A 72089-nucleotide genomic window follows, 5' to 3' on the forward strand; every position below is an offset into this window, starting at 1 on the left:
GCGCCTTGAGTGGATTACAGCGCAACGAGGCGACATTATTGTGCTTTCCCCCCCAAACCATTCGGAATCTATTCACTCCCGGAAATTCTTCTAGTTCTGCGCCAATCGTTACATAGTACACTGTGAGATATTTTGGGGAATTAAGTAATAAAACAGATAAATATTATTGATGTTTCTTAAATAATTATTAACCTTTTTAAGCCATGTTTAATAGAACTTACGAGTGATTTTAACCCAAATGATTATTAAAATAGTAGTAATAAATGGACTCAAAGTGAAAAGAAGAAACAAAATATTATTTTAAAAAATACCATAAATATTTGTTTAGTTTATGACAGACTTATTAAAACAAAAATAGTAAAAGAAAGTCTTGATCAATAATTTATAATTAAGTTAGGTTGCTAACTTTGAGTTTACGTTTGTAGATATCTCTAATACTAATTGCTGAATCACTTTAATTTAAAATTAAGTAATGAGGACTATGATAATAAGGGAATTATAATTATAAATTGGAAAATAAATTCTATACCTTAACCAGATCCCAGCAGTAGCATCTTTATATAGAATATAAAGGTAATGATTAGGACTTACCCCAGTAGAGGACACGTCATTGATCACTTCCTTCCGGTGTCGAGTTGTATTCTTGGTGACGTCATCCAAATGTATTGCATAGGCCAGGTTATATTTATGGGATCGAAGGGTAATCACTATCACTATCATTATCGATGTTAACAGGGGGAAGGCCGCGAACAGACTGAGGCGGGTGCAGCAGCAGCGCCAGTATTTATACTCTCCGAGCAAAGAGAAAAGCAGAGAAGAGTGAGCGAGAGAGCCAGAGAGAAAGAGATATCTCTAGCTATAGACAGAGGGTAAGAGGGCGAAAGAGTTATCTCTAGAGAGAGGCAGAGAGAGCCAGAGAGTTAGAGTTGCTTCTAAAGCCACAGAGTCACAGAGAGAGAGCCATAGGCATACATTTAACGATCACTTCCATGGCAACTATATAATATAGTCTTTCGATCTAAATTAAATTAAAATCAAAACTTTAAAATAATACAAATGGGTTTTATTGCAAATTAAAAATAAAAATAAATAATAAAAATCCCAAATAGATTATTATTTATTTTTAAACCTTGAAACCTTTGAACTTAAAGTGTATTTTAGTTTTAGTTGGAAGATTGATTTTCGACCCTATAATATATATTCTTGATCGGCGTTATCAGCCAAGTCAATATGTACACCTTTTCTAAATTTTCAGAAATCGAAAAAATGTTAATTTTTTTAAATGTTAAATTTTATAAACAGATGTTTTAATAAAAAAACGAAACTAAAAACTAACATTTTGGCTTTCTGAAGTTAGTTTCCTTTTTTGTTGCTAATATCTTTTTTTAATATTAAGTTCTTGTTTTAAGCTTTTTTTTGGCAAAATGTAAAAGAAAATAGGCCAAAGATTTGTATGTTTTAAGTATTTGGGAGTTTTTTAAGCCAGTTTTTTTTCAAAAATTCGCATAAAATTAACCAAGAAATATTATATTTGTATAAGCCGTAGAAATATTAGTTGCTAAGTTGTATTATAATTTAATTTAATTTTATAAATCCATAAAACGTCATTAATTTTTTTTTCATATTTTTTAAAAATTAAGTGCTTGTTTTAAGTTTCTTTTAAGAAATTACAATAAAGTAGACAAAAGAATAATCTATTTTTACTATTAAGCAGGTCTATAAACGAGTTTTCTTCAAAAATTCAAATAAAACTAACCAAGGCATATTATCTTTGTATCAGCTATAAAAATATTAGTCTCTAAGTTTATTTTCATTATATAATTTATATATAATTTATTTTTAAAAACCCTTCTCACAGTGCCGGCTTTGTCCATTTGAAGCTGCACTTGTTTGGTTGGGCCAAAAATTTGAAACAATTGAGTCGCGAATTAGCATTAAGTCAATCACTTGTCTAGCAATGAAATATCTTGAAAACGCAGAGCACGTACATAGGATGCTCGAAGATGAAAACAAAAGAAAAAAAAGAAAGGAAAACCAAAAGATTTATAACCGTCTGAGGAAGCTCCAATGTCTCGAAAGTTATTGTCATTCGACGTTACTTTCGCAGTTTCATAATAATTTTAACGATTGCTGATGATTGCCTGTCCCTGAGAAAGAGAACTTTGCCTCTTCCAGATTATATTCAGAAGATATTCTAATAAATATTAAACAAATTTAAATTTTACAACTTAAAGGCTAGAATTTGTATTAGTTTCCCTCCAAAAAACCAAAACCAACCACTATTAATCTTCTTGATTAAGGACTTGTATTCCACATAATAATTTTTACGATTGCTTGTCCCTGAGAAAGAGAACTTTGCTATTCCGTATTATATTCAAAGGATATTCTGATATATTATAAAACAAATTTAAATCTTACAACTTAAAGACTAAATGTTGTGATAGTTTTTCTACACATAAACCAAAACCACTATTCATTTTCTTGATTAAGGACTTGTATTCCACATGACCTATATCCTACATCCCGAAATCCACTTTATTTTCCACTCCCGGATCAACGAAACCACCAACTACTAATTACTAAAACGATTAAGAAAGCAGCATCTATAATCGTCATAAGGATAACGCAAACAAACAAACAAACAGAAAAGGATGGGTTTTGGAATCGTGTGAAATCCAAATGGAAAACCACAAAATGTTATAATGTGCCATTGGATAAGCTCGGCACTCGGCACACAAAAAGCCGGACAGACGGCGAGAAGAAGCTTTAAAACAATTAATTATAAATTTATAGAGCCAAGAAGAGGGAAGCTCAGGGAAGCTGGGGGAATCACAAATGCAGACATTTAAATAACTTGGGGGAAAACAAAAGCCAACAGAATGGGATGCTCTTCGCTTTTCCAGCAAAAGCAAAACGGGGTACGAGACCGGAGCACAAAAAGGAGTGAAAATGGATTTCCATTTAAGGCGGCATGTTGAGCACATTGTTTTTATTAAGTGTCGCATGATATGTGTGATAAATATATACATATACATATGTATATATATATATGTACGTATATACCCATTTATTCCATTCACATAAACACTTCAAGTGGCAACATGACGTGCAACTAATCCGGTGCCCAAAAAATATGTTACAAGTGGGCATCACTCCTCTCGAGGTTCGAGGTCCGAGTCCAGATCCGGATCCGGGTCCAAATATGTGAGTTTTGGCTACACAAACCGTACACTGGGCCACAATGTTGCAGAGCTGGTTATTAATTATTTACAAAATTACTCAATTTACAAAGAAGAGTGCCAAAGAGATTATATGGGAAGACTTAAGAAAAATAGAAACTAACAAAATGGGAGCCACTTCTAAACCAATAAAAATAAAGAGGTTTCCAGTGTTATTATTTCTTAATCAGTTAATTAATTTGTTAATTTGTGTTACAGTTAATCAGCTGTAGAATATTATATTATTATTTTATTTATATATAAAAAAGTAGCTTTAATATTAAAACCTAGAGAAGAGTTACAAAGAACCCGCTTTTACCGTCAAAAAAAGCTACTATTTCTTTCTTTTCTTTCTTTCTTGATCAGTAGCTAAGCTGAATTATTATATTAAATATATTTATTTTTAATTATATATATATATATATATATATATATATATATATATATATATATATATATATTTTTATACATATATTTAAATAAGCAGCATAATTATTAAAACTTAAATAAACAAGCTCAGATACAGATACATCAGTCGATTTTTTGTACAGTCTGTTTCACTTTTATACAAAAATTATTTAAAAAACTTGCTTAGGTACTGGACTATCATGGCAAAACTGAAAAGAAAATCTTAATCAGCAAGTATTAAATATTAGAGATGCCATCAACATATTAATATATCGATAAACTATATATATATATAAGAGCTAAGAATTAATTTAAAATAATATGGCAACTGAAGTCTTCACCTAAGGCTTTACAATATATTTAACATTTTTTTAATAATTATTAATTATATTATCAATTATTTTAATTATAATATTAAGTAATTAAATATCAATATTTGATGAAAATATGCATCATACGTGAAATAAAACGATATTCTGTGTTGATATATTGGAGCAATATTGGTAGGAAATGAGAGTTCATTAAAACATATTTTAAGAATATACCAATATATATTTTTTAAATGTGTATTTTTTCGATACTTAAAATTTCAAGATATCAAAGTTTATATTATTTTTGAAATAATATTCAAAGCAACATTTTGGTCAATATATTATACCGGATTTTTGTTTTTTTTAAATAGTTTTTTCTAGTACATAATATAATATTAAATGATACATTATTACTTAAAAACAAATAATTAATTTTTTATAAGTACTTTAAAATATTTAAAAAACTAAGAAGCATTTGTATACTTAACGTTTGCCAAAAGAGGACATCACAAGGTTATATTAAAACGGACATTATTTATTGCTTTAAAAAATGAAACTTATATTTTTATAAGTATATGAAAATATTTTTCAAAAATATTAAGAGGCATTTGTCCCACAGTGCCAAAAAAGGGGACATCATAAAAACAGCTGCCGACCCGGCACAAAGATGATGACTCCAACTCCTGATGCTGCTTCCACTTCTGCTACTACTACTTCTACTACTACTGCTGATGATGATGATGGCTGACCCCTGACCCCTGAACCCCTCATCGCCCCCCCTTAAGCACTCTCTATATAATGCACGCTAAATACATAGTTTGAAAATAGTTTTGAACCCTTTCATCAGTCGTCGTCCCCAACTCTCGCAGGCAGCCGCAAACAAACAAAAAAACCCATGGGAACTCGACTCGTGGCTTGGCACCAGCATCCTGGGAGCAGGGGCGGCGGAAATGGGGAAAAAGGGGGAAAAGTGACAGCAACAGAGGAGCAGCATTGGCTGTCATTTTCCTTATTTTTCCTCTGTTTGTTTTATTTCTGCCATATGACCTTTTTTGTCACATTTCGACCGAGTTACATTTTGTCACTCCTTAACCAACTCATCAGGGTGGCGACGACAAAGAGCTGGGGTTTTCCAGGGTGTCCCAGAACTGCACTGCTTTTGTGCTGATAAATGTGTCCAATCCTGCTCACCCCCTCCCATTTTCCTAGAGTTTTCCCCCCCCCCCTCCCACACACACACTCTCACTACATTTTTCGCCGCAGTCTCTGCGTTTTGAGAGAGTCTGTGTGAATGGCTGCCGAAATGAATGTTGCAACTAAATGAATAAATGGAAATTAGTGCCAAAAAGGCAACGATGCGAACACAATGAACGAACACAACACGGCGGACGGACAGACGGACGGACAAACGGACAGATTGCGGACATCTGGACCCATGGACAAAAGTCTAAATTTTTGGACGAAAAATAAAGCATTTAGTGCATTTGCACTTCACATACATAGTTGATTAGTGCAGGCCCAGTTTTTGTTCCATAGTGGTTCCTAATTTAATATTCATTTATCTGTTGACCTCATTTGGGAATTTATTTAAAGTGTTTTAATTGGGGATTGATTGATTTTTCAGGAAATTTAGAAATATGAAAGGTATTTAAAGGGAAATGTAACAAGCCTCGGCTTACTTTTGGGTAAATTATTAATCTTGAAAGTAAAATGATTTGTGTTTTATTATAATTGTATGGTATTTAATTATGCATATAATTTCTATATTAAATTAAATTAATAATTTCATTAAATTTTTGTATATTTTTGTCAATATAAAATCTGTTCTAATTGAAGTTTTCTGTATTATTAAATACAACAATTTATTAGCTACATACTTTACTTGTTGCAACTACTATTATTTAGTATTTAATTATGTAAATAATTTCTCTATTATCTCGAATTAAATTTATATATATTTCTATCTATAAAAAATCTATACTAAGTAAAATTTTCTGTTTTATTAAATAAAACAATATATTAGCAATATACTTTACTGGTTGGAATTGCATTTATATAGTATTTTATTATAGATATAATTTCTGTATTATCTTTAATTAAATGTATTTATAATTACATAGTATATAATCTGCACAAAATACAAATTTGTATAAATTAAAATACAACAATTTGTTAGCTAAATACTTTACTTGTTGCAACTGCTTTTATGCAGTATTTAATTATGCTTATAATTTCTGTATTATCTTTAATTTATATATATTTTAATTCATGTAAAATCTGTACTAAATTTAATTTTCTATATTATTAAATACAAGAATTTATTTTTAAGGTATATGTTTTACTTGTTGTAACTGCTATTTAAATGCCACATCGATTTATATTCCGCATACATTATAGTACTTTTGTTACTTCCCCCATTTAAAGCAGCAAAACTCCGAGAAAATATCAGGAATATTATCGTATAATTCAGGCACTGAAAAAGGGCAGGAGAAAGCGGAGTAAAAGCGCAGTAAAAGCGGAGTAGAATCGGTGAGGGGGCAGCCGAGCATTGAAGCGAACGCATATCTATCATTAATATCGCTGCAGTCAGCTGCTGTTGTGCTTAAAAAAAGGAGAGAAAAAATATGAAAAGGAAAGCCAAAAGGAAATTCAGTGGAAAAGTGAATACCCTACCAGAAAATATTGTTTTTAAGTTTGAAGAAGTTTTAAAAATGAGGGAGTATCCAAAGAAGCAATTTGTACTAAAAAAAATGCATTTAATAGATAGATATTTAATGTGAAAGAAACCTGTCTTAAATTATAATTTTTCCTATATGATAAATATATATTTATTTATTATATTATATTATATTATTTATTATATTTACTTAAAAATTAAATAGGTTAACATAAACACCTTAATTCTCATATAGGTTTATATATATATATTTTAAATGAAAAGAAACTGTGGCTACTGAAGGCAACTGTAGGTTTTAGATTAAAACTAAACTAAAAAATCCTTTAAAATATATGATAAATATTTTTTATAAATTCTAAAGCTTTAGTCTTAAATTTAAATTAAAATTGAATTACTTTAACAGTTCCTTAATAGACCTCACCAAGCTGTTAATGGGAATAACAATGCCCCAAGTAAATATGAAAAGGAAAAATATGGCATAAGAGAAGGGGAATCCCCCACAACACACACACACACACTGACACACTCACATGGCAGCCATGAATGCTAACACACACACACACACATTGAGGTTTACTGGGCTGCATTTTCTGCATTTTCCGCAGCAGCAGCGGGAAAAGCAGTAACTGACTGCTGAACTACTGCCAACTGCAATTAATCATTTTTCTATCATTTTCAGATTTTTTTACACACACACACACACACTGGACTGTGTGTGTATGTATGCTCATGGAATAAGTTATGATTTTTCACGATGCTGTTCGACGATTTCGCTTTTCCCCAAGCCCCAGAAAATGTTTCCTTTGGAAAATTGCGAAGCCAGGGAAAAAAAGGGAAGTTTGACTTGCTTTGCGGCCAGCTAAAGGCCTTAAAAAGGACATGGATAAGTGCCACTAACTAAATGTTTATTTTTATTTTTATTTTACATATTTAGATAAAAAATTTATTAATTAAACTAGATAAAATTTTACCATTTTTTTACAACCAAATATAAGCAATAACAAGTATTTCCATATGCTAGATATAGTTTTTTAAATAGCCTAATTTGTTGTATAACTTATTATAGTTATTGTTCTTTAACTACTTTAATTTATTGTATAATTTATAGTTTATCACTGAACATAGATTATAAATATAGCAAAATTCTCGTTATAGTTCTTTAACTACTTTTATTATAATGAAATTAACCACTTGCCGCACTGTACTGCCAGATTTTTGGCCTGTCAGCCAACTTTTACTGACAGCCCTTAAACGCACTCTACGCACATGACTTCAAGGATATATGTACTTGGTGTATATGTACATATATATACACATATATACCTAGATATATATCCACATGTGAAGGCATCTGTCTGCTATTAGCCGTCGTAAATTGCATCGTCGCCATCGGCCTAAGCGATTTCTAATGGCGGGGCACAGCGGGCGGCAGCACCAACACATTCTCAGTTCCTCAGAATCGAGGAGTTGGATCTACTCCACAAATGCACTGAAAGAAAGTTTGTAAATATTCTCAATTATAAAAAATAATAAATAAATATAAAAGTACAAACAAGAAGCAGTGGAACTAATGTAATTATTAAACACTTTTGCGGCTAAATAATTCATTAAGTATAATTATTAAATAAAGACTTTGTATTTAATTAAAAACTAGATTTTAATTCCCCTTATTGAAATATTGAAAATTATATTTATATTTGGAAAACACAAAATATTTTAATTTAAAAATCATAATTAATCTTGAACTCCCTTAGACAAGTCTCTATAACTAAGCTACTAATTAAATAAATACTTAAATAAATAAATATAAATATTTAATAAATATTTTTGATTAGTTTACTATTACCTTGTTTTACGATAACTTAATCTAATCAGCTTAAACAAAATTATTCATCGTTTAAGAACAACAATTTAGAATACTAAAACATATTATTCCATATTTGTATTTTAAAACACTTAATAGTTTTAATTTTCAAACACTTTGTTAATTTTTTCTGAATTAATTTTTATACCATTGTAGGGTATTATAATTATAGTTATAAGCTTGTTACTTAGTGAACGAGTTATTTCCGACCCTATAAATCATATATATTCTTGATCAGCATTAAAAAGCGAATCGATCTAGGCAAGTCCGGGGAGAAAAAAAATGTACCAATTTTTTTAATATTTTATAAGGGGTAACATCGTTAAAATTGTCAAAAAAAATTGTCAAAATTTTAATTTTTTAGAATTAGTTAATTGAGGATGCAAATAAATTTAGCTTATAAAAACTAACATAGGACAGCTTTCGGAATTAAAATTAATGCATTTTTGGTTTAGTAATGAGGTTTTGAAACCTTGATTTGTCGAAAATATTGTCATATCAAAATATCAATAAATATCGTGTTAAATATTTAATATTTTAATATTTAAAATATTTTTTAGCTTAGTTATGATAGATTTCCGATTTGATTCTATAATTCGATTGCAAGCCGTAAGCCTATCTTGTTTCCAAACTAGTTTGTTTTGTATTAAATGTTTTCTAAATTTAAAATAAACTTTTTTTCCAATTTTAATATTAAACACTTTTCTTAAATCAATGGCAATTGCCAGCTAGTGCTATTTATAAGTCTTAGTTTTAAAAAAATTTCGAACATAAAGTAAAATATAAAAATAGTTCTTCAAAAATAACTTGATCTTTTTTAATAAGGGAACACTTCAAAAAAGTAAACTATAAAATAATAATAATAAAAATAATAAGCAATATATTAATAAGCATAGCACTATTGCACAATCCTAGCTGCAGCCATATTAAATAAATACATTCATATAATATTCAAAGTAGTATAAATTAATATTAAAACTTTAGAATATAGATATACGTATTGTTAACTTTTCCTTAAAATAATAAATATGATTCCTTTTCATTATAAGGCAATATGCTTGAAATTTACATTCACAATAATGTGTCAATAATTTCTCTCAGTGCACATTTATACAGCTCTTACTACATACATACATATGTAAGTATGGGCACCGCCACACACCAGACATATGTACATAGATTAGGTCAATTTGCTGGTAACTTTTGATGATGCCCCAGCAATAGGAGTCGAAATCGGATTCAAAGCTGACGAAGCAGGAGCAGGAGCAGGACAAGGAGTTGGAGTTGCAGATGGAGATGAAGTGGGAAACTTTCGGCCTGGTCACTCATTGATGCGGATACATCCGGTGGTCCTGGTGGTGCTACCAGTAGTAGAAGTAGGTGGCTCCGTAGGTAGTGTAGTCCTTGGGGGAGGACAATGGGGACTTGGCCATGGCCTCGGTCTCAGTGAGAGTTGCAAGGCATCAACTGCTAACAAGTCAACAAGACCAGTTCGGTTCATTCGGGCATTCCCATGGGACATTTGGTCAGTCCGGTCAGGTTAAGTGTTTTATGAACTTGTTTCAATGAAGTCATACAAAGTGCGTGTGTGGGATACACTGATCGAAACTACAAGTATGGAAGTAAATAAAAGTAAAAAAAGGGGAAAAATGTTCAACAAACTTGTATATTTAAATAAATAAATAATTAAAAGTATTTATATTTATTATTAATCAGTGATATTAAAAGAAATGAATTCGACCTCAATTTCAACAAGTATGCAATAACATTTTTAAGATTCTATATTCATTTGATGTACTTTTTAAATTTCGAAATAAATAAATAAATAAACCTAATGTAGCCAATTAACCTTCAATTACTGATAAAATATATAAAAAAAATATATATTTAAAAGTATTTATATTTATTATTAATCAATGATATTAAAAGGTATGTATTCTAACTCACTTTTTAACGAGAAATACAGCTTTTAAGATTCCAAATTAATTTTAAATTTAATAAATTTCGAAATAAAACCTAATTTAGCGTATTACCCTTCAATTACTAATATAATATATAAAAATAGAAATAAAAAAATTTAGTTATTAATCTTAAAATTAAATTTAAATTTTTGCACTAATTAGGAATGGCCAATATATTGATTAATCAATACTCTTTAGATTTTTGACTCGAAACTCGATATATAAATCGATATATTAACGTTGGGTTAAATCGATAATCTGTTTGATAAATAAACACAAACAAATAAACCTAATATAATTTTTATAATTCTTCTTAAATCGAACATTTTAAAATTCAATGTGATGTTTATCGGTATTTAAAAAAAATGTAAAATTCCGAAACATTAAATGTAATGATATTTTCAATATAAAATAGAGCTCGATAATTTTGTCTATATAATATTTCACACCTTTTTCTCATCTCGATAAATAAGGATCCTTAGCATAACTTTCTTTTAGCGATATTATTAATATTTTAAAGTTCAATGCAATATTTATATATATAATAAATTCCAATATATTAAAATTCATGATATTTTCTCTATTATATAGATCTCAATATTTTTGTCTTTCATAATATATCACTCGTTTTGCCCCCTTGATAAATAGAAATCCATAGCATAACTTGAATATATTTCTTTTGTAATACATAGTATCAGTATTTTCTTTCAGTGTACTTGCGGATGTGCAGGTGCCGTGTGGTGACATGTGGCTAGCAGAAGAAGCAGAGCAGGTCCTCAGCACTGACCGACCATCTCTCGTCTGTTGCCATTGAAGCTTTTAATTTGATTTTCGTTCAAGTGTCGTTTTCTGTGGTTCCCCACCGTCTGTGTCTCTCTCTCTCTGTTCCTCACCATTTTGCATCTCTTTCTCGATGTGTGTGTGTGTGTGTGTGTGTGTGCTTTTGACCATGTTGATTGTACTAAACTTGAGCCTTTGGTCCTGCTCGAACTTCTTCTCCTGCTTCGGTTACGTTTTCCACTTTTTGTCCGGGATTTCACTTGGGTTCCTGTTTCTGTGTCAGTTTCCATTTCTCCTAATGAGGCATTCGTTTGTAACCGAAAAATCTTCTAATTAAAGGCAATACAGTACGCTTAAGGATCTCAAAAGTGTTTTGAACCTTATTACCAAGTGCTCAGAAGGCTCAGAAAACTATTTAATATTGCATTTGGAATGACAGAACCAAGAGTTGAATATTCTTCCTTTTTGAAAATCCTTTTGGGGATGAAATAAGCACTTAATTCAGATGAAAAACTAATTGAATATTTTGTAAATATGTATGTATGTATATATTTTTAAATATCAATTTTGTAATGATTGTTTATTCCATTAAGTAATAAAATATATTAATACTCAGCACTTAGTATGAAAATATGTTGCCTACTTTTTAGCGTTGTAAAACAATATATTTCTTAAGTAACGTTTGATTGATGGTAATTTTTATTTGTTTATAAAATAAGAAACCCCAGATAATACAAACTAAATTAATATAAACATTCTTTAAAATCCCTGTTACATTTGTCTTTAAAAACATAATATATATACCCTCAACCTCAACTATTCTTTGCCTTTCAAAGTGCCCAACCAACCAGCCAAGTGACATTAAATAAACAATTTAAGTAATTTGTAAATTGAAAAATGCATTTTTGATTAATATAAATACTTGAATACCTATTACCCTACCATTTAGTTATCTTTCAGCTAACGATGCGAGTGCCACGAAATCGTCAGAAGGCTCTTTTTTGGAGTCAAAAAAATCAAATAAAATCTCAGCCAAAAAGATTGAAAATCTCATGGACCACTTGGAGTCGCATTTTATCCAGAAATACTGATGAATTCTGTCGCAATACCACTATTCATGGATTAAAGTACATTAACAATAGCAAATTACGTAGCAGCGATAGGTAAAACTTTAATAATTCTATATACTTAATTTAATATTTTAATTATTTTATATTTTACAGATTCTTTTTTGGCATAGCTCTCCTGACGGTTCTGTCCTGTGCCATTTATCTCATACAGGATGCCTTCGATAAGTGGAATACCACGCCGGTTATTGTAGGCATCGATCCGGAACTGACTTCTATAACAAACGAACCATTTCCGGCGGTGACCATTTGCAATCTTAATCAGGCTTTGGCCAAAAAGGTTACCAATTTGGCCAAGAACTCGATGGAGTTTGCAATGCTGCAATCGCTATGCCGGAAACAAGTGGATCTCAACATGGTCACCGGAAATTCCTCAAATTGGGAGGAGTTCATACTAAATGTGAGTGATTTTTAACATAATTTTTAAAGAATTTCTGAATATTTAAAAAATAGCCAAGCAAAGCTATTTAATTGTGTACAGATGGGTTTCACGTTTTACTTAATTTATTAATTTACTTAATTTATTAAATAGATTTCTCAACCCTGCAAATCAATGGTAATTGCCTGTCATTTTGGCGCCGATGACTATGAATGTGCACGATTATTTCATCCCATTGTCACGGATGAAGGTCTCTGCTGTGTCTTTAATATGCTTCAACCAAAGTTTATGTATCGAAAGAGGTAAAAATAATAACTATAAATATTTATCTATATATATTTATATTTATAATAAAGCTTTCTCAGCTTGATTCCTTTCATCTCTTAAGTCTTGCACCCAAATCTAAAAAGTTTGCATCCTGGCTACTTTAAAATAAATTCAAATTCAAAAGCTTTATTGTCCAAAGGCCGCTAAAATTAATTAATTAAATTAATTATTATATTTCCTTTCACCTTTGGTACTCACAGTGTTCCTCTTTCCCATCGCAATATGACCCTGCCCCCGGGTTTTCAGTCTGTAAATTGGCACGCCGAATTGGGCTACCGGCGACGTGGTTCTCCGACGGATGAAGGTATATCCCTGTATCCACGTCGTTCCCAGGGCACAGGTGAATCGCTGGGACTATCGCTGACCCTCGATGTCCAAGCGGATGCCTACTACTGCTCTTCGTCGAGCAGCATTGGCTTTAAGGTCGCCCTTCACAGTCCCAACGAATCACCAAATGTACGCGAGACAGGACTCCTGCTGGCACCCGGCATGGAGACGAAATTGCGAATAGATCCGGCAAAGATTGTCACGGAGAAGCACTTGCGTTGGTTGGATCGCAAGTACCGGCGATGTTTGTTCCGGAATGAACTAAGACTCCGCTGGTTTGCTCACTACACTCAGAGAAATTGTGTGGCGGAATGCCTTTCCGGCTGGTTGCTCCGTCACTGCGGCTGTGTGACGTACTATATGCCGCGACTCCACTGGAATGACACCACTTGTCCAGTGGGGAAGCGGGAATGTGTGGAGCTAATCCGTTTCAGGACCATCGAGGCAATGGAGTCCTGCCTGGAGCAGTGTCTGCCTTCGTGCTTTGATTTGAACTTTAACGGCTTTGCGTATTCCACAAAGATCTCGCATGATGGCTTCCGGCAGACGCATCCGAATGGCCGCTGGAATTTCACGGATTCGTATGTGGAGCGCAGTGTGGCGGTGGTTAATATGTACTTCAAGGAGCCTGCTTTCCGAGCCAACAAGCAAACGGAATTTATAGGCTTCTCCGATTTCTTGTGTGAGTATTATAAAATATATAATTAAGAGTATTAACTTATTAAATCCTTTATATTGCAGCTTGCGTTGGCGGTCTAATGGGCCTATTTTTGGGCTTTAGCTTCCTATCCATTGCCGAGTGTGTTTACTTTGCCTTGATACGTCCCTGTCGCACTTGCACGGAAATCAGACAACTTAATAAACAGAGGACACAGCCCCTGACAGGTCATATTACATATATAACACCGGGAAATTGGTTCCAGGCCGAGTTGGCCCCACAACAGGTCAAAAGGCTGCACTTTAATCCTGCTTAAACTTAACATTATTAAGGCTCTAATCTAAATGAGGTCCCAGTACTTGGTCACAACCTCATTTTTGGGCAGCGCCAAACTCTTGGGACGTTCGTAATTTAATGCAAATTGCTTGGCCTTTGTTTGCAGCTCATCGTCAAAAATCTGCAAGGGAGAAATATAATTATAATATATATAATTTTCCCTACAAAATATAGAGAATCCCCAAAAATAATTCAAACACACTTACATTGCATTCCTTTCTGTCCAGTAACTCCCCCAGGTCGAACTCCATGACGGGCAGTGAGGAGTTGATGAATCGTGCAGCATTTGCCACCTCGGGAACAGCATGCTTTTGCAGCAAGGTAATCTCCCATAACGAACTATTGATGGCCTGCGATTTAACCGGATTCGATTCCTCCTCATCATAGGGATCGCTGATTTCATCTGCTGCATGAGTTGAACGTATTAATTGCTGGAGGCCAGTGTGACGCAAAAGAAGGTTGCAAACGAAACGAATCATGATGACGGCATCTTCGGTGGGCGATTGGAGGGCGAGGCGAGCTAGTCGCTTCACAAAGGCAGCCACTAGATTCTCCGGCAAATGCGTGGAGGTCAGAAAGATATCGGCGAGATAGAAAAGGCGTGCCTTGTACTTGTTGTAAAACATCTTGGGATAGAACATATTGTACAGCTTCTCGTAGACATCCGGATAGGTGACGTTCTGCTTTTGCATCAAGGTGAAGAGTCCCTGCAGGGCAAGCAGGGCAATGGGACCATCTGAAAGGGAATAGTTTATAAATTATAACTTTTACTTTTGAATTTACGGCTTAATACAAACCGAACTGATGCAGGGAGTCCATGAGGAAGTCCGTCAATTGAATGGGATCCTCCAGATGGTTGATAACCCTCTCCAGCAGAACCACCAGCATCTGGCGATGTAACTTTTCGTCGACCCCGCTACTCTTTAGCATTACAGCTGACCATATGTCGTTCAGTCTTTTGGCACAGTGCTCCACGTTGAAACTCTTTTCTTTCGCCGTTTCTACGTGATATTCTGCTGCTTTTAGTACTGACTTGCCCAGATCGATGAGGTTGACAAGGGACAGGAAGTTTATTGCCTTGATGGGTGCATCCTTAAAGTCCTCCGTGGGCACCAGATGCACCAGATGCTTTAGGGAAATATCCAAGACATCTAGATTCTTGCAGTACTTCCCGTAGTTTGTTAGGGCATTTGCAGATATCTCTTCCTCGCTATCCAGCAGGGTATCCAAGATCTCACGAACTCTGTGGGCTGGCCAACCCTTCCGCAGTGCTATTGGATGCTTGGCCTCCACCTTGATGAGCTGGAAGCAGACCTTCAGAGCCACGGCACTCTCCGCCAGCAGGTTCTCCCTCAGAAGCAACCACGTTTCATCGTACAGTTCGCGGATCTTAAGCGACTTCCCTTCGGTGCCGTCCAGAGCTCTCCGTTTTAGTAGATTCTTGAATATGACTTCCAGTACATTCATCACATCGGCGGGTTGCACATGGTCAGGTTTCTCCTTCTGCTTACCACACATATATATCAATATATTTAAATTATTTAAATGGTTTAATAACTAACCAGCAGTTGAACGAATGCCTTGAGGCCTTTGATGTCCACATCCTTGGCATTCAGCAGGGAATTCGCTTTTGTCTGCAATTGCTTCTTGGCCAGGGGCTCCTCCTCGAGATCCTCACTCTTTTTCGTCGCAGGTCGTTTCATTTTTTTTTTGATTTTAGGGAGTTTTAACGATTGAATTCCAAAGCAAAACAAAAAATAAAGAAACATGCGGCGGGCTCGGAATAGTGTGACCGTAGTGAAAGACTTGGAATATACCATAATTTATGGCTAGTTTGGCGTGAAAAGGGCTAAAAAATGTCTTATTATGCTATAAATCTTGTTATTCTGTTATAATTCAAATATTTTTTCCCAATTTATGAATAATATGAATTAAATATTTTATAAAAATGAAGTTAAATAATCTCCCTGGTCTTTCTAGTTAATTATTTTCGTAATATATTTTATAGAGTAACAAATGTTTGTTTTTGATGATTAATAATTTCAATTAAAATAAAATATAATAGTTCGAATTAAAGAAAATGAAAAACAGCATTTTAACATTGCTAATAATAAATATATCACACTTTAGTTGGAAATATATTCATAAATAACAAAGGTATACCAGTTTTCATTTTATTTTCCTATTTTCAAATAATTGTATGGCAACTTAAATCTTACGGTTTCAACTTATATACTATCTTTAACATAAAAAATATTATCTTTAAACTTTCTTTACGATTAGAGAACTAAATAGATTTGCATTCAAATATAATATTTGGATTTATATATATATAATATAAATAACGTTGTCCCCGAAATATAATATAAGATAAAAATAATACTGACGACCCATAAATGATGCTTGATTTTCAAAATCACGAAATTATATAGACCCGTAATAATGAATGGAATTATGAAATAACCAGTTTGGGGATCATGACAGTAAAAAAGAGTTTAAAGTCATTCCAATACTTAATCAGTGGTTTATTCTATATATACAGTTTGTGATAATCCTTATCTAATTGTCGCAATGAAAACGGATTATATTGCACTTGAAATACGCATAAAAATCGATGATATCTTGTGGGAAATTTCGCAAGCTATAAAACGATCATATCTCTGGGAATTTAGCAAAGAAAATGATTTGCGATTAAATTTATGGTCTTTATAAAAGCTTAAAACAATAACAAGTGGATTTATGAATGACTGGTACTATAGACTTTATAGGGGAACTTTGTTACAAAAAGTGACGTAATAAGAAGGAAAGGAAAAATAATTGGGTATGAGAGAGAGAAATTTAAGGAAATCATAAGTAGACTATTAAAATTAAATTATTATTAAATTAAAATTAAAATCCCCATTTCCAAGACTATATAGTTGACCCTAAGTTAGAACTTTATAGTCTTTTAATTTAAACTTCCATTATCCAAGAGGATTTATTTTATTTTAAACTCTTTACTTAAATTTATGGTCTTTATAAAATGTTAAAACAATAACAAGTGGATTTATGAATGGTTGATACTATAGATTTTATAGGGGAACTTTGTTAAAAAAAAGGGACGTAAAAAGAAGGAAAGGAAAAATAATTGGGTATGAGAGAGAGAAATTAAGGGAAATCATATGTAGACTATTAAAATTAGTAAATTAAAATTTAAATCCCCATTTCCAAGACTATATAGTTGACACCTTAGCTCCGATCAGCTATAGAAATGGCATAATACTTTGGATATTATTTTATATATTAAAAAATAAAGAAACACATTTATTTCAAATCGCAACCAAGACTCAAACCAGGCCAGTTTGAGCGAGATAGATATAAATTTAGAACTTTATAGTCTTTAAATTTAAACTTCCATTAAGATATAAATTTAGAACTTTATAGTCTTTTAATTTAAACTTCCATTATCCAAGAGGGTTTATTTTATTTCAAACTCTTTATTTTTTTTTAAGGGCAAAGCTAGCTTTCAATATCTTATCCTATATTTATCTTTATTGAATTATTTTTCAATATTCAGAAACTTAGTGTTCCCTCTCCATTTTTAACATTTAAACCACAATTTTTCTTTTGTTTTGATTGCCTAAAAATTTTAATAAATAAAACTAACTACACACAAAAAAAAAATTGGTTCGAACGTGGATACAACAAAAATACGTCTCAGGGCAAGCCTAGGCCTTGGAGGGATTCTCAACGCTGCTGGATTCGGGAGTGATTTCCGCCTTGGTCTCTGCAGCTTCCGTTTCTAATTTGGTTTCGGGTTCAGCAGCAGCAGCAGGAGCTGCCTCCGGGGCAGTCCTGGCCATCTCCCCGGGAGTGGGTTTTTTGGGTGCCGGCTTGGGGGAACCCCGGCCGAAAATGGCCTTCTCAATGCCCAAAATGGGAGCCTCAAAAGCCAAAGTGGCAAAGATGGAAGCGGTCAGGGTAATGCCAAAGTCATGCCACCAGCGAAGGATCTGTGATTGAGGGATTACAGGATTTAAAAAATATATAAAATATATAAATTTAAATGTGGGATAATAATACTTACCGCATCATAGTTGGAGAAGTGGGTATCCGTCTGCAGACGAGCGGCATTCACCAGCTGGACAATGCGATGGATCACATACATGCAGTAGGTAAGACGACTGAAGCCGGTGAAGAAACTCCACGAGAGGAAGTCATTCACCAGACCTCCATGTCCATTGTAGCAAGCCCAAACAATCCAACCGATGGCCAGGGCCCAGCCTGTCCTGCTCAAAGGCTCAAAGAAGGCACCCTCAATCAGGGGAGAGTCAGGTGTATCCGGCAGGATACGCCAGTAAGGACCCCACATGCAAGCCAGCATAGTGCCAAAGGCCACAAACCAACCAGTCAACACCAAGGGCTTGGACATTGGGATCTGACGTCCACGGTTCCGGGTAAACAGGAAGTAGCCAAAGATCACACCAATCAACCAGGTGGGAATGCGAGTGTGCGTAGGATAATAGGTCATCCTCTGACGCAGATCGACACGATCATCCTGGACACGGAACAGTGTGAAATCATAGATCATAAATGTGGCAAAGGTGCCGCCAAGGCAAATAATCAAAAAGATGACAATGGGCACCAAAGCCTTTTTGCCCCATTTCCACAGAGGTATAAGGAACAATGGCGACAGGAAGTACAGTTGTGTATCCACGGCCAAGTACCAGGATTGGGTAATGCACTAAGTTAAGAGGGAATTTCATTATTAAAAGGTGTTTTTTAGGAAAACGAATCAATAATCACTTACAATTCTGTAGGGAACGGCATAGTTCTGAACGTAGAGCAATGTGGCCCACCAGTTCTCCTCGCAACGTTGATCCTGAGTGCCCAGTTTGAACCACATGGGACCCGCTCCGGAGTACTTGTACAAGGTCAGGGTATACAGGACCACCACAGCCACCACGGGAGTGAGGCGAATATAACGATGGAAATACATCATTGGGATATTCAACTTGCCCTTCGTCCTCTCCATTTCACGGAAGGCACCCCAGCACATCAGCAAACCGGACATAAAGAAGAACGTGTCCACACACAGGGAACCATTCTGGACGAGCATCGAGAAGGGGGTTTGGACCCAAGTATAGAACCGATTCTTATTGATGTGCGGCAGATCATAGAAGGTCATGTAGCCATGGCCAAAGACCACCCACATCATGCTGAAGCATCGCAATCCATTCAGGCAATGAATAACATTCGGATTATTCACCTTCTTCACTGTGAATATCTTGGGAGCATTCGTGAGCACAGAGAAGGCAACCAAAAGGGGTTTTTTGGGTGCTAAATAAAAAAGGGGGGTAAAGTGTGATTTCCCTTGAAATTCTCTTGAGATCTCTCACAACTTACCTCCCTTGCGGGTCTGAATATAATCGTAGACACTGGCAGCCACCATGAAGAATATAATCAAACTGAAGAACACACTAAATATATAAAAAAATATTATATTAACTGAAATTCATATAGTAAAGTATTTAAATCTCCTACTCACATGGCAAAAATATCAATACCCCTTAATTGGATTGGAGCATCATATTTGCAACGCTTCTCTGTCACCATGGTATCATCCAAATTGATTGTATCGGTGCCATACATCTTGGCAATGACATATTTCAATAGTTCATCGGTTTTCTTGGCACTGCATGTCGTTGGAACACAAATGCCCAACTCAAAGACCTGAGGATCCGTTTGCTTGTAACTAATTCGATTAAACTCCTCACCGCGTTTCTTCACACTCGAGTAGTATTCGGTTATATTCAAACTGGTCAGACAATATTGACCACGAATCTCAGTGCCATAGGTACTGGTGGCAGCCACACATTCCTCATACTGACCCATGCTGATGGTGTGACCCCAGAAGAGACCCATGGGCAGGCGACCCCATGTATCGGGAACTGAATGAATATTAAAAAAATAATAAAAAGGTGAGTTTAAATCTAAGATATAGTTATAGTTATAATTAGGGTATATTAAACCTTAAAGAAAATAGCTCCTAAATATATTTATTCTGCACCTGCATTAGCGATAAGCCCTGAGATTGCAGTGATTTGATATGAAACCTAGGAAAGATACGATTACGGATTATGATTGTTCGATTCAACTAATTTAATTTACAAGACCCATAAATCATATTGCACTCGATGGCGGCATTCATGAATGGCTTTTTTTAAGCCCAGACTTCATAAATTATGAAACTTCATAATCCAAATCGACCTATGAAACCCACTTATTTACAGAACCTGTAAATCATAATGCACTTGCTGCGACAATTATAAATGGATTTGTAATCCCAGAACCATAAATTATGACCTAAAACCCCAAAAAAAACTCTGTGTTATCTTATCCAGTTTCATCTTGTATCAGTCGGGATTTAATAATCGCATTAAATCCAAATTGATTAAAATTCCCCACAAACTTGAATGCAAATCAAATTATCACGCCGATCTAATCGCTCACAAAATTCAGTAAAAATCATGGCTAATTTGGATTTATGAATTGCCAATTGGCCATAAAGATTAAGGAAAAATGGTTAATAGCACAAGTGGCAACGCGACATTAATAAAGAAATTATGTTAGGTATTGAATTAAAATTAGAAGTGAATCAGAAGGATAATTAATAAGTTGGTTTATAGAAATTCGAAATAAATAAGCAATATTTTTGTTATTTATGTATTGCAATTCTATTCTTGCAATTATAAAAACTATTTTGTAATCAGCAAACCTCTTCTTTTATATTAAATAAAATAAAATTAAATCACTTTTTAATACACACAAAACTCTTGCTTCAAATATAAGATGAGAAAAAATATATCGAAAAATATTACGATCAAAATCATAAGGTATTGAAATTTGTAGTAAAAATTTTAATAATATCGAAATTGCTAATCAAAGTAGTGAAGACGTTTAAAGAGGATGAAATTTTTAATGTATCCAAAAAAATAGGGATTTATTGCAAAGTTATCGATTTATATATCGGTAAGGACGATAAATTTTAGATATTTTATTATTATCTTTTAGCACCAATCTTTGTTTTATTTTTCAAAAATCACTGATCACTAGAGAAATCAAAGTTATCTGAAAATTATTGCTTACATTCCAGGGCCCACTCCTCCATATTGTCGATGGCATCTCGAATGCGATTGATATCCTGCAGGCACTGGGCATCCTCCTCCTCATCGGCACGACCAGCATAACCGAGTGCCAATTGGGTCTCATTCTGGGCACCACCGGTGGTGGTCATCTTCTGGGAGGCCAGACGATAGAACTGATGGGCCATGCTATCCTTCATGGGATTGGAGTAGCCCGAAAGGAGATCTTGGGCGCCAACGGCCGCGATCAGCAGCGCGGCTGCAAGGACACCGAACGAACCCTTCATGGTCCAGGAACTGAATGAATCTCGGACAGAGGACAGGATAAAACGGAGACGCGGCGCGGCCACCGGGGGCGAGTTAAGGACTGGAACTGAGTGGGCGTTCGGATGGATCGATGCCTTTTATAGGCTTTGTATAGCTTTTATAGCCTGCTGATCGTCAGATTGGAGTGTTGGCACTTGAGTACCGAACGCGATGACCAAGCACCGGCCGCCCCTGGAGTCTATAAATATTGCCGGTATGGAGCAGCTACTGGTCTTGGAGTCTCCGATAAGGGGATGGTAGTAGGGGTCCTCCACCTCCTCCTTCTCCACCAGCGTCCGCTAATCAATTGGCTTGCATTGGGCACTTTATCGCTAACCGGGTGTCTTATCTGGCCAAAAGCCCCTCCAATCCCTTCGATCGTTACCTGGTGGATTCACCGGACTCGATGGTTTCGGTCGGCCGCACGGACTCTGGTTCTGGTTCTGTGCGTTCATAAATCCATGTCACATTGGCCAAAATAGTAATCACAGTTCGATTGCAAAGCAATAGAGGAAAGACCATAAAAAAAATATATGTATATAAAATAAAGACGATCCCAACAGTTAGATTCCGTTTAATTAAATTACCCGTCTTGGGGACTTTGCTCCCTAGAGCTCCGCACACCTGAACAGACAATTATCGGATAATTTTCAGTTGGCCAACGATATAGAAAGTCAAGGTCAACTCAAGGAAGGTGCTACTGAAAAATAGTTAAAATCGAAATGATTGGCATTTTAGGAATGATATCGAAGTGGTCTGGAAAAGATAAACCCCAGAAATAAATACATAATAAGAGCGACTTGAAGGTCTTAGGTTGAAAATTACGTAAAAATAATGGTGGGAATCTATTTAAAAAAGACAATTTCTGATAACTTATTTATATATTAAGATATAATACTTATTTGCAGGTACTTACTGGTTACCTTAGTATACAAAAATAAGACCAAAATTAAATTAAAAATAAATTTGAGTCTAAAATAAGATAAGAACCGAGAGAGTGATATGATACTGTTTAGTACCATGAATTTAGTTACGATGAGGCCAAGGCACGTACTATATTATATTGTAGATATTTTAAAAAGATACTTTGGGTATTAAAATAGCCATAATACTATTCCAAAAAATCCCCTCCCATTTGAAGGCGTTCCCAGAATTTAAATAATCTTTTGAGAAGCCGCTTCAAGGAGGTAAACAAAGCCACAAAATGCACAATCAGGCAAATATTTCATTTAATTTTTTATAAGTATTAAGTAATCGAGGCAAGGCGGTATCTCCGATCCGAGAGAGGCCACTTGCCGGTGTCTATTGAGATCGAGTGCCGGTGGCATTCGCCTCTGGATGACACTCACTTCAGATGGAGTGGTTGGGTGTCCGCCAAAGAAATTTGTTTATGGCGTGGGAATAGATCGTTAAAGTACACCCGTGACTTAATCTTATCTAACGATTACAGATTATAACCAACCGGTTACTGACACTCCTCTTTCTCTCATTCCGGCCCGTAGATTTACAGGCAAGAGGAGAAGGAACTCGGCCCGAAACTTTTCCATGACCAAAGAATCTCAGCAGAATTCCGGGGTCCATAAATTAATAGATACGGTTGGCAAGCAATACATTTTTGAGAGGTAAAGTTCAAATTGAATCAGCTTTAAGTTGCCTTGAATGAATCATTGATATTCTGTTTAGTTAAAAGTTTATGTTATTAATTTAATTTATAACTTACCATGAACTCTTTACAGGGTCCTGTGATATTCTGTTTCCCCTAAACTCTTGATAATCCACACCTTTGAGGTTTCCCTTTGGAAAATAAACAAAGTATACCCTATAGAAGAATCTCTTATATTTCTATATAATCTTATATTTTATTGGTTTATTTCCTATAACTTTATCTTACTGATGATTTCACTGCAATTTTGCCACCTCCAGTTGGACTTTACGACCCCCCGCTGAAGGTCTTTTGATGTGGCCACCCCATACTCCAAAATGGAGCGTTAACCTATCGGGAATCGGATTCGGATCCGGGTGATTTCGATCGAAGAACGTCAATTGGGCCCCAGGGCACTTGAAAATGTTTTCGACACATTATTTATAGTTGTTCCATGTGACGATGGCACGGGTTGATAGTAACGGATAATTCCCAGCAGAGCTCTCCATATAAGAAATCAATCCATATATTCTATATATGTAAGAGGAAAACGTTTCGGTGAGGACTTTGCACCCAAACAGCCGTAATTCTCCCGACTTCCGCCTGGAGATATAAGCTCAATAAAGTTAGTGGTAGCCCAGGGAAAGTGAAGGGCCATAAATCCAGAGGGTAACGTGAATCATATTGCTCCCGGACAACCAGACTAGCTACGATTCCATTCAAGGGCCTGCTATGGCTTTCCAGTTTGACGAAAAAACCACCTGTTTCTCCTTATCATCTCTGGCTAACTGCGTTTTGCTTGCGAGTTATATTTAAATTTAAACGTAGTTGGGATAGATGGAATTCGCGGTAATCGACACAAATTTGTTGCTGTTCCTGCGATTAGCCTCGATGCTTATGTCATCTTGACTTAATCTTTGATTAACTAAAATGCAGGTGAAAAGATAAGGGTATCAAAGTCTTAAAAAAACCAAAAAGAAAGGTAAGAAAGCTCTGATCGGTGAAGACTGTGAGATTCCCAGTAGCCAAAGTAATTGTGTGTTAAAATATAAATATTATTAATATTATAAAATAATATTAAAAGAAAATGTAAACACCTATAAAATCGAATACGAAATTGTCCTGAAATTTCATTGCTTAAAAGCAGGGATGGGCACGTAGTGGCTCTTTCTGCTCCTGCCAGGAAATTTTATGAGAAGGACATTGCTCAAGTTCAATCCTTAAAACTTAACAGAAACAATGCCACTGAAATTTGGGTTTTCAAAAGTTTTCAAAAATAAATCATGTGTGGTTTTTTGAAGCTCCAGACTGAAAAAATTATATTATTTTTCTATACTCCTTTATGTTTTACTTTTCTTTAAAATTTCAACTCCAGCCCCATAATAATAACCACAAATATGCTTCTTTTTAATTTCATAATTTTTATTTAAATTAATTTATTTTACACTTTCAAGCAAAAGTATTTAGTTAATTACAGTGTTGTTGTTGGTTTCTTTTATTTTGTTGTTTTTGTTTGCTTTGTTTTGTTTTCGCTTGGTTCGCTGTGATTTTGGATCAATACGACAAAAAAAAAGAATGAAAATATAGTAGGAGATAGAGATTGGTAGAAACAATAATAATATTAATAATAATCATCGTAATAATAGTAAAAAAAAATATTTATATATTTATTTTTTAATCATACACTCATTAATGAATGTGCATGCTTATGTGTTTTGTTTTTGTTTTTTGTTTAGTTGTGTGTGTGTTGGGGGCGGGGGTTTAAGGGAGTGTAGGATGTGGGTGTGTACAATTAAATTAATGAAATCTGATAGAAAAGTCAAAAGTCATCTTATCAGCTTAACTGTCGCACTATTTTACAAGTAGGTATTATGTCGTAACGGTTTCTCAATTTCTTTTTATCATTATCGTTATCGTAATCATTAGCATAAACATTATCGTACTCATTATTAATATTAGTTATTAGTATCAATCGTTTTTTGTTTTTCATTTCGTTTGTTTTCTTTTATTTTGTTTTTTGTTGTGGTTGTTGTTGAGTTAGAACTAGTTTTTACTAAGGCTTGGTTTACTTTACACTTGACTTATCTAGGCGTACCACCTTCTTCTTCATGTTCTTCGTTCGCAATTGTTTGTGTTCTCCCCCATCTAGGAGTCCTTCGTCCTTCTTTTTTTTTTGTGGGTTTTCTTGATCTTTTTTTTTGTTTGTTATAAGAAATTACATTTTGTATGCATAATAATAAACGCCGTTTAGCAAAGTGCTCCTATATCTCCATCGATTTCATGTTTCGGTTAACGATTTTTTCCGCTGCTACTGCATTTAGAATAAATGTTCATATATATAATTTACAATTGTTCGCTTAACTAAGATCCTTCATATATCATATATAGTATATATATATATATATTTTTTATATATATACGTGTGTGTGTATCCTAAACGCGTGTGTGTTATCGATCGTACCTATATAAATGTGTATATAGCGCTGGCTTTAGTCTACGGCTTACGCTCTAGTTATCATCTTATTCCCGCTTTATGTTTAATGCGCTTTGTGTTGCTTCTATGTTTTCTGGTTTACTTGTTTCCACACTTTCTCATCATATATAATTGTAATCACAAATAGTTTTGGAATATGCTCTCTCTCTATCTCTCTCTCTCTCGCTTGCTCTACTTTCTTCCGCCATCTTTATCTTTCGAATGAACAGAATGATCCTTGATTCGCTCTCACTCACTCACACTCTCGCGCTTTCTCCTTTCTCTCTGTCTATCTCGTTCACACTCATAACTTTGTTCATTGCCTGACTGTGGTGATAAAAAAAAAACAACAAAAACAATGCGGAGAAAAAATACGTTTAGCAGCGTTCTCTTTCTCATGCTCCTCGTTCTTTCTCTTTCTTTTCTTTCTTCTTTTTTTTGGTTACTATCGTGGGGTTTGCTGCGCCCGCTATTTCGATTTACCGATTATATGTTTATTTTTTAGTTTTATTTTAATTCGTTTTTTTTTTATTTTTGCTACCAGCACGCGGCGTCTGCGATTTGAAGGCAGCGTCATGTTATCGCAACTATATCGATTACCGATGGCAGATAGATTTCGATGATCAACCGCCGATCGATAACGATACCGATTCTCATTGTTTTACATACGTTAAAAGTACAAAGGCATTCGGCGGCAGAGCCCAGTGACTTGAGTATGTTTGGTTTTTCTCACGATTCTATATAATATAATATTTAAATTTTAATGTTTTAATTTAACTTGAATTATTCTTAGTTTTTTGTTTTTGTTTGTTTGTTTTTTTTTTTGTTATTTGGTGTCTGTTTTGATTGTGTGCAGCGCAGCGTGGGTTTTGCATACATTCCTTAATTTCTTTTTAATCGGTGGCAGGCGCAGCTGTTTTTTTTTTTTGTTTTTTTTATCTTTTGGTTTTCAAATTTTTCTTATTTTGTTTGTTGTCTTTCGCTTAGCTAAGGAAACTACGCGCGTTTCGATTAAAAACACACTAACTAAATATATATGTATATATATATCGCGATATATATCCTATGCGCATGTGTGTGTTTGTCGGTGTGTGGAGAGAGTAGATCTATAAATATATATACGATATAACCGATATATACGACTTAAAATCTAGGGCATTGGATTTTACAAACTCTACTTTTCTAATCAGTAATATGTGTATGTAATATATATAGATCTATATATATATATCGTGTGTACTTGTATCTGTATGTTTTGTGTTGGGTATTTACAATTAATGTTAGTTACTTGCTTGATGTCGCAATTGAAGGCATTTTTATGCGCAGTGAATAAGTTATCCTAGTATTTTAAAATTTACAAAATTCCCTCTTTCTGTTCTTTTTTTTATTTTGTCTCTCCTCTCGCTCTCTCGCTGACTCTCTCTGTCCCTGTCTGATTCTTGGGCGGCGGCAACTTGTACAAAGAAAACAGTTAGAAAACGAAGGCAATCCATCTCTTTCCTACCCACTTAAATCCGAACAATAATATATGTTGAAGAAAATCATATATATAGACATAATATCCGATCCGATTAATTAAAGAACCCATTTGAAAGCTACAGACTATGTCTAATAAATAGCGGTAAACCTAAATCGTTATTCTAGGTGTTTTTTTTTGTTGTTGTTTGTTTGTTTGTTTAGCGTTAATAAATAGCAATCGCGATCTTGGAACTCTTATTCCCTTATTCCATTACCAAAAATGATCCATTAAACTTGGGGCTTTTTGAGACAAATTGGGTTTTGGGGTACTGCTCATCATCATCCTAATCCTTCGCTCATTTCGTTTGGCTATCACAAAATCAAATACTAAGTAAAACATTAAGTTATGTACATGAAAAAAGATGTAATTCCAATTAATGTTCTGAAGAGGGAGACTCATTTAGGAGGACTTGAAAGAGGTACCAAGGGGAACAAACAAAAGTCGTAGACATAATTTTTGGTGATAAACTATTGCAACAAAACACACAATAGGCTTTAACATTATGATGATTTTTAAAAGTTTTAAATTGTATAATTTTTAATATAAGTAATTGGATTTATGGTGATTTTTAAAAGTTTTAAATTGTATAATTTTGTTTATAAGTAATTGGATTCATGGGTGTGATAAAACCCTTAAAGCATTTTGAAAATTTAGCAAAATTTTGGCTTGATTTGAATTGCAAATAGACATTAGTAGTTTCGCTTAAAGAACAATGAAAATTGTAATGTAGATTTTTTGTTAATAATTTACTCATCCAAAGGGAAGAGTTTGACATAATTTATAATTTTTTCAAAATATTAATAATTTGGCTATGCAATTTTGAAAGGACATAATAATAATTAAGGAATTAACAGTGAGGAAATCAACAAATTGGTTAGAATTATAAATTTGAAATAGATATATAAGTAATGTAAATAAGTTATACAAGTCTCTATAATTTTGGCTGCAGTTGTAACACAAAAGGGGACAATACAATTTTACTTAAACAATAAAATACAGAGACATTGACGTTTAATTGACAGCTAACATAAAAATTTGAATCTAAACTTGGGACAAAACAATAGGTTTAAAAGGAATGACGCAATTTTTTTTTTGGTGTACCTCCCAAAGTGAGTCTTCCGCCTTGAATTAAAATGAGGAATTTAGGAAAGCACACACACTCGCATCCACACACACACACACACAAACACTCACACACGCACACGCTCACACGGGGGCGGTACAATATACAATCGATTATGAACAATTTGTTAAAATTACAAGTCTAATTTGTTGTCCTACGTATGAATATATATATATATATTTACATGAATATATATATATATATATATATGTTGTAAATGTTAAATCGTTCTTAATTATTTCAAGTACCCTAAAACTGTATTCAAAGCATTTTGGCTATTGCTATTGGTTGCTCATGTTAATCATATTCCCTTCGTAACGTAACGCTTCTCCTGTTTGGTGTTTTCATATGCTACTATCCTGATTTCTGATATTCCCTATTGCTATCTTGGATCCTGATCCTAATCCTCTCTCTCCAATGCTCATTTATTGTTGCCTGTCAAATTGGAAGTGATTTCTCCTGGGGGATCTGGTTTTTGAGGATTCCGTTCGATTCGTGTATAAAAATATGTAATGTAATGTTATGTTATTTAACGTGTTCCCAATTTGAAGCTCCTATAAGGAGCACTTTTGCTTAATCTCGAACTGCCGATCGATCGCCGAACAGGCACATTTTGCTTTCGTTACATTTTGTATAGGCTATATGTATATATTCTTGTGCGGATGCGGTTTCGGATTCAAAAGGGAAGTCTGTTCTCGTCCCGTCTTGTCTTACAAACTCTACAAGGGTACAAAAAACCTAGATCAACTTTACAACACACACATTCGGAAAAAACGATCTCTATATAGAGAATATAGATTCTGTTCAATATTTTGTGTACAATTTGAAATGATTCTTGACTAATTTGTATATATATATTTCGACATAATTGTAATGCCCTAAAAAGGAAAAGTATCCTTTCTAGAGATCGACGTTAAACGTCCTAACCTCCCTTACTAACTCTGCCGTGCTTTCCTATCTTTCTCTTTCTTGAAATTTGGAACGAACGTAGGATTTAATTGGGATTAATTAACTAACATATGAGGGGGTGTGTGTTTGTGTGTGTGTGTGTGTGTTTTAGACAAAAGATATATATTGCATTTGTAAATATATTGGCTATTACGCGGTGGTTTTGTAAATGGAAACCAAACATAATGATAATAATGATTGCTGCTGCTGCTTTGATCAAAAGCTGTCCTAAACTTAATTCTAACGCGGGGCATAGGGGTAAATTTGGGGGCTGTGTCTTATCCTACGGTACACATTAGTTGTGATAGTTCAAATCATAATGTACAATCATCATAGAGTAGTTAGTCGCAATCGTTTAACACACACACACTGGTGATCCCTGCTGGTCTGGTCCGGTCTGGTTGGAAAGTGCTCCTTAGCCTCAGTCTGACCAGTGCTACCACCCGTTGTAGCTGCTGCTGCTGTTGCTGCTGCTGCTGTTGCTGCACTAAAGCCTCTCCACAAACTTGGTCAGTTGATCGGAGGCATCGGGCAGGGCACCGCCGGCATTTCCAACGTTGACGCCCACACCCACGCCAACGCCAACGCCGACACCGACGCCCACATCCTGCGGCACTCCCGGCAGCGGCGACTGATGGTGCAGTCCATGGTTGTGCATGCCATCATGAGGCGGTCCTTGCGGCGCCGGTGAATGGCTACTCATCACATGATGCGGCGAGGGCTGTGCCCGTGGCGAGGCGGATGGAGCTGCACGCGGCGATGGAGCTGAGCGGGGCGACGGCGTTGGCTGCGGCGAACGGATGGGCGGTGAGGCGCGAGCCGACTGCATCATCTGTTGCTGAAGGGAGTGCGGCGTAGGCGGCCCCATCACCTGAGCATTGGGGCCGCCCACCACCGCTGATGGATTCTGGACATTGGTATTTGGCATCGTCACCTGTATCATCTGCTGCTGCTGCAGAGGTTGCTGCTGCTGTTGTTGCTGCTGCTGCTGCATGCCCGGTGGCATGCCAACGCCCATCTGCTGTTGCTGCTGACCGGGACCGGGCTTCACGCCAACTCCAACCCCCACACCGACTCCAACTTGTCCCTGCTGCTGCTGGAGCATATTGGAGGCAGCCGCATTGGCCATCGAGTATTGGTCGCCACCGACGGGACCGGCTGCCCCACCGGGCACGCCTCCGACACCGACAACACCGCCTCCAGCGCCACCAGCACCGCCGGCATTGAAGTTACCCGCACCGCCACCGCCACCGGGGAATTGTTGCTGACCGGGACCAGGTCCCGCGCCGCCCATATGCGGACCGCGTTGGCGTGGATACGGTGGCGGGTATTGGTTCATCTGCATGTATCGCATCTTGTTCCAACTCTGGTTAGGCACCTGCAAGTGAAGATGGAGCGTTTGTTAAGTAAACTATCTGCCTTTGAGGCAAAGCGAATAAGGGGAAATTTATCACAGTAAACCCAAAGGAAATTTATAATAAAATAATAAAAAATAATGCAACTAAATTATAGTTTCTTGCGTTCACTCACCATTCCTCCCTGGGCCGTGACTCCGGGGGACATGTTGGGTGGCAGGCTTTGAAGCATCATGGCATTCTGCATGTTTGGCATCCGTTGATGGGGTCCAGGACCTGGACCACCGGGTCCGCCTTGCTGCTGTTGCTGCATCAGATTTACCTGCTGCTGCTGATTGGGATTCATCTGCTGCGGACCACCGCTGCCCTGCTGCTGCTGCTGGTTCATCATGTGCTGCATCTGCTGCTGCTGTTGCATCACCTGTTGCTGCTGCTGTTGCTGTTGCTGCTGCTGCTGCGGATTCTGGGGTCCATTGCCGGCCTGCTGCTGTTGCTGAGCCAGAGCTCCGCCGCCGGGTCCAGGCGCTCCTCCGCCCGCCGCAGCCGCATTGATCAGGGATTGATGGCTCTGCTGGCGCTGCTTGATGATTGCCGCCATTATCTGCGGATTCTGCTTGAGTATGGTGAGGATGTGCTGGTTGCTTTCATTGGTGGGGTTATTCTTGATCTTTTGCATGATCTGGGCCAGTTGCTGGGTGTTCAGTCCGCCCGTTTGGCCGCCACCGCCACCTCCGGCTCCGGGCGGCGGTCGTACTCCGCCAGCAGCGCCGGCCATCGATGGTGCGCCCATGCCGCCCATACCCATGCCACCGTGCTGGCCGCCAACGGTCATTTGGCCACCGCCGAGCTGATTGGGTCCTCCCTGGCCCATCATCTGCTGCTGCTGTTGCTGCTGCTGTAACAGATTCGGCTGCATCAGCTGGCCGGGTTGTCGCATTCCCGTGGCATTGTTGGCATACCGGGCCTGGGGATTGCCACCGCCTGGATTGCCACCTCCGCCGCCGGCTCCACCACCGCCCCACTGATCCATGGATAGCAGGTTGTTGGCATTCAGGACGTTGCCACAATTTCCGGCTCCGGGAACTCCACCTGGGCCGCCTGGTCCTCCAGCAGGGTTTCCACCACCGCCGCCGGGACCCAGCTGTCCTACTCCGACACCGCCAACGCCTCCAACGCCCACACCGCCGACACCAACGCCGACGCCACCGACACCGCCAACTCCGACGCCCATGCCTCCCAATTGATTCACATTGGGATTGGGACCAGGTCCTCCCATCTGGCGATTCATCACAGGCGGTGCCATTGGACCACCTTTGCCGAAGCCACCACCATGGGACACTTGCTGACGGGCCGCTTCCTCCTGGACTTGCTTCACCACTTGCAGAACGTTGGGCGAGGGCGAGTGACCACCGCCAGGCTTCATGCCAATACCGGTTTGATGCGGGTGTGGTGATGTCATTCCACCCATGCCACCGGCACCGCCTGCACCGCCCGAAACCGGTGAGGGCACTGTGACGGTGGAAGGTGACATACCGCCGGCACCCGGTGTCATTATTCCTGCCTGGCCGGGCATCACCTGTTGGCTAACAGCCACACCGGACATGCCCACAACGGGCACTCCGCCGGAAACCACAGCCGGACTGACAGCAGCCGGTCCAGGTAATGCCGCTGAAGTAGCTGTCCGGGACATGAGAGCAACGCGACGGCGGAGTAACTGCTGCTGTTGGAGTCTAAAAATGAGAGAGAAAGGATTGGAGCAATAAGTAAAGGGTTATATATGATAAGTAGCTTAAGAGGATTTGGTTGCAATTTCTTGTAGGGAATATAAAGAACTCAATGAAATCAGGGAGTTTGTTATAGAAAAGGATATCTCAGATAAAGCTAACAAGTTACATAAATACAAGTCTTAACAACAAAAACATTATAAAGAGATGAGATTCATCCAAACCAAGAGAAATTCTTGAAAGGAAAACTCACTTCTGCTGGAGCTGCTGCTGTTTGAGCTTGAGCTTGATGTTGTGACAGAAGGGCACTGGACACTTTTGCTCCTGACAGTGCTTCGCATGGTAGCAACAGAGAGCAATGAGCTGCTTGCAAATGGGGCATCCGCCGTTCGTCTTTCGCTTGCAGTTCTTCGTGTGCTGGACAACGCGCTTCATCTTCTGGCAGGACGGCAGGCGACAATTGGCATCGCGACACTGGCATGCGTGCACCAGGGATTGGATGCAACGCTGGATGGACTGCTTCCGGGCCTCCTGTGGATTGGCCTGCTTGTGATCCGCCGGCGCCGAGCCGTCGTCGATGTCGAAGCCGAGCTTTTCCATTCTATGCGGATGACCAACCTTCTCCTTGCACACAATGCACAGATCAAAGTCCTGCGGAGAGTAAGAAAATTATAATTATACATCTATAGAAGAAGAACAGCAAAATATAAACAACACTCTTGGCCACTTTAATGAGTCACACATTATCACTATTCGTTTCTAGTTAATAATTATAATTATAAACGTATATTTTGATACCATTGCAGGGTATTATAATTTCAGTCAGAAGTTTGCAACGCTGCGAAGGAGTCATTTCCGACCATTTAAAGTATATACATATATTCTTAATCAGCGTCAACAGCCAAATGATCAGTATTTAACTATGGTCAAAAGGTATTTATGATCATTAAGTATCTATGATCATTAAGTATCTATAATCAGGAAGTAATTATGATTAGTATACAACGATGATCAGTAAGTAATAATGAACATTAAGTAACTCTGAACAGTAATTATATATGACCAGTACGTAACTATCAGCAGTAAGTATCTATGACTAGTAAGTATGTATGATCAGTAATTAACTTTGAACACTAGTAAACAATGACTTGCAACTTTTGTAACACAACACATATTAGAGACTGGCCTGATACAAGTCACTTCGTTCCAGGGATGTTAGAACAAGTTGGGAATCATATGTACAGATGTGCGAGATTTGTTTTGGAACAAATTTAAGCTATTTAAATGAAACTATGGAATTATTCGTCTATATAATTTTACTAGGATATAAATCGGAGCATGCGGAATCGGTGGACTATATATATACATATATATTTATAGCTGCCATAGGAACGATCGGATAATTTTAAGAAAAAAATGTTATAACGTTTCCAGTTTTTAAAAGATTTTCGTTAAATTTGATATATAGCCTTTATATATTTATCTAGAATTTTATGTTAAATTTCATAAAAATCGGACAACTATATCATGCAAAACAGTGAACGTAAAACTGTAAATATAAAATGTATAGGTGAATGATATCTTAGCAGGCATAACTTTGTTTTTAAATATAAATATATATAATTTATATTGGGTTAATTCAAAGTGATCGAAGTTTCATCAGTAAAAGTTTATAAACAACGGCGTGCAGAAGTTAGCTTCCTTTATTGTTTTATTTATCAGATCAAAAGATAAATTAGTTTCGTTTCCTGGATTACTTTAAAAATATATATATCCAAAAGTCTTGCACTTATCACAGTCCACTCCTTCTAAATTAAATGTTTTATCACAAAAGTTTAAATAAAAAAGAACTATGACAACTCCCGTCGATGAAAACAATCAAACTGAAGCATCTTCTATTCTAATGACCCATTTCTTCTGTGTTCTTTTAAACTCACGCAAACAAAAATAAATTTAAAAAAAAATATACATTTATAACTCAAAAATATAACATTACACAATCATGAGATGAAAACAAACCGCAACATTCTTGATAGTCTTTTCTTGTGGGTGTCCTAGATCTTTTCCAGGGTGTCTTATTCAAGTGGCGTGGGAGTGCTTATATCCGTAAAACAAAACAAAAAATATAGTCAATACTCACATCACAGACGGTGCAATGGTACCGCGTTTCCACAGCGGTCTTGCAGTTGTTGCAGGTGTAAACGAACTTGTCCTGGCCTTGGTTATGCAGCTCATACAACATGGACAATGTGGAGAACTGCGCTCGCCGCAGCGACGAGAACTCATAGTGCTTGTCGCGGGCGAGGGTTAGGAAGGCATCGCGTCCGTCCATCAGGTCGCAGGTGAGCAATGGATCGGGATCTTGGATGGGCTGTGGTGGCATAGAAATTTTCAATATAATTAAATTACAATCCTGTAAATGGATGTGAATAGATGTAGGACTCACCGCTAGACTCGCTGCCGACTGTGCCGAGTGCAGACGAATGACAAAGAAGACCTCCTTGTGCTTCTCCATGGTGGCATATATCTTGGCGGAGAGATCATTGCCCGACTGATGCTCATTGGACTTTTTACTATTCTTCCGCTGCGCCGCCTTCGATTTGTTGGACTTCTTAGCCTTCTTCTGTCCCTTCTTCTTGCCATCGCCGCTCACCTCGTTGTCCTCGATGGAGAAGAGCTGATGGATAATTGGGAGATTATTTCTGAAAAGAGATTAGGTTGCATGACACCAACACTTACATTCGCCGCTGCTGCTGCCTCGGCGGCCTCTGCTTGCTTGCGTTTCTCCTCCTCCTCTTGGTCGAGCTCCTTGATGCTCTCCTCGAGCACATTCGGCCAGAAGTCTCCCTCGAAGTAGGGCAGTTCGGCGGCAGAACCCAGCTTGTCCTCCATCGCCTGCTTCAGAATATCCTTATAGTCCTGTATGATCCGTTCGATCATGCCCTTGTCGAGCATCTTCTTGTACCATTCCTGCAGGCGTTTGGGCTTTGGGATTTTCTGATCCGTGGGATGACAATGGAAGATGTAGTCATCGCCCTCGGAAGGCGGACAGGCCCAGATATGGGCCATAGTGTAGCCCAGCTGCTTCACATAGTCCATGTAGCCGAGCAGGATTTCATGATACACCGCTGTTCGATATTGTCGCGGCCGGAAGAAGTGAACCGAGTCCAGATATGCGATATACACACGCCTCGTATTCGGTGCCGGACACTCTGATCCATACTCCTGGACATGCATGCCAAAGAAGCACACATCGATGCCGTCTACCTCCTCGAAAGCGAACAGAGCCTTGGCCCGATACGGGAACTCCTGCATCATTTCACCGGACTCCACGAAGCGTCTTCGCATTCCCGGTTTCACCTCGACACATTTGTCCGACGAACTGACCACACGAATGTGCACTTCACCGGCACCAGCCTCCTTCTTCTTCAGGAAATTGTTCACTCGCGTCTCAATGTACACGCCCAGCTTTGTGGTGGGCAATCGCTTGGCATTGAACTTGTTCTCCTTCCGCTTCGAGTTCTTCTTTTTGAGGCAATTGTCGCAGACAAAACCGCCGGGCCATATGGAGTCCAACCAGAGGACACAGATCTGGTGCTGCTTGCGACCGCACTCCTGGCAATCGACGAAGGGCTCCAACTCCAGATGATCGTTCTTCATTTCCTTGAACTGATCCTTCTTGATTTGGCTATATATCATATTAAAGGGTTATAAATAAGTGGGATTAGTTTTTCTCTGATTTTTTGGGGCTTAAATAAGTTGGGAAATAATACTGTTATCAAAACTTAGTTTTGTAAATATTTGAGTGTTGAAATTGAAGCTCAATACCTTTTCTTAAGTATGGTTTTTTAAACTGTACATAATATATCAAGGAAGGTATATTTAAAAAATAAAAATTCCTTATCTCCTATTAACCTTTATTACTATTATGAAATTACTATACGTGTTTTATAATAATTTGTGATTAGGATTTAATGAATATATATATATTCATTACAAAATTTGATATGTAAAATTTCTTGAAGTTGAAGATGATTTAATGAGATTTAAAGTAATGAAGAATAACATTTTGAATATATTATATTCATTTAGTATAACAATACTTAAGCTTGACTAATAATATTGAACATATTTCAAAAGGAATACAATTTCATTTTTAAAGATATTCGTAAGATCCGAATAAAAACACTATTTTATTACGTTTGAAGTGCAGTATCATATCCGCATTCTAACTATTTTACTATTTATTAACTCTTTATTATTATCTAGAATAGCTTCTCTTCTTTTCTTTCCTCTTTTTCGTAATATTATTTATTATATTATATATTTAATACACTATATATGTATAATTTAAGATAATTCCAATGTTTTATACTCACGTTTGCGACTGCAGTGGATCATCGCCCAGTGTGACCGTATCGCCCTGGATGTCGTTAAAGCACTTTTGGCAGTAGGTGTATCTATTTGAGGCGACACCGTATTCCTTTAGACTGTTGTTTTTTATTCGATCATTTTGATTGTTTTTTAATTGTTTAATTGTTTTGGTTTTTCGTTTTTGATTTTTGTTGAAATTTTTAGATTGATGGCCAGAAGAGATGATGTTTTTTGTGTGGACGAAATTTGAAGATGGCAGCCAAAAGGGAGCACAACAACACAGGCCAGGCGTGTGTGGGTGTGGGTGTGTGTGTGTGTGTGTGTGTCATGGCGTACAGGTGGTGTGCGTGCAAGCGAGATGGTTATATGCAATGGTTAGTTGTGTGGGTGAGTGTATTGATGATGTTTTGTTGTTGTTTTCGGTTTTTGTTTTTGTCAAGTTTTCATTTTACGCACACACACGCACACAGAAAAACACAGAAAGAGAGAGAAAGAGGAGAGAGCGAGATGATACACACACACATACATATTTTGATAAAGACACACAAAAAAATACAGTTATGAGGCGACACAGGTTAACGGGTATTATTATTATTATTATTTGTTATTATTATAATTATTATTTATTAATCATTTGATTATTTTGATTATTTTTTGTTTAGTTTTTTTGTTTTGTTGTTGCGGGGCGGAAGGAGTAAGAAAACGAAGAAGATCAACAAAACAACAAAAAAAGAAAAAGGAAGAGAGAAAAAAAAAGTGATTGAATTTGCATTAGAATTTTTTGTTCACATTAATACAACAATTAAGAGGGTAAAGAATTTATTTATATTTCATCTAAATATCCCAACAACGTGGAGTCTACATTTGATAATTCCCAAAATCATTTTTGAATAAATGGAAAATTACATTTTTTTAAAAAAAACTTGGCCGAAAAATCGATAAATCGGTACCGTAATAATACAAATCGATACATTAAGATACATTACAATATGCATGATAAAGAAATATTCCATTTCTTACATATTTGGATTAAGTAATAAAAGTAAAAACAAATACAAATAAATAAATAATTTGGTATTTCAAATATAGAGTAATTTGTTGGCATTGATCTCGTATTCTTATGTTCGATATACTCTTTCTTAATCAGAATAATTTTTGAAATTATATGTTGGGATATTTAAACACAAATATTGTAATCGATATCTGTTCTTAATTTCGTTATTTTTAAATAAAGCTATATTTACAGGTACTTTTTTTGAAGAAATCTTAAAGAACAGATCACGATATATATATAAATCTATATATTGATTGGACTTTTTCCATTTTTTTTTGTGGTTAACGTTTTTGGGTTCGTTTTGTTTGGTTTTCTGGCTACTCGAAAATGTGGAATGTTAGAAATCGGACTTGGACTTGGGATTGGGTTGGACTTAGTCCGAATATTGATTGAATGGTCATGATGGATCGGTGGATGCATCAAGCGCTGGAGCAAAAGCGGCGGTAAAGGATATTAAGGACATTGTGTATGTGTGTGTGTGTGTGTGCCGGTTTGTTAAATACTTTCCAATTTACGTTGTGCAATGTGCAACATTTAAGGCTTCTATGTACACAGCAATATTAAGGATAACACACAGAAACACACAGAAAACACAGAGACTAAGAGAGACAGAGAGAGAAAGAAAGGGGTAACAGGAGAGAGCGAGCAAGGATCAGGATCGGGATCAGGATCGGAAGCCTTTGAATTAGTGCTTAAAACGGACAGAAGCTGAAAAGCAGCCAACGGACGCTTGAAAGCCAGCGATCAAGTCAGAGGAACTGCTTCGGTTTTCACATTGTTTTTTCGTAAAGAAATCATATTTACAGTCTGGAAACTAGAACCGAAACAGACGTCTGAGCATTAGGAACATTAATAAAGGAGAAGCAAGCGAATTATCTTCTAAATTACATTTCACATCGAACAGAGAAACAGAGAAACGAAACCGAAACGGGAACAAAAACAGTGTCCACGTGAGAGTCAAGCAAGGATCCTCAAAATGCAGGTCAGCTTGCAACATTAGCAACATAAAACATACCTGTTCTGGTAGCTGTAGTACTTGGCATCCCGCGGAATCGTACACAGTTGCTTGCCGTAGCAGCAGAGCACCTGGGGATTGAAGGTGTACTTCCTGCCGCAACAATAGCCCAGGGCCTGCATCACTGGATCGATCTCCGCCTCAAAGACCTCGGATAGCTAGAGGAGAGAGTAGAGAATGTGAGTAAACTTTCCGGGTTAATATAAGGCAATCCACTCACCTTTGTGCAGTAGCGATACACCCGTGATGTCTTGCGATTATACAGCCAGGCATTGTCGAACATCAGCCACACATCGTCCACATACTCCCAGGGATCACTGTATTTGCCATTCTGGATGTTGGTCCGAATGGTGCCCAGATCCATGGGCTTCTTGACGATCTCAAAGTAATCGGGTATGCCCAATGCCTGCGGATCGACGGGATAACGAAAGGGCCCAGATTCGGGCTCCTGTCGATAAAGCTTCTCCAGTGTGGGCAGCAAAGCTGTGCGGAGCTCTTCGGGATTGAATTCTATATAGAGGAACATAGTATTAGTTGCGAACAAAGGTAAGATATAAAAAACACTCACGGCATTTCTTTTTCTTGTCTCCGGCAGTGGGGGCAATGGGTTCCGGCACCAGAGGCTTTGTGTCCGTCTTGGGCTTGATATCCACGGCACTGCCGGCCGCTCCACCATCGTGAGCACCATTGATATTATCCTTGCCGCCACCAAGACCACTACCGCCGCTTCCATCACCGCCGGCGCCATCGTGATGACCTCCGGCTGTTGAGCCACCTGCCTTATCCACATCCATGGCTTCGGTCTTGATCTTGACATCACTATCGACACCATCCTCCGTCTTGATCTCCATTTTGATCATGCTGGTGCCGTCGTTGTTCACGTTCTTGCCCTTGCCGCCACCCGTGGAGCAGTCCATTTGGGAGCTGTCGTTGTTGCCGCCACAGCTATCGTCCATGAACTCCTTCTTGATGTCGTCCTCCTGCTTAATCGAGTCCAACTTGCCCTTGGAAGCCATACCGCCGGCATTGCCACTGCCGCCGCTGCCATTGGTATTCTCATTGGAGGGCGAAGGTGTATCCTCGTCGTTGTCTCGCTGCGCAGCCTCCAGAGCGGCCATCTGTGAGGAGAGGTTACTGGAGCTACTCATCATACGACTACTGGCAGACATAGATGTGGTTGTCGTCGCTCCCGTTCCACCTCCCGCTCCACCGCCTGACATCAGAAGCAGGGGATTGCTGGCAGGCGTCGTGGATCCTCCACTGCCACCGCCGCTACTGCTGCTGGAAGCCATCGTAGCTGACGTGGGTGTGGATACCGAGGAAGAGGCACAGCTAAGCGGCGTACCCGAACCTGCCGAAGATGTCGAGGTCGTTGTGGTAGCTCCCGCCGCTGCTGTGGCTCCACTGCTGCCGCTGCCACTGCCACTGCCGGCACTAGCACAGGACGCAGCCGCCGCTGCTGCTGATGCGGGCGTGCTGCTTGCCGCTAAACCGGAAGCACTTGTCGCCGGCACTGGGGAGGCGGGTATGTAGGGAGGTGTGGACGCTCGATTGCTCAGCGGCTGTTGCATCAGACTGCTCACTGAGGGCGGGTTGTTGTTGGCACTACTGCTGCTGTTATTGTTGTTGTTGTTGCTGTTGGAGGGCGTGCCAATCGATGGGCCATTGGACAGGAAGCCAGGCGAGGGGCTCGGAGCTGAAACCGTAACATTGGAGGCCGATCCTCCCGTTCCCGCTGCTCCAGCCCCCGCAGTCAAGGCCTCCAGGCTCGTAGGCGTCGGCGGCATGTTGTTCATAACACTGCCGGGCTTCTGTTGCTGCTGCTGTTGCTGTTGCTGCTGCTGCTGCTGCTGCTGCTGTTGCGGTTGCTGTTGCATCGGCGAACTGAAGCTGTTGCCGCCTTGTGTCTGCTGCAGGGGTGTGGCATTACTGAAGGGCGACTGCGGCAATAGCATTCCCTGTTGCTGCTGCTGCGCCGCCTGTTGCTGCTGCTGCTGCTGGTGAAGATGTCGTTGCTTCATCATCTCGCTCAGCTGAGGATTTGCTCCCGTGCCACCGTTCGCATTGATGAACTGCTGCTGTTGCTGCTGGCCCGGCACGGGACTGGTGAGCACATTGGTCGTCTGATACGGCGATAGCGCCGGATTGACCACCATGCCGCCGGGACTGGGTCCGGGTGGACCCACCAGCATGTTACCAGCTCCAGAGCCGGGAGGTTGCTGTGGCTGTTGCTGCGGGAACTGCATGCGCTGCTGTTGCTGCAGGGTGAGCATGTTGCCGCCGGGCGAGTGACTTCGCATCGTCACCATGTTGTTGGTGACACCAACGCCCACGCCAACGCCGACGCCCATGCTCACACCCGACTGCTGGCCCACCATTCCGGGTGGACCCTGTGGACGCAACTGCTGCGGCGGCATAACGCCGCCCATGGGACTGATGATGGGACGGACGCCGGCCTGGACAGGTTGCTGACCCGGCTGCTGCTGTTGCTGCTGCTGCTGCTGCTGCTGCTGTTGTTGGGATAAAACGCCTCCAACGGCTCCGGCGCCACCACCAGCTGCACCACCGGCACCACCAGTCGCTCCTGCAGCTCCAGGATTCGCAACACCCTGCTGCTGCATCAGCATCTGCTGGTGTTGCTCCTTACGCTTCAGCCGCTTCTCCTCCAGCTCCTTCTGGATCTTATAGATCTTCTCCGCTAGCAGGTGATAGTATTCTGACCTGGATTTCGCCATCTCGTACATGTCCTTCTCGACCTTTTCCGCATAGGAGACAAGGTTATGCATACGCTTGTCCTGCATTGTCGTGGGATCCGAGGTGGGGAAGATGGCCTGTACTAGTTTGTGGACGAGATGGTTGCGCAGATCGGCGGTCACCATGTCGCGCCAATCCTTCTCGCTGTCACCGGAAGGTCCAGAGCCTCCACCACCTCCGCCAGGGACGGCACCACCGCTGCCGCCGCCGCCGCCAGCTCCCGCTCCTGCATTCTGGTTGGGATTGCTAGCGTTGCCGCTGCCCGTGGTATCCGCTGGCATCAGGACACTGGAACCGGTAGCCACCTGCTGGCCACCACTCGCGCCAGCACCTGCGGCTGCACCGCCAGCGCCGCCTACGACATGGCTCTGCGGATGGACCTGTGCCACCTTCAGCTGCTGCTTATCATTGGCCCCTCCACCGGCGCCGCCTGCGCCAGCTGCTGCTCCACCGAAATTGGCATTGCCAAAGCCTCCGACATTGACGGAGAGTGGTGCTGGAATGTTGCCACCCAGCTGGGCGGGATTGGGTTGTTGCTGCTGCTGCTGCTGCTGTTGTTGCTCCACCATGTTGGGCAGGCCACCACGTCGTCGATTCTGGCCCTGCTGTTGCTGCTGTTGGAGCATCTGCTGCTGCTGCTGTTGCTGCTGCAGGCTGTTGACGTCGTTTGGCAGGACATTGGGTCCACCGGGTCCAGGACCAGGTCCTAGAACCCTAACCGCCGGCGGAGCACCCTGCATGCGGATGCCCGGAGGCAATCCCTGCTGTTGCTGTTGCATTCCGCCGGCAGTTACGGGAGAAAGTCCCACTTGACCCATGCCATCGAAGCGACGGAGTTCCTGCTGCTGAACCTGTTGTTGGTGAACCTGCTGCTGCTGCTGCTGCTGCTGTTGTTGCTGCTGTTGTTGGGCTAATTGTTGGGCCATATCAGCTGGTGTCTTTGGCGCGCCAGGTGTTCCGCCCGCTCCTTGTTGTTGCGGTAGGACTATCGCAGTATTCTGACCTCCGCCGGGCGCCACCTGCTGTTGCTTGCCATCCACAACCAAGCCGGCCATATTGGGCTGTTGATTCTGTTGTTGCTGCTGCTGCTGTTGTTGTTGCTGCTGCTGCTGTTGCTGTAGACTTCCGGCTGCTCCACCGGCAGCTCCTCCACCACCGCCACCAGAGCCTGGCGCGGCTACAGCATTCCCACCTGCCCCACCTGGCGGCACATTGGTATTCTGAAAGACCGAATGATTTTGTCTGAAGGGATAGCAAATGATGCAGGCACTGTTGGTGCAGGTTTTATAATGTAACAGGATCTGACGTGAGGAGGCGCAGTGCTGCATAGTGCAGTCTTTGCTCTGCTTGCAGGTGCCCATGTGGGCCAGTACGGACTTCATCGCCTTGCAATAGTTGACGTTGCAGACCTCTCGATTCGGATTAAGGTTTTCGCGCCGGTTGCACTTATGCGCATGGAGAAGCAGCATCAGTTGCTGTTGAATCTGTCGTTTGCGATCGTCGGGCACGTCACGATTGGCTCCACCGGGGCCACCTGCAACGCCAGCACCTACAGATCCACCACCAGCAACAGGTGGCACGCCAGCGCCGGAACCGGCTCCTCCGCCAGCCACAACTCCCGCTCCACCCAGTCCAACACTAACTCCGACTCCCTGCTGCTGTTGCTGCTGAGACGTTCCCGGTTGCTGCTGCTGCTGTTGCTGCTGCTGTCCGGGATGACCGAGGAGCTGGGTTGGTTGGGGCGGGCGCGAAGCCATGGTTCCGGATTGCTGCTGTGCCAGCATCTGTTGCTGCTGGGGATTACCACCTACTAGTTGCCCAGCTGGCACAGACCCATCCCCGCCGAGAGTGGACATGGGCACCACAGTTCCCACGGGTCGATTTCCTTGCGGCATTCCTGGAACAACACCGCCTCTTTGCGCCATCTGCTGTGCGAGAAGTTGCTGCTGCTGCTGCTGCTGTTGCTGGGGATTGTTGCCGCCACCGGGTCCACCATATTGACCCACTCCGTAAGGTAGACTGTTGAGTTGACCTAAAGAATGTTCAGAATGAAAGGATCCTTCATTAATACCGACTCTATGAAAGGAAGGCATCGCAAGAATCTTACTCATTTGCATGTTGGGATTTTGCATCCGTGGTCCTCCCCCTCCGGGACCGTTTCCTGGGCCTCCAGCTCCTCCCGCGGCGCCCATTAGATGCGGTCCACGTAGCATATGCTGCTGCCCAACCATACGTCCCATCATCGGCCCGTTCTGCATATGCATGCCTTGGTTTGGCGTCACACCGCCTGCACCGCCGCCTGCTCCTACACCGCCGGGTCCTGTTCCAGGTCCTCCAGGTCCTGGCACGGACACTGCATTGATCATACCGCCGCCACCGCCGCCGCCAGGCTGCTGCTTCAGCTGATTGACCATGCCGCCCATGCCACTGCCAACGCTATTGGTCAACACCATGTTGCCCAGATTACCCTGAGCGATAGTGTTCATGCCTAGCAGAGATTAGGGGGAAGAGTTATTAAGCATATTCCCTTTGCCGGTTGCTGCTTCAAGGACTCACCTGGTATGGCATTCATGCCATTGTTGCCATTATTCGATATGGACATTGGCATCGAGTTGACCATGCCCATCTGAGTGCCCACCACTTGCTGCATGCCGCCCTGATTGGGTGACTGCAGGTTGGGCGACTTACTGCCGAGCTGTTGCATTCCGGGCACCACCATGGCCCCCTTTTGGCCTTGCTGCTGCTGCTGCTGCTGTTGCTGTTGCTGGAGCAGATGCTGCAGCTGCTGATGATGCTGCATCTGACGCAATTGACTGCCGGCATTGCCACCTCCAGAGCCATTGCCGCTGCCATCATCGCCGCCAGTACCGGAGCCACCGCCGCCGCCGGCTCCGTTCATTTGGGAAGGCACAACGCCGACACCGACGCCAACAACACCGACACCCATGCCGCCGACACCGACACCGACACCAACACCAACGCCACCGGGTCCTGAGCCCGGTCCTGGTCCTTGTGCTGGTGGTTTATTGGGTCCGCCGCCTGCATTTGGTCCGGATGTGGAGTTTGTGGTCACGCCGGAGGCGCCGCCGCCTCCTCCGCCGTTACCGCCACCGGTTAACTGATCCGACCAGCCGCTGTTTGAGGACACCAGCTCATCGGGCAGATTCTCCTCCAGAAAGTAGGAGATGTCAGCTGTGGCTAGAGCAAGTTAGGAGGTTAAATCAAGAATTTTTACAAGGGGGTGGAGGTTCTCCAAGAAAGCAAAGTACAAGCTTAGTGATTGATCTTCATAATTATGTATATATAATATATAATCAGGAAGTTATCCTAAGATTCTGCTTGAAAATAATTAAATTTGACAACTATCAAGTCGAGTTTATGCTGTGTACTTTGATTTTCTTGTCAGAATTCCGATTTTTTGGGGGGAAATAAAGAGGTCTATTGGGTTTCTACTCACTTGGATCCATTTTGACCCGCTTCTGAGGCGGTTCGTCTAAGTGATCGGCCATCATATAGATTTAGTTTGCTGTTCGTTGTTGCTGCTCTTGAGGGCAGCAAGCCGAAACCGAAAATGAGGAGGAAAAAAATGGACCAAAGAAGGGAAAGCACTTCTCCTTTCTTCTGGCTGCTCCTTGCGTTCTAGGCTTCACGTTTTTGGGTTTTTCTTGGTCTTTGCTGTTCACGTTTTTTAAATTTTTACGGTTTTTTTTTTATTTTTATTTGTTGAGTAGAGCTGAGGTTCGTCTTTTGACTTCCTTTCTTGTTTTTCTTTGCGCGGGCAGTTTTTCTTTTTTTTATTTCTTTCGTTCGATTTCCCTTTTTAATATATTTTTGTTTGACAGTTGCACAGAGGTTGTCAAAAATGATATCGGTTGTTGTTCGATGTGTGTGTGTGTTTTTATTTTTTAGATTAATCGAACACTTTGCAACACACGGGAGGTAAAACACACACAACAAACATACACTGACACACACACAGAAGCACGCACGCACTCAGATTTAGAGGCACTCAAATGGCGTGCACCAACACTGGCTGGCTGGCTGGGATTGCGATTGCGATTGCGTTTGGGACTCCTTGTCCTTGGATTGGCTTCAATAGCTGTTGCCACAGCTGGAGCTGGAGCTTCGAGGTAGCTGCGGAGTATACTCCTGCTTTTGATTCCGATCCTGTAAAGGATCCCGCTGGCGCTGGTTCTGCTGCTGCTGCTGATGCTGCTCCTGCTGATGCTACAGCTGATTCGGGGCCGGTGGCCAGCAACGTGGGCGGTATCGGCGCTATCGTCACCGCGACGACGCCCGGCGGGCACCACCTTGTTGCTGTCGTCCAAATCCAGGATACAGATCCTGGAGGACCACGCAACCACCAACGCCTCCTCGTTGCGGCGCCGTTGAGATCGTTGTTGTCGTTGTCGTTGCCGCCGCCGCCACCAGCCCGCACCAGGTGTTGTTCCCGCTGCTCCTGCTCCTGCTCCGGCTCCGGCTCCTCCTGCACCTCCTGCTCCTGTTGCTTCTGCTCCCGATCCTTGATTGCTGCCTCCTGCTCCTGTTGCTGTTGTTCAAAGTTGTTGCTGCTGCTGATGCTGTTGCCACTGCTGCTGCTGCCGCTGCTGCTGCCGTTGTTGTTGCAATTGTTGTTGGTCGAACAGCAGCAGACACACGCGTGCATTTTGTGTTGTTGGGCCCCACACCAAAAGTTGACCTTGGTTGGGCGCGCTGCTTGTGTTGTTGTTCCTCCTCCACCTCCTGCTGCTTCTGTTGCTGTTGCTCTTGTTGTTTTTGTTACTATTGTTAATGCCGTTGCTAGTGGAAGATGATGTGTTGTTGCCGTTTTGTTTATTATTATTATTATTATTACTTATTGTTCTTGTTTGGTGCTACGAAGTTAACGGTTGTTTCTGATGCTGCTGCCTCTTCCTCAACTTTTGCTTCGTCGCTCCTTTTTCGTTCTCTCTTGTTTCATTTTTTTTTGCTTCTTATTTTTGTTTGTTTTGCTTGCAATTTGTTGTTAATCTTTTTTGGCGGCTTTTTTGTTTTGTTTTTGTATGCGATTCTTCAGTTTTTTTTGTCGAACTTATAGTTGTATATAGATAATATAAATATTCTCTTACTGCACTTGATTCCTTTCATTTAATTTTGTTTTGGGTACAAAAAAAAGCAATTCACATGTTGGCTGTTGTTGTTGTTTCTGTTTGTTTTTGTTACTGATGCTGCTGCTGCTGTTGCTGTTGCCGTTGATGTTGTTGCTTCTTCCTCCGATTGCCACTCTAACATTGCACATAAACTGTAGTGATACAAAAAACAAAAACAAAACAAAAGAAATCAAAATATTAACGCACATCCTATTAGAATTTTGCAAACAACAAATCGCACAGAGAAATATGTGTCGAAATCAGTATTTATTTATTTTTTTAGCCGCGCGCGAGTAGGAACGAAACGGGAAAAGGGAAACGGGCGAAAAGGGAACGAACGTTGCGAGTGCGAGTGCGAGGCGAGGAGAATTCTCTTGTCTGTGTGCCTGTGCTCCTCTTCTTTTGCCGCTTGACGACCACTCGCTGTCTCGGTCAGCTCCGACTGCTGTGGGAGCGTGTGTGCGTGCTGTTGTTGTTGTTCTTGTCTCGCAATTATTCGCCAAAACTCGCCACTTGGCGCAGACGTGTGTGTTTGTCTGTGTTCGCCTCTCGCTCTTTTGGCACACACACGAAAAGGAAAATAATAAAACCTATTTTGCCGCCAGGCCCACAAAACAAGTGCCGTGGAATTATTTGAAATTAGCAAATTAACTAAGAAAAAATAACCACATTTTTTTTTAAGAAGATTGAAAAAAAATGTTAGATTTTGCTAAAATATCTTGGAAATTTTCCCTTTACTGCGGAACACAAATTCCCTAAAATCTATCCATGGACGCTAGAAAAAATTCCCTATAAATCCCTGCCAACCGATTGGCGGTTAATAGAGTTAATTTTGTCGAAAAAAGTCGCCGTATTTTGGTTTTGCTTCCGCATTCAGAGCGGCCATCATATGAAATTCAATTTGTTGGGGCGGCGAGTGGCGAGTGGAACCCGAGCGGGACGGACATAGTGGGGCTGCCCGACAAAAAGCTTTCATTCGCACACGCACACACTAACAAAGCTCCACTAGCACACGCACGCACACTGGCACAAAGAGATGGGCGCGCGTACAGAAATTCTCTCAGAGACGACGTTTTCTCCACACACACGAGCTCTCAGCACTCAGGCACACGTAGCGAGTGTGCCAGCACGAGCACGAGTTCGACAGAGAGAGCAAGAGCGGAGAGCTCTCGCGACGCGTGCACTGGTAGTGGTAGCAAGCGGCATTGGTGTGCATACACACACGACGGTAAGCGGCAACGAGTGCGAGGAGCATTGGAAAAAGAAAGAAAACAGACGACAGAAATATATTCCATTTTTTTCTGTGTCCGCTCGCTCCTCCGCTCGTCGTTTTTCGTTTTTCGTTTTCTTCTTCACGTCGTATCAAAGTTTCTATTGCAGAAATTTTTTGTGTTGTGTCGCCAGCGTTTTGATTTTTCACAACCGGCACAAAAATCGCAAAATTATTTGGAGAAAAACCGAAATTCGGCAAAATGCCGAGGAAAATTTGAAAAAAATTTCGCCCAAATCCGAGCCGGGCATTAATTTTTTCAAACTCAACCGTTTGCCACGCACCAAATTTTGTAATATTCTGCGAATTTTCGCCGAATTTCGAATTCATACCACCGATTTTTCACATTTTCCGTCGATTTTTAAAAATTCCCACTAGCTTTTTCGCACACTAAACAAAAAATTTCCAGTCCGCTTTGTTACCGTCTTCTTGCGCGTTTCGTTTTGGACTGAATCCACAAAGTCCACGATCCACACGGCATAGTTTGGGTCCACTTTACAGTCTCGGTTGTGCATTCTACACGCTAGCAGCAGTGGGGTCGAATTCTCGCAAAAGGCCGAGAGTGGCGTCGAATTCTCAAAACAAACGCGAGACGGCGTCGAGTTCGTGTAAAATTCGGCCAAATGTTGTTGCGTTTGTATGGCATACACACGCAGTGTTGTTGTTTCAGCTTTTTTTTCCCGCCAGATTTGGCTGCGAAAGTGTGATAGCGAGGCGAACCTAAGGTTAATTACAGGCGGAAACAACGCTAAATCCTTAGATAATACCCTTATAAAAGACGATAATAAATTAATGCGAGCTTAAAAAAAAACTAGACACAAGAATCTAATTAAAAATGCATACTGACAAATTTTTTTTCAATAATTAGTCCTAGAATATAGCACAAAACAACGATAAATCCTTAGAAGATCTCCTTCTAAAAAACGAAAATAAATTAATGGGAGCGGAAAAAAATAAATCAGACACAAAAATGTCATTAAAAATCCATCCGAAAAAGAGAAATAAAAGAAAAAGAAATTAACAAAAGTGTAGAGGCCTAAAATATAGCACAAATTTAATTAAATACCCTCAACAAATTAAATACTATGATGAAATAACGCCTAAAAGGAATATTCTTAAGTTTTGGCTAACACATTTTGTGGATCTAGCTTTTTTACTCATAATGAAATGACATCACTACTGCTATCACCTTAGTCACGCTGTTGTTCGAACACCGCTGTTAGCCCTCTGTTAGCCTGTAACAAAGAGTGATTGTCCGCTCACGCCACACACGCTCTCTGAGAGCGGCGCGAGTGCGCGTAATATGGCGCGCCAGATAACGAAACAGCGAGAGGCGCCCAGTGATGAGCATTACTCACCAGTAACAATCGGCAAAATATTTTCAAGTCACTGCTTTTGCGGAATTTTTAAACTAGCACACACAAGTAGAATAATGGAAATGAATTTGACTGTAAAATCAAATCAGTATGGCCTTAACTTCTTGGAAAACTTGATAGGGAAAAAAAAACCGATTTATAAAATTTGAAAATATGAATAACGAATTTTTATAAGGAAAGGTTTTTCACTTTTGTTGTAAAACATACCTTAATAAATAATAATAAACGCGTGTAGGTAGTGTGAGTCATTAGTAAATACAAATATTCTAAAAACATATTGTAGTTTACCGATTGTTTGTCAAAAAAACCTTTTTCCGCTAATTGACCACAGTCTACATTTGAAGTCAAATAAATAAAAAATATTTTGAATATTTATATTTGGACAGCCCTAAAGAAAGATAAATAAAGAAAGATTCAAATAATGATTCAATAAGCCCAACAAATAGACAAACAGTTCTTTAAAAGTAAATAAAAAAAGATATTCACAGAGCGAAAACAAAATATAAGTAACTAGATTAGCGCATCTCTAATGAGCGGGTTTTCTGCTGGCTCTCGCCGCGAGCAAATGAGAGCGGAAGAAAACAGCGGCCATAGGACGCAGCACTATCGTCGTCCTTGTCTGACGAACCGGTGGCCATGCAAACAACGCAGAGAACAAATTAATTTCAAATTGTTCAATAAATGCCCCAATACGTAGCCTATCACCCATTTTTATGGCCAGAATAAATCTTTGGGACTATTCTAGATTTTTTTCGAGCACAATTTTCGATTATCGCGCGCTGTATCGATCGGCAGCATATTTATTTACAATTTTTTTGTTATAGCGGCCGCCGTTGTTTGTTGCACATACACAGCGCACACACGCTTGTACTCTGACACACTGACGCACACACCGACACGTAGACACGGAATAGAACGGGATGGCTAGCTAACTGACTGGCATGTTCGGCATGCGTGCGAGCGGGACGCAGGCTGTGTCGGAGAGCGACACTCCAGCGAGACGCGTCAGCGAGTTGCGAGATTCAGAATTATGCCCGACTTTTTATCATTATTTAATTCTTTTTCTCTGTCAATTCCAATCTGCGGCATTTTTTTTGCCGGCGCACGAAGCCCTTACAACGCACCTCTATTACAAGAGCTGATCAATCACTGGTTGTGCCTCGCGTGTAAAATTTGCGCCAATTTTCCCCCCTTTTCTCGTTTTCAGCCCACCTCTTCTTGTAGCGAACATTCTTCGTCAGTGCTGACACGCTGGCTTCTTACAGTTTTAGCTATTTTCGGAGCGAGGCCTTAAGAAAATAATCCAGCTATTTTTCAGGTTCTCGGTCGGAGTATATTTGTTATTACTATATATAAATATATCATGATTATATATACAGGATTTAAAATATAATAAATATATAATAATATTAGCGAACAAAAAATAGCTTTCGGGAGGCCGAATATCCCTGCATTCTGTTATTGGTTGACTGAAAATCATTTAATTAAAGAACGGTATTTACCATAAGTGTTCAAAAATAAGTTTTAAAATGTTTAAAACTCCTTCCACTGGAAGAGAAATATATTTAAATTAAAAAAAAAAAATACAGTTTTTTATTCCCTATTTAATTTAATATTAAAATTTTTACATTATTCTACTTGTCAGCTATAAGATATTGTCGTCTAATGTTAGGACTAAGATTATAAAATTAATTTTTAGATTGTAAATTATTACTGTGTACATATGTCTCAGATGTCTTTATTTTCACACTATTTTCATTAAATTAACTATAAAATCATTAAAATTTTTATATAATGATAATATATATAGGATTTAAAATATAAGAAATTAATAATAATGTAATAGCGAATAATAAAAATACATTTACAGAAAATCAATAAAGTTAAATTAACATATAACATAACATAACATAACATTTACATTAAGTTTTCAAAAATAAGTTTTAAAATGTTTAAGACTCTTTCCACAGGAAGATAAATGTATTTAAATTTAAAAAAAATTAACGATTTTCTTATACCTATTTTATTTAATACTAACATTTTTACATTTGCCTACATATGACTCATAGGTCAAAATCATAATGATTCGGTGATGCCAATCATAGTTATAGTTTGACCTACATAGTTCTTCAATTTGATTAGAAGTTGCGCTCAAGTTCTACATTTCTAGCCTGTCCCGATATATATCGCATTTAAAGTAATATATTATTTTTAATATATTTCAAAATTATAGCGCCAATGGTTTGTAGTGTGCCCATCTGCGTTTCCGTTTTTACTGAAATTTCAAATGTCCGTCAAATTAGCGTCGAAATGGAACGGAGAGTAAATCGAACATGGTGGGATCTTTAATATTAAATTATTTCGTAAGTAAAGCACTTATTCAAATAAAATAAAGTTTTTAAATGCTAAAAAATGAATTTGCTATTGTTACTGGGCTTGAAAGTTTGTGACATTTGGATATATTAAAAAATAGCAAGTGAAAAGTCGTGTTTTCTCGGATTTTTTAATATCTCAGCTTATCAAACGCGTGCAGCAATACCCGATATGCCAAAACGAAGGACATTTATTGTAGTTTTACCCTGCCAACTTTCAATTTCTTCAAACCGTCACTTCTTGAGCAAATCGCATAAGAGTGATCTAACCTCGGGTCAGCTCCATACAAAATAGGGCATTAAAAATTATAAAGCATATAACTTCGATTTACGAACGCGTGCACATATGCACGGTATATAGGCTTACTAGGGGAAGATTAACAAATATTTGGTGAAACTTTCAATTGTTTTTAACCGTCAGATTTCGATAGCTTAGGCGCGAACTATAAAAATGGAACTAGATGGGAACCTGCAGAGAACCACTCGCTGAACCAGACCATGGAACCGTGAACCATGGAACCCACACCCTATCGATGAATAGCCCGCCAGAAAATATTCCTATTGACCATTTACGCAATTGTATAAAATATGCATGCCCCATGAATGGAATTAACATTCCAAGCATTTTGGTAGATGTTTCATCAAAATCCGTTCAGCCGTTCAAGAGAAAACATCACTTTTTCATTTATTTCCATAAATGTTCCTTTGAAGAATAAATATGTCTGGCAGCACTGCCTGCCTGAAATTAAGTCAATTTGATTTAAACTTTATTATAAACCTTATGCTAAATGAAGATCGTAGAATTAACGGAATCACAATTCTGAACATTTTGATATATGTTTCATCAAAATCCGTTCAGTCGTTAATGAGAAATCCAGACTTTTTCATTTATTTCCATTTATGAACCGGCAAAATATTAATATATCCGGCAGCCCTGCCTGCCAAAAAACAAGAAAACTTGAGTTAAACTTTATGGTTAAGCCTATGCAAAAGGAAGAATATCCCGTAGACATCATCGCAATTCTGAACATTTTGATTTATGTTTCATCAAAATCCGTTCAGTGGTTTATGAGAAATCCCAACTTTTCAATTATTGCAGTTGGGTACCAGGGCTGCATAGTCATGCCTCCTTTGTAAATAAATTAGTAATTCAAATGTTAATTTCTCCAAAACGACTGAACGGATTTCGATGAAACACATACCAAATTGCTTAGAATAACGATATCATTTATTGGTCAGACTATTAAATGATATTTCGAAAATTTGCTTTTCAAATCTAGTGCTTCAATGCCCTTGCTTTGTAATATGATTTCAGGTCAAAAATTTGCGACGCAGTGAATAAATTATTTCCGACCATATAAAGTATATATATTCTTGATCAGCATCAACAGCAGGGTCGATCTAGCTATGTCCGTCTGTCTGTCAGTTCAATTATATGCAAACTAGACCCTATTATTTAAATAAATATAATAAATAAAAATGTCGGGATTTCTCATTAACGACTGAACGGATTTTGATGAAACATATATCAAAATGTTCAGAACTGCGATGCCGTTAATTCTACGATCTTCATTTTGCATAAATATAATAAATATAATATAATAAAGCTTAAATCAAATTGACTTAATTTTAGGCAGGCAGTGCTGCCAGATATATTTATTCTTCGAAGGAACAATTATGTAAATAAATGAAAAAGTGATGTTTTCTCTTTAACGGCTGAACGGATTTTGATGAAATATCTACCAAAATGCTTGAAATGTTAATTCCATTCATGGGGCATGAATATTTTATACAATTGCGTAAATGGTCAATAGGACTATTCATCGATATGGTGTGGGTTCCATGGTTCGTGGTTCCACGGCCTAGTTCAGCGAGTGGTTCTCTGCAGTTCCCATCTGGTTCCATTTTCATAGTTCGCGCCTTAGCTATCAGCCCAAATACACCACCCACTGTAATTCGATTTGGATAACAAAGGAAAATAATGTAATCTTTGTCGGAAAACGCTGGACAACATTTAAGAAATGCTTTTAACGTGCTTGGTATGTGGCATAGAAATGTTTTGCGCCATCAAATATAAACAATTTTCATTCAAGTTTCGAATCTTTTTACATATCAGCAAAAAAAGAAAAAAAAAACAAATACGCCGCACCGTTTGATAGCGCCCTCTACAGAAAAAGAGGTTATTTTAAACATTCCTAGGTGTCGCTGATTAAGATTGTTTGAAAGGAAAAAGGTTGGTTTATTTTTTTGTTGTATATTTTTTATGAGAACAGAAGGGAAACTAGGTTTTAAATTTATAAAGAAGACCTAAATAAAAGTTATTTGCTAAAATCTTATAAACCTCTTATATTTTTTCGATTTTATTATTATTTTTAAGGATGTAAATATGTTAAATCTTAAGTTGTGGAAAATATAGGTAAGACGTAAGCCTAGCTGTTCAGTGGCGCTGCCACTGACCGTGCATCAAAATGCTGTGGCCAGATTTGGAAAGTGTGGCGCCGCCAGAGGTCGCAAATGAGCGAGAAGTAGAAAACAGTGAGAAAAGCTAGTATTTTTTTAATTTTATGAATAAAAATTATATATATGCCTTTAAAATAGGTATTTAAAACATAATTACAATTTATGTACCGAAAGATATATTTTTTAAAGGTTTTTTCGGTTTTCAAAACAATAAAAAGTCTGTTCGGAAATTCTTTTGTCTAGAAAGATACAGAGATTTGAATAGAAAATAATAGTTAAAATAAATAATATTAAATAAATAAATTTAAATAATATTTAAAACATAATTACAATTTATGTGCCGACAGAGATATTTTTTAAAGTTTTTTTACGGTTTCCAAAACATTAAAAAGTCTGTTCTGAAATTCTTTTGTCTAGAAAGATACAGAGATTTGAATAGAAAATAATAGTTAAAATAAATAATATTAAATAATAACAAATTATAATATATACTAAAAAATAAAATAAAAATAAATAATAATAAATGATAATAAATAGTAATAAATAATAACAAAAATCATATATAATTGCTGGCACTCAAAAGGAATTATTTATTATTTTATATTTGATTTATAAATCACTTTAAGCATTACTTTATCCTTTAAATAATTTTTGATATAATTCAAAAATTGACTTTTATAAGATTTACTTAATTTATTGTATTTATGTATATATCCCGGATAAATAAATATTTTTATTTCTCAGCAGCAAAACCCTGGAACTGGACACTTCCCTTTGAACCTGTCGATGGCACCGACATAAAACAAAAAGCCCCCCTCGGCAGGGACACAAAGGAGCAGCGGCAGGTTCTAAGGCTCAAAAGAACAGCGACTCGCAATTTGGAATCGAACCAATTAGTTGTCCTTTGTCCTGACACCTTTGTCGCATGGTTTTCGCAACACACGCACACAGACACAAGCACTGAGGCACTAAAAATCACATCGATTTTTCCCATGGCAGGACCCAGTTTTTGCCACTGTTTCGATCGGAGTCCTGTTCGGGTCCTTGGTCCTTGCCCCTTGCCCCTGGGTCCTTGGTCCTTGGGCCGTGGAAGGAGCGCAGCGGGGCGTGCGGTGCAAAGATCAGAGAAGCAGGCCGCCGCGGGGCGCCCTCAACTGATGATCATTTCGACACCCCATTTATGCTGCGGCACTGTCCAGCACGGCGGCATCTTCTCTTCTCTTCTCCTATTCTCCTCAAGGCAGCTTCTGTTCTCAATGCACTCAAAGAAATTATTGCTAGTATTTTTTGGGAATTTTTTTTTTAGGGAAAAACAAGAGATTTTTGTGTAAAATGAGTGAGTATCTATGAGCAGTAAGCAGCTATGATTAGAAAGTAACTATGATCAGTAATTAACTTTGAGCAGTAAGTATGTATGTATGATCACGACCTAACTTTGAACACTAATAAACAATGACTTGCAACTTTTGTAACACAACACATATCTGAGACTTGGCTGGTAGAAGTCACTTCGTTCCGGGGATGTTAGAACCAGTTGGGAATCATATGCACACATGTGCGTAAGAAACTATGACCAGTAAGTAACTCTGATCAGTAAGTATCAATGAACATTAAGTAACTCTGAACAGTAAGTGTCTATGACCAGTAAGTAACTATGACCAGTAAGTAACTATGATCAGTAATTAACTCTGAACAGTGAGTATCATGATCAGCAAGTAACTAATGATCCGTAAGTATGTATAACCAGTAAGTATGTATGATCAGTAATTAACTTTGAAAACTAATAAACAATGACTTGCAACATTTGTAACACAACACATATCTGGGACTGGGCTGGCAGCAGTCACTTCGTTCCGGGGATGTTAGAACCAGTTGGGAATCATATGCACGGAAGTGCGAGATTTGTTTTGGATCCAATTTAAGCTATTCGAGTGAAACTATTGAGTTATTCTTCTATACAATTTTATTATTATATAAATCGGAGCGTAGCAATTCGGTGGACTATATATATACATATATATATCTGCCATAGAAACAATAGGAAAATTTTAGGAAGAATAATGATAACTTTTCCAGTTTTGAACAGATTTTCATCAAATTTAATATATAGCTATAATATATTTATTTAGAATTTTGTGTAAAATTTTATGAAAATCGGACTACTACTATATCATATAGTCGCCATACAAACGATCGTTATTATTGTTTTTACTTTTCATACCTATATGTTTCACCCTTTCTATACAATGAAATTATATATTTAAATAAAATTATAATAATAGTAACAATTACATATTTTTTAAATTTAAATTTTAAAATTTTTGGCTTTTTAATTTGAATTATTTTTTATGTAGCTATGATTATTAATTGTTATTTTTTATTAGTTATATCTATTTATGCTTTTTAACCGTTAAACCCATAGTTTATAGCAAATAAATCTAAGCAAGAAACACACAAAAATATTGTCAAAAACAAACAAAAGTCAACAACAATTTTTTATTTAATTAAGCCAACATTTAATATACTATATTTAATAAACACATCTTTTTTGAGAGCTTTGCGAATATATATTTCTATTTATAATTTTAATTCTTTTCTATAAATTTCTAATTTTCTAATAATGAAAATAAATCTTTTACACTTTTTATAGTTTTTAAATATAATTTTCTCGATGTTCCTAATTTTTTCCCCAGTGCAGTAACAAGTGCTTCGATTTTCGGACATCTAAAGATTCTTGTGCGCTGCCAAGTGATTTCCCGGGAAGTGTTAGAATCTCCTTGTTTCTGCACACACTCTCTCTCTCTCTCTCTCTCTCTCTCTCTCTGTGTGTCTCCCTATCTCTTTCTCTCTCCTTCTCTCGATCGGCTCTTTTTTTTGTTATTCTTTCTACCCCTATTTAGGGGCTGTAAATTGATGCTGTTGACATTTTTAGTGCAAAACGGTCCCCGGGGAGATATCTAATATCTTGTTCGCGGTTCCCCTCTCTGCACTTGCGACACACGCTTCGTCATAAAGGAGGAGAGAATCGGGCAATATTTATTATTGAAATTAAAATTTATTGTTCGAAGCTATTGTTTCACTTTTGTGTGTGTGTTTTTTTTTCTTTCGTCTCGTTTGTTGTTTCATCTTCTGGAATTTGTGTCGTGTTTTTTGCTTTTTGCATCGTTGCCGCTTGATTAGAGAATTCCGTGGAAGTCCGAGTAGATCGGGGAAATCGTTGTAGATGGCCACAAGTGCGATCCATAAAAGGGTCCTGGGGATTGCGCAATCTGTCGTCAAAGAGGCATTGGAAGGACAAGGAGCTGGAAGGGTAGTACTCTCCAGGTTTTTGGGGGGCGTTGCCAGAATCAACTATGATGCGGTTCTTTAGCCAGATGTTGCCAGTTGTGGAAACTAAAGGAATTCGTACTAAAAACTAGAATTACAACTTGAGTTAATGTCAATTATTTTGTAAAATATAATAATAAATATAATTCGAATATTTTTCAATACAAAATCTATTTTAGTTTGTATTTTTCCTAGTTTAATATAAGAAATACAATCATATGAGCTAAAATAAATCAAAAATCCCCAGATTAACTTTACAGAAAGTCAGAAAAGTCAAAGATAGTTAGCCATAGGTAGGTTTTATATCCCTCAAATTCATGAAAAGATAGGTAGATATATGTAGTCACAGGATTTCGGTTCTGCAAAGTCAATTGGCGCAAAAAAAAACCCCGAAGATTTATTTATAATCTCCGTCAGAAGAACGGGGCAAGACGCTAGAAAGGCCAAAATATTTGCAGACAGTGAAAGGATTTAGTTGCGAAAATCCCCATAAATCCAATTAACACAAATCTGCATAACGGGTTAAGGACGATGCGAAAGGATTACGATTCGAATTTCAATTGAAGTTTTAGTCCTACCTGAAAGGATACATTAGCTCTCTCTCTCTATCTCTCCCTCTATCTCTCTCTCTCTTTTCTTCTTTCCTTGCGGATTACCGCAGACGATCCCTTGACTTTTCCTGCTAAGCGATCGTAAAACGTGGATTATGCATTTATGGCACCCCGCGGCAGGAGCACAACCATCCAATGACTTGGTCGCCGGGTCATCCAGTCACATAGTCACCCACCTAGCCACCTAGCCACCCACGAACCCTAGCCACAGTCCTGACCAAAAGGGTGCGGTTTAATCCGATACCACCAAAACCAAAAGTGGGCAGGATACAGATGCACTTGAAGAAATTTTGTACACTACACACTAAATTAGTTACTGATATTTGTGTTTGAAATGTAGAGGGGTATACGGAATTTATATAAATATATAGAAGATATAACTTCTAAGATATTCTAGATATAATTTAAAATTTTTAAAAATGTCCAAACTATTTTAAATATACCAATGTAATTTATTTGGTGCATTAACTTTATTTTACTTATTAATTTTTTCATTATTAATTTATTATTTATTCCAACGTTCTATATTTTATATATAACAATCTGTAAAATAAACTACTTACAGCAAAGAAAAGTGTTACCTGTAGGTATTTATCAAATACTTATTCATTAAAACTAATTTTTGATCACCTAGCCAAGTTTTGATCCTTGGTTTAGGACGCAACTTTGGGACAAGTTCAAGTGCAAAAAAGATAGATAATAGGTTCCGATTTTATTCTTTAATATTTTCCAAGTTTATTAATCTATTATACTCAAATTTTTAAAAAACATTTGTTCAAGGCTCTACATAATAGGTAATACCTATTAGGTATATCAAAATATAAAAAATATAAAAAATTTTTACATTCCTCACAAATTTTTAAAGAAAACTACTTCATCTTTCGCTGAGTGTACTTGTCGCATTAATCTGACGAAAAAGGGAAATCAATAATTACGATTCAGGCGTATATTTAATATGTTCCATCTTTATTAACCCATAATTGTATCCAAATTTTCGGAAAACGTTCGATCAAGGCTCTATATAATTGGTATATGAAAATATACAAAAATATTTTCTAATTATTTATAAATAAGTATATTTTAACTCTCCATCAATCTCAAGGTTCTTCCCTTTATCGAGTCTGTTATTTATTTTAAAACCATATCTTATATTCCATCCATTAATTTCTATTTCTCTAAACTAACCTTAACTATTCACATTCCTCACAAATTTGTAAAGAAAACTACTTCATCTTTCGCTGAGTGTACTTGTCTCATTAATCTGTCGAAAAAGGGAAATCAATAATTACGATTCAGGCGTAACCGAGTCGGGGGCTAGGTAGCAAAACATACATGGTAATCCTTTCGGATCGCCAAAGATCTGGTTCCAGGATTATCCATCGATCCAGCGAGAAATCCCGCGGATGAGAGGGAGCTTTGATGCGGCAAAGTCAAAACTTTTCCGGCTTAACTCCGAGGCTTAGGTCCTTGCTACCTGCTGCCGTTGATCTCGTCCTTGTTTGGTGGGCTCGTCCCGGCTAATCAATTGATTAACGCAACGGATCGAAGTGACTAATATATATACATATATATATATATATATATATATATATATATAGAGAGAGATATTGATTTGGGGCTGGCTGGGAAAGGATTGTGCGAGGGTCGAGTGTTGTGGGTTTTAGACGGGATTTTAGGGATCGACCCAAGTCTCAGATAGGAAATCGCTTCCTTTTAATAGATTAAGACGAGTTTTGCACAATATTTGGATAGATTTATGGATGGGAAATCATTTCCACTGATAGGAGAGGTATATAATTTAAGGATTAATAAATAAATTATACATTAATTTCCCAAGGCTTCTAAGGATGGTTATGTAAACCTTTTCAATGCACAAAAACCTCTTAAAATGCAGAAAATAATGATTTATTAAACTCAAAAATAAATAATTAAAGCAAATCTAGTATTTTTATTAATATTATTCCAAATCCCTTAACCTTTTGAGATCGTAAGATATATCTTAGAGGGTTTTCCATGATTTTCTATCTATAAGAAAGGCTCCAAACTTTCGCTAAAGTTGTCTCTGGAAAGTTCTAAAAACTCACAAATTACATGTGGAAACCCACCTTTACACACACACTCACACACACACACAACTTCAATTGACCTACTGATACAAAAAAGAGGGCGTGGTCGGCTTTTGGGGGCGGCGGTAGATAGAGACAGTAGGAACTTTCCTTTGCCGACTTTTTGCTAATTGATTATGCGGCGACGCTGTGGCCCAAGGACAAGAACAAGGACAAGGACTCCCGCAGGAGGGAGGCGGGAATGAAGGAAGAAAGGAGCCAGCTGGCTGGAGGGGAGGAGAAGGCTCAGGCAGACGGTCTTCAAGTCTAGTTGACTTTGGCATTGTCATAAATCTTTCGGTAGCCAAAAGGAGCCGGACAATTCGAGGCACCGGCGGGCAGTAAAAAAGGGGAAGGGAAGCAGGAAGAAGGATAACGAAGGAGGGACAAGAGCACGAGATAGGCTCCTTGTTGTTGCTCTGGGCTTGGCTGCCTCAATATAATTGTATCTTCCGTTTCATTACATGTTGCCCAGAGAAAGAATCTCCACAGTTGCATACCCAGCAAAATCTTTTCACCAAAAGGGGGGCTATGATCAATCTCGGGTCTTTCAGCTAAGATTTTATTCTTTTTAATAAATTTAATAAATAATAATAAGGATGGTTTTATTAATATATAAAATATACTAATTATAAATGAGCTAGACTTTAGAGATTCTCTAGGATAAGATGCTGAGATAACCGAACCTTTTGGTATATGCATTGGTATACTCATTATAAATGTATATACCAATTTTCAGACAAATCGGATGAATTATTAGGATAATAGACAGCCAAAAAAAGGAAATTTGTCAAAGGAAATAAGGTATGATAACCGAATCTTTTGGTATGTGTGAAGGTGTTATCATATAAGACTTGTATACCAATTTTTAGACAAATCGAATGAAATATGCGGGATATGAAATAGGCCCCCAAAGGTTAAAGTCGATTTGGCATTAAAAATATGCTTGAATAACCGAACCTTTTGGGATGCGAGAAGGTTTAATTAATATTGAATCTTATACCAATTTTCAGACAAATCTGATAAAATTCTAGGGATATTTAAAAGTTACCCTAAGGATAAAGTTTTTCGGGGCTACTAAAAATACCAGGATACCCGAACTTTTTGGTATGTGATTAGTTCTAATCATTATTGATTCGTATAAAAATTTTTATATTAATAGAAAATACTACATACGAATATATATTAAAATGCTTTCAATCTAAAGGGTGCCTTTGGGGTCGATCAATTCTGCAAGAAGGCTCTGGTTTCGTTTTGGGAATCATCATTATCTTTTCACAGCAGCAGCAAATCGTAAAATTTGTGGCCTGGGCCCTCGTTGCGTATGCGTAATAAAAAAGACGCCGCATAATAAAAAGGGAGCAGCGAGAGACTCAACACAGCAATTGTGATTAATATGCAGCACACAAGCGCGCCATGGGCACACACACACAAACACACACACAAGGAGAGTGAGTGAGAGCCAGAGTTAGAGAGAGAGAAAGAGCGAAAGAGAGAGCGAGATACTAACAGCTCTCCCTCGCCCTTGCCTTCTCCTTTGTGGTGGTGTTTGGTTAACGCCCCTTTAAATACAGTTATTTCATTGGGCCGCGACCACAAATTTATTAGTTTTTATTGTTATTGTATTGATATTTGAATTATGCCCGCTTTTTCTTCTTCTTTTTAGCTTCGCTTTCTTGTTTCTTTCGTTTCGTTTCGTTTTTTTTTTTGTTGGGTTCTTTTTTTTTTTGTTTTTTGTTGGGTGTAAAATGAAAAATTAAATGCCATTAAACAGAAATTTTAATTTAATTAAAATGATGAGCCATGCTCACTCGCTCGTTGCTCTCTCTTTTCATTCCTACTTTCGTCGAAAACAAATTGAACGGCATGTGAGGAGGGTGGGGGGGATAATGGGAATTTAAGCAGATATTCGTATGTATAAATAATGGTAGCTTATTTTTTCTTTCATTTTTTTCTTTTTTGTAAAAACTAAACTGATTTATAGCTGTCAAAATCTATTGAAAAATAGATAAAGTGAAAAGAAATTAGGGGAATTGTAAGGGTCTGCGGGAAAATGAAAGTAACGCATTAAACATGTTGATACTTGTTTATTTTTGTTGGAAAATGTTTGCTAATCTTTTAAATTTATAGAAAAATATTTCTCTTTATTAAAAACAATTTCTTAAATTTAGGAATTATATTTAAGATATTGATTTGGTATGATTTATAAGATTAAACATGTTAAAACTATATTATTTTTGGTAAAAAATCGATCAAATAATTTTGAAATTGCTTTTTAAATATAATTCTAAAATTTTAATAGAATTGTTTTTTTATTATTTTACTTTCTAAGTATTTATGAACTTTATATGTTTATTGCTAGTTAATTTGTTTTATTCTGTATTTTTTGCCCCACGTTTTTTGAAGTATAAAATCCTTAATTATTTTTTGAATAATAAAAATATACTATTTAAAATTCATTCTAATAAAAAAACCAAAATCCTAGTTATTTAATTAATCTTTTACAGTTTTCACAATACTAAGCTGCTTAGCTTGTTGTGCCTTAAAGTCCAGCAACAACAATTGCAACAGGAGCAACACACGGAGACCCAAAACAACAACAACAACACTAAGAACAAGAACAACAACTACAACTACACAAACGCATGCTCACCCAATTGCTTTGACACACAAACCCACACATAGAAATTAAAACAAAACGCCCGCGGCAGCAACAGCAGCAGAGCAAGGCAACAATAACAACAATAACAAGCCAGCGGCCAGGAGGAGAGAGAGTAGCAGTAGCTAGACCAACTCACTGAGAGCGAGCGAGCGAACAAGAGAGACAGAGGGACAGAGAGCGAGAGAGAGAGAGGGCGAGAGCAGCCGAAAGGAGCCCCGGCAGGCGCGATATGGCGTGGGCGTGCGAGCGAGACGAAACGAGATGCCCTCAAGCTAAAAGACAAAAACAACCACCATGGCAGAGCGCGAGCGAGAGCAAACACATTAGCCAAAAGAGCCGGCAACGGCCTAGCCAACCGTTAGCGAGAGCGGGCCAGCACGAGAGTTGCGCTAGCGCTGCCACGGCCGCTGCCCGCTGCCCTCGCCGCTGCCGTCGTCGTCAGTGATTCGGTTCGTACGTTGTTAGAGCCTCTCGCAGCGTTTCGGAATTCAGTCAAGAATTGACGATAATTACCGGTGGTTGTATCACATCACGCGCAGCAGCAGCAGCAAGAATCAGCCGCAGCAGAGGAACGAGGTCTCTGTTTTCGGAACTCTATATATCTCTATATATATATGTGCATACATGTGCGTAACGTAACGTAACGTAACGTAACAGCGCGCATACACACAAACACACACACGCATGTGTATACGAAGTTAAGCGTTTATATTGGCGAATTTTCGGCGGCCTTTAATTTGTTTGTGTTGTTCTGTTGTTTTTTTTTTTGCCGTGTTCTTGTCGTTGTTTCGCGTGCATGCAATTACCAGGCAGCCGCAAAAGACTATAATTACAAAACTAAAGTGAAAAGCGTGCCATAATTACACGAGAGCAGTATCAATAAGTGCGAGCAATGTGCGAAAATTGTTAACGAAAGCAGCAGCACACACATACAAGCGCATTACGCACAGCAGCAACAACGCAGCAGCAGCAGCAGCAACAGTAAACTCCGCAGCAACTTGAAAACCCGTAAAGCTTTCATCATGATCGATGCGGCGTGCAATTATTTGAATCTAAATCCGTACGCGCATCAGCAGCAGCAGCAACAGCAAGCGCAACAGCAGCAGCAGCTCACCATGCAGCAGCAGCAACAGCAACAGCACCTGCACATGCAGCATCATCACCATCATCACCAGCAGCAACAGCAGCAGCAACATCATCTCCACTTGCAGCAACATCACATGCAGCAGCAGCAACAGCAGCAGCAACAGCAGCAGCAGCAAGCACAGGAGCAGTCACAGCAGCCCCCTCAGCCACATGACTTCCTCTGCGCCGCCCTGCTCTCCGCCCCACCATCCCTCTCCGGCAGCAGCTCCAGCAGCAGTTCCGGCAGCTCTCCGCTTTATGGCTCCGGATCCGCATCCGCAGTGGCCCCGGGCAAGGCTCCCATGAAGCTGGAATTAACCTATCCGCAGGCTTCCTCCACGGGCACTGCCTCACCCAACTCCAGCATTCAGTCGGCGCCCTCATCCGCCTCCGTTTCGCCCAGCATCTTCCCCTCGCCCGCGCAATCCTTTGCCTCCATTTCCGCCAGTCCCACGACACCCACAACGTCCGCCATGGCGGCACCAGCGGGTTCAGGTGCGGGAGCAAGTGGACCGGTGGCCACTTCATCCTCATCATCATCCGCGTCATCCTCATCCTCGGCCTCATCGCCCACGTCCGCTGCATCGGCAGCAGCGGCGGCGGCAGCAGCAGCAGCGGCAGCAGCGGATTTGGGAGCAGCAGCGGTGGCCAGTGCCGCCTATGGATGGAATACCGCTTACTCTGGACTAGGACCGGCAAGGTAAATATCTTGGAAAATATTTAAATATATATCTTAAAGAAGAAACTAGTTAAAAAACCCTTAAAAATATATAAATAGACAAAAGTATATATTAATTACAGTTTCAAAAACATTTAAACATCTTAAAATGACACTAGACCTTATCTTTTTTCATAATTATTAAAATAAACATTTAAATATTATCAAACACTTTCAAGACAATTAACAAACTTAAAAACCTCGCTTTACCGAAAACCTAACAATTAAAGGTTACAAAAAGGAACATATTTATTAAATATGGCTTAAAAAACTTTACAAGAAATCAAGTTTACATCTTAATTCCTGGCTTACAGCTTCATTAATTATTAATCTCCAAAGATAAGACTTGATCTTGAATATAAATATTACAATTGAGCTTTACAAGTAATAAATTTCATTCAAGAACACCTGAGTTAATGGTTAATTTACAATTTAATTTGATTTAAGTACAGGTTATAGTATGTTTTTTTATAGATCAGCATAAAGAACAAGCTATAGGCTTAATAAAGCTTTATAACGATCTTAAGATGCAAATTAAAAGTCTTAAATACTTGCTAATAATAGGAATAAAACAAACAACTTGATTAGTTAATGTTATCATATTAACATTATAATTACTTAGAAACCCATATGATTTAATGATATTATTCACTTAAACTAATCAATTTATATTCATTTAATTTGCTCCTTCCAGAAGCCAGTTCCCATACGCTCAATATGCCTCCGATTATTATGGCAATGCCGTGGGCATGTCCTCCTCCGCCGCCTGGTTCTCCCACCAGGAGCGTTTGTACCAGCCCTGGAGTTCACAGAGTTATCCGGGCTTCAATTTCGATGACATTGCCTTCCAGACGCAATTGCAGCGCCGGTCTGTGCGTTGCACATGCCCCAATTGCACCAACGAGATGAGCGGCCTGCCCCCGATTGTGGGTCCCGATGAGCGGGGTCGGAAGCAGCACATTTGCCACATTCCCGGCTGCGAACGGTTGTACGGAAAGGCTTCGCACTTGAAGACTCACCTGCGGTGGCACACGGGCGAGCGACCGTTCCTCTGCCTCACCTGTGGCAAGCGATTCTCCCGCTCCGATGAGCTGCAGCGGCACGGAAGGACGCACACCAACTACCGGCCCTATGCCTGTCCCATCTGCTCCAAGAAGTTCTCCCGCAGCGATCACCTGAGCAAGCACAAGAAGACCCATTTCAAGGATAAGAAGAGCAAGAAGGCCCTGGCGGCGGAGGCCAAGGAGCAGGCAGCGGCGGCCATCAAGCAGGAGAAGAAGGATAAGAAATCCAGTAAATCGCTGGCTCCCTCACCCATTGAGTTCAAGCAGGAGCAGCCGGAGCAAGTTGCTCCTCTGGTCAACTACACACCATATGCCAATCTCTATCAGCAGGCGGCAGCGGCGGCGAATCCACCGCCACCACCACCACCGCTCTTCCAGCAGCAACAGCAGCAGCAGCAACAGCAGCAACATCAGCAACAGCAGCAGCAGCAGGCTGCCCAGCAAATGTCCAGCTATGAGCCATGGAGCAGCCGTGCCATACAGCCAGTCACTACCTCAGCGAATTCCTCCAGCGTGTCCTCCAGCGCCAGTTCACCTTCCGCCGCCGCCGCTGCTGCTTCTGCTGCTGCAACTGCAGCTGCCACCGCCGCCGCAGCAGCCACTGCAGCAGCAGCAGCAGCAGCAGCAGCCGCTGTAACCCGCTCCAGTTCCGGATCAGCTTCCTCACCCTCGGCATCCGCCACCGTTTTGGCCCAGCATCATTATGCCGCTCTGGCCATGCAAAGTGAATCCCAACTGGCGGCGGAATACGGTCTGACCATGAGCGGTCTGGCCAGTGGAGCGAGTCAGGACTCTAGCTCCAGTTGCCACATGAAATCGGAATATGCGGCAAGTTATCCGCCGGAGTTTGGTGCAAGTACCGCCGGCTACGGGTATCCGCATCCGCATCCGCATCCGCATCATCACAATGCCTGGGCAGCGGCCTATCATCCGCATGCCACCGCCTAGAGGATGGTGTTGCAGGAACCAGTTGTTGTTACAGTTTAAGGATATAAACAAAAGGCCATAAAGTCCTTCCAGGACGGGCGGTAAAGCCAGCGTAGAACGAACCTCTAGTGTGTGCGTGCGTGTGTTTTTTTTCTGTGTTTATTGTTGATAAAATATAAAAACAAAATAATGTGAAAATCCCCCAAAAAAAGAAAGAAAAGCAAGATATATATACAAAAAAACCTACATTAAATATTATAATATATTAACTATAAACTTAGCTCTAAGGACTTGAATTTTTTTCAAATTTTTTCTTTTTTTTTTTGAAGCCCTCTAGTTAAGGAAATTTTTTTTTGCATGTCTGTACATAAATAAATAGCATTATTTAAGCCATAAAATATATATATACATAAAGATTGAAAGAGAAACCATCTAGTTGTGTACCATAATAATTGTTAATTGTCTTTAAGATAAATTATATATACAACAAAAAAATCATTACAAAACAAGGCGACAAAAATCCACAAATACAAAAATCCTAACAATAAAAAAAAAACAAAAAACGAACAAAATTATATCGAAAAACAAAAAGCAATTCCAGTTTTAATATTTCTTTATGTATATCAAGGGGTGCCATGGTTCTTATTTTGGGTTTTTAGGGTTGTTGTGATCTCTTCCCTTAGGGGTGGGTTTCCCAGGCTTCTGCTAAAATAAAAAAATGGGAAAAAAGGGATTCCAAGGATCTAAGGACTCAGGAAGCTTGCCAACTTCCGGCGAATTTGATCTGCTTTGGGTGCTTCGATCCCTAAAAGGGTTGATAAAAGGGAAACTTTTCTATTTTTTAACGAATCAAAATCAAGTTCCAAGGACCTTGGTTTATATTTTATTATATTTAGATTAAAGGTTTCAAGAGCTTGGGTTATATTTTATTCCGATTCAAAATCAAGTTCCAAGGACCTTGGTTTATATTTTATTATATTTAGATTAAAGGTTTCAAAAGCTTGAGTTATATTTTATTCCGATTCAAAATCAAGTTCCAAGGACCTTGGTTTATATTTTATTTCATTTAGATTTAAGGTTTTCGGAGCTTGGGTTATATTTTATTTCATTTAGATAAAAGTTTTCAGAGCTTAAAAAAGGGTACTTTTTAAATAACTAGCTGAATTTAAAATTTATTTGAAATACATTTATTTTGTAGGGTTTTTAGAAAACGTAAATAAAGGTGAGTTTTGTCAAAATCAACTATACATACAATTTACACTCTATATACATATGTGAAATTGGTTTAAAAAGTGAATATTTTTATAAAGTTCGAGTAGGGGATAAATAATTTCTATATAATATGCATTGTTATATTTTTTTTTAGTTAAATTTTGTCCAAACTTAAGGCTTTTATTATTATTTAAGAACCTGCTGATATTATATATTTTAGACTTTTCATTGTAAAGAATTTAATGCCAACTCGAGACCATATTTTATATAAGATTATATGAATATATGAATAATTTAACACTAGACTATATGCCTATATCATACACAGATCATTATAAAGCCAGGATTGTATTTTATATATATATATAGTGTACAGAACCTGCATTTAATAGATTTTTAACTCTCGATATTGTCTTTATACAGTTTTATTCGATTAAACTCCTTGCTTTAGTGTCGCCGAATTCAGACTTGAGAATTTTAAGGTGCCTCAAGGCAAATATTTTGGTATCAGCTAATTTAGGAGAGCCAGAGGGGAAAGGTTTTTCATTCTTCTACTCTCAAACTTTATTTATTAATATTTTATTTTATATATTTATAATATAAAAAAAAACAATATATTGTACTACTGTACAATATTAAATACTATATTATATCTATGATTTTAAATTTATATATTTATAGATATAAATAAAATCTTATATCTTAATCTGAATCTACACCCTAAGCATCTTGAATTTATTCAATTTAATTTAATCTCCACTTTCCTTTTATAAACCTCTCTACCTTAAGCCAAAAAGTATCCATAACTCAAGGCTCTTGGCCATATTCAATCTGAGACAATCAATGGGGAGTCAATTTGCTAGCCTTGGCCAACCTCCTAGCCTCCATTTTCCACTCTTTTTTCCCCCTTCTTCCCCTTTTTCCCAAACCCAGAGAGTTGTTCTGTAATTAAACGGGAAACCTTTTTTTTTTGTAATTTTTTTTTCGATGACGATGGCGTGAAGATTGGCAATACGATGCAAGAGATATGCCGATATGGCATGGATCGCAGATCGATTGCGTCCAATATAAAATATTGATTTATGCCGGTCTCTTTGCGTCTGCCCTGCCCCTGGCATCAATCAATTTTCAAGTTGAGTGAGCGCCAAGCCCCTGGAAGAGAGTCCCCCACGCCCAGTTCACCATTTTGGAGTCCACCTATGGGATTGTTGTGCAAGCGGTTGACAACCTCAGCGGATTGGTAGAGATGACTCCCTAGTCTTAGTCCCCATAACCATATCCATATCCATGATCCATGGCTATACATTTTTGGGGATGGGTGTGATGGGGCCGCCCGACAACTTCACACGCACGTTAATCATACGCCGTGTTGCCCGCTAAACCTTTTTCCCTTTTTTTTATATATGTACATATATATTTTTTGGGGGGACTCCACTAAATGGCAAACAAAATCTGATTGATTTATAACTAAAAGTCTGCGGTCAGCGGCGAGAGAAGGGGAAAAATCCAAAGTAAAAAGTACAACAAGAGATACGAAAAACAAAATAAAAATCTTGCAGCGTTAATGATGATAAATGATGATGTTATGATTTGTTAATTTTTTCTTTGAGTCTCTCAAAGTCTCTCCTTTATTGCGTAGAGGAGTTAACTCGAACATAAGGTATTCATATTCGTATTCATATTCGTATTCGTTGTTGTCTTTTATGTTTTGGTCAGTTTAATGGCCCAAAGACTTGTTCGGGGCGAAAGTGTAATTTTAAGTATGGGTTACACGCAGTCGTTGGTAATATTATATTAGATGATGTGGTTTTTTTTGGGTGGAGGCCCTTTTCTTTAAAAGATTTTGTTTATAGATTTCCCCAGATTTATATTAACACTGAGCAAGGTGAGTCGGTTTATATATATTTGTTGTATTTAATTCAATAATGATTAATCTATGTGGAGCTGAAAGGATAAATAAATATAATAAAATATAAAAAAATTCAAACTAAAATTTGTTCAGAAAATAAATGATGGTTTACTAAAAATAGAAGATTTTAATCCGGGATCAAGTATTTTTATATCCTTCAAGTTTTATTAATTATAGAATACATTGATTATAGAATACATTATAAGGTCTAAATATTGTATAAAATCTAGCTAATTTAGTTAGTTATATTGCATAAAATATACGTAGGACTAGAAAAATGAAGTAATAACTAAAAAAAGTAGCTAAATAATTTAGACGGGTTGTTGTTTTTAACAGAGAAAAATGTACTTAATTTAATTAATTTAATTCATCAACAAAAACAAATATCTTTCTAACTTCATATTGCTTTGAAAATATCATAAACTTTGATACATTCAAATTTAAATATGGAAATATATTGCATTTACTGATGACATTTGGTTTAAATCGATTAAATTAAATCCAATTAAAGTAGAATTTTTTTTTTATAATTTATTTATTTATTTATTTATTTTCAAAAAGAATATCGATTTATCAAACGTACGTATACCGAAACATTAAAAAATTACTTTATTAACCGACTTTTTGAGCCAAATATAAAGGTAGTATTGATATATTGATATTTTTAATGAAATAAGATATAGTAAATTTAACTGACGTGCTTTATATTAAATTTAAAATAATCCTTAAATCCAAAATTAAATCTTTAATAAATAAAGATTAAATATCGATATAATCGAAAAAAAATTTCGGATTATAATGATCCGATATTCTACTAAACAGAATCATTAGGAAATTTATCTATTCTAAATACTTTTCAATGTTTTTAAATATATTTATTTATTAATATAGACATATATTTTTTTATTATACATATCGCTTTTCTTATTTAATATATATGTAATATTAATATATCGATATTTTCCAAGCATACCTAGTTTGTGATTTATTTTAATCCCAATTTTCTCAGCCACAAATTCGTTATAAAAAATTACTCTTTTAGAAATAAGATCCATCTTCGATCACCTTAATTGGATTATAGTTAACCTATTTGCTATATCTAGCAACTCTCGGCCAGTGAAAGTGATTGGAAACCTGTCAGAAAACACAAATTAAACAAATTATGAAATCACATCTCTGGAGAGGAATATAAAATAAAGTCACAACGCGAACAAGTGGCCACTTAAGAGGCAGCGGCACAAAACATAAGATTCCGAGGTTGCCAAGTTCCCAGAATTTGTGGCCAAACGACACCACAGGAGGAGAGAAGGAGATCCTTGTAAGGACACTTCAGGTTGTGCAACCCCAAAAAACCAAAAAAAAAAAAAAACCCAGAAGATCATACAGAGTTCCAAGTGGAACATAACCCAAAGTGTTGTCACACATACTCGACTTTAGGCAAGTCTTGGACTTCTGGGCACGCTTCAGATACTACAGGATACTTTCTATATGTTATATGGTGTCCTTTGGGATTCTCAAGGAGTGCGAGGTGGTAACCTGAGATCGTTCTAATTTTGATCGGGGGCCATAACATAAATAATCGAGGCACTTGACCCGCTCTCGAGGTTTCCATGGAATTGATGTTTTGATGTTAGGCGCCCACAGGACCAGGCGATCCTTGAGCCTGAGAGGACAGCAAATTGAGTTGAGATTATCTCGCTGCCTGCGCTAAGCGAGCGTATCTAAAAAAAAAGGTCCCTGACATGACTTAACTAGAAAATGTTTTCTGGTTTTCACTTTTCCACAGTCTCTTTCTTTGGGGGAGAGGCGGCATCGGTAGGCGTTGCAACATCGGTCATCGGTGATTATAAAATTTTTTGTTAGGTCCTGCGGTCGATCTCATCCTGTTGATGTCCTTTTGTCTTTGGAACCGATCGCTGGTTGCGGCATATGGTCCAAGGACCTCTGCCATGCGGGTGCTGTGGCCAAAAATGACATGTGCTTAAAGGATAATCGCCAGAGCATTTGCAATCTTGGGATAAATCGCTCACAGATGGAT

The 72089-nt window shown here is 38.7% G+C and overlaps 5 protein-coding genes across 12 annotated transcripts; 2 read left to right on the top strand and 3 right to left on the bottom strand.

The window, feature by feature from the left end:
• The first annotated feature begins 12176 nt into the window (after window positions 1-12176).
• ppk8 (pickpocket 8) lies at window positions 12177-14561 on the top strand. The gene is made up of 5 exons (XM_086837988.1): window positions 12177-12382; window positions 12443-12746; window positions 12879-13027; window positions 13253-14061; window positions 14121-14561. Exons 1-5 carry the CDS (start codon window positions 12186-12188, stop codon window positions 14351-14353), a joined length of 1692 nt encoding a protein of 563 aa, XP_086694114.1. The 5' UTR covers window positions 12177-12185; the 3' UTR covers window positions 14354-14561.
• On the bottom strand, window positions 14293-16185 carry LOC110175944 (nucleolar complex protein 4 homolog B). Its single transcript, XM_020942130.2, has 4 exons — window positions 15936-16185; window positions 15171-15876; window positions 14580-15109; window positions 14293-14494 (listed from the first exon to the last, which is right to left on the bottom strand). The coding sequence occupies exons 1-4, from the start codon at window positions 16140-16142 to the stop codon at window positions 14378-14380; spliced, it is 1560 nt and encodes a 519-aa protein (XP_020797789.2). The 5' UTR covers window positions 16143-16185; the 3' UTR covers window positions 14293-14377.
• Window positions 16186-17971: 1786 nt separating this feature from the next.
• On the bottom strand, window positions 17972-21879 carry LOC110175960 (nose resistant to fluoxetine protein 6). The gene is made up of 6 exons (XM_020942149.2): window positions 21502-21879; window positions 19901-20303; window positions 19759-19832; window positions 19163-19692; window positions 18440-19096; window positions 17972-18365 (listed from the first exon to the last, which is right to left on the bottom strand). The coding sequence occupies exons 1-6, from the start codon at window positions 21782-21784 to the stop codon at window positions 18081-18083; spliced, it is 2232 nt and encodes a 743-aa protein (XP_020797808.2). The 5' UTR covers window positions 21785-21879; the 3' UTR covers window positions 17972-18080.
• A 3680-nt stretch (window positions 21880-25559) lies between these two features.
• nej (CREB binding protein nejire) lies at window positions 25560-49067 on the bottom strand. 8 transcript variants are annotated; one of them, XM_086837997.1, is made up of 15 exons: window positions 48516-49067; window positions 45242-47065; window positions 44341-44976; window positions 43892-44272; window positions 43596-43816; window positions 39599-43004; window positions 39251-39540; window positions 39031-39188; window positions 36967-37077; window positions 35327-36275; window positions 35034-35264; window positions 34728-34958; window positions 32841-33238; window positions 31039-32593; window positions 25560-30886 (listed from the first exon to the last, which is right to left on the bottom strand). In XM_086837997.1, exons 2-15 carry the CDS (start codon window positions 45294-45296, stop codon window positions 29996-29998), a joined length of 9513 nt encoding a protein of 3170 aa, XP_086694123.1. In that variant the 5' UTR covers window positions 45297-47065; window positions 48516-49067; the 3' UTR covers window positions 25560-29995. The 8 variants fall into 8 exon arrangements, with proteins under 8 accessions (XP_086694123.1, XP_086694121.1, XP_086694116.1 ...); XM_086837995.1 differs by having other exon boundaries at window positions 36967-37047; window positions 39599-43816; XM_086837990.1 differs by having other exon boundaries at window positions 39599-43816.
• A 14519-nt stretch (window positions 49068-63586) lies between these two features.
• On the top strand, window positions 63587-67525 carry btd (buttonhead). The gene is made up of 2 exons (XM_086837998.1): window positions 63587-64921; window positions 65634-67525. The coding sequence occupies exons 1-2, from the start codon at window positions 64119-64121 to the stop codon at window positions 66949-66951; spliced, it is 2121 nt and encodes a 706-aa protein (XP_086694124.1). The 5' UTR covers window positions 63587-64118; the 3' UTR covers window positions 66952-67525.
• The last annotated feature ends 4564 nt before the right edge of the window (window positions 67526-72089 follow it).

The sequence above is a fragment of the Drosophila serrata genome, unplaced genomic scaffold (assembly GCF_035046125.1).
Source record: "Drosophila serrata isolate PLE 108 unplaced genomic scaffold, ASM3504612v1 contig_340, whole genome shotgun sequence".
Taxonomy (NCBI): Eukaryota; Metazoa; Arthropoda; class Insecta; order Diptera; family Drosophilidae; genus Drosophila; species Drosophila serrata.

Coding starts and splice junctions, on each gene's coding strand:
- ppk8 (XM_086837988.1), top strand. CDS start 12,186: ATGCGAGTGCCACGAAATCGTCAGAAGGCTCTTTTTTGGAGTCAAAAA. Junction 12,383..12,442: donor AAATTACGTAGCAGCGATAG/GTAAAACTTTAA, acceptor TATATTTTACAG/ATTCTTTTTTGGCATAGCTC. Junction 13,028..13,252: donor AAGTTTATGTATCGAAAGAG/GTAAAAATAATA, acceptor TGGTACTCACAG/TGTTCCTCTTTCCCATCGCA.
- LOC110175944 (XM_020942130.2), bottom strand. CDS start 16,142: ATGTTTCTTTATTTTTTGTTTTGCTTTGGAATTCAATCGTTAAAACTC. Junction 15,877..15,935: donor AGGCATTCGTTCAACTGCTG/GTTAGTTATTAA, acceptor TGTGGTAAGCAG/AAGGAGAAACCTGACCATGT. Junction 14,495..14,579: donor TGGACAGAAAGGAATGCAAT/GTAAGTGTGTTT, acceptor TCTCCCTTGCAG/ATTTTTGACGATGAGCTGCA.
- LOC110175960 (XM_020942149.2), bottom strand. CDS start 21,784: ATGAAGGGTTCGTTCGGTGTCCTTGCAGCCGCGCTGCTGATCGCGGCC. Junction 19,693..19,758: donor TATTCAGACCCGCAAGGGAG/GTAAGTTGTGAG, acceptor TTTTTTATTTAG/CACCCAAAAAACCCCTTTTG. Junction 18,366..18,439: donor ACTTCTCCAACTATGATGCG/GTAAGTATTATT, acceptor CCTCAATCACAG/ATCCTTCGCTGGTGGCATGA.
- nej (XM_086837989.1), bottom strand. CDS start 45,296: ATGATGGCCGATCACTTAGACGAACCGCCTCAGAAGCGGGTCAAAATG. Junction 43,817..43,891: donor AAATCCCAACATGCAAATGA/GTAAGATTCTTG, acceptor AACATTCTTTAG/GTCAACTCAACAGTCTACCT. Junction 35,265..35,326: donor AGGCAGCAGCAGCGGCGAAT/GTAAGTGTTGGT, acceptor ATTATCCATCAG/CTCTTCTCCATCGAGGACAA.
- btd (XM_086837998.1), top strand. CDS start 64,119: ATGATCGATGCGGCGTGCAATTATTTGAATCTAAATCCGTACGCGCAT. Junction 64,922..65,633: donor TCTGGACTAGGACCGGCAAG/GTAAATATCTTG, acceptor TGCTCCTTCCAG/AAGCCAGTTCCCATACGCTC.